This window comes from Tamandua tetradactyla, chromosome 2, assembly GCF_023851605.1.
Source record: "Tamandua tetradactyla isolate mTamTet1 chromosome 2, mTamTet1.pri, whole genome shotgun sequence".
In the NCBI taxonomy this organism is placed as follows: Eukaryota; Metazoa; Chordata; class Mammalia; order Pilosa; family Myrmecophagidae; genus Tamandua; species Tamandua tetradactyla.
Genome location: NC_135328.1, coordinates 194,197,668 through 194,269,756, shown reverse-complemented (window position 1 = coordinate 194,269,756; position 72,089 = coordinate 194,197,668). Strand labels below are relative to the sequence as shown.

Genomic DNA, 72,089 nt, shown 5'->3' with positions numbered 1-72,089 from the left:
GTGTTCAATTAAGCTGACCATACAAGTTAAATTAGATAATGTGCTACCAAAAATATAAATTTTCCACCAAATAAACCCCTCTTCCTTTGATGTTTCACAGAGGTTGAAGTTTGAAAATATAGGCCATATCTCCCTATACCCAGTATTCTGATTTACCTTAGTTCTATCCAGAACAACTTCATTCGTATCTCTAGACGAAGTCTGATCACTCTTTCAGCTTTTTAAACAGTTACTGAAAGGGGTACTGCTGACTTTCATAGCTTCAGTGCTTTACCTCTGAGTTACGTAAGTAACCCAAAGTTTCTGGGAATGACCAGGTTGAACACAAATAGCTCAGTATCTCAGAATTTAGAAATATCAGCTACAACTCTTAAATATATGTGACTACAGTAAGAGCTTAGAATGTCAGACCCTTTACTCTAGGCCCCAACCGGATAACCCATGTTCTGGATTTCAGTTCTCTGAGTTTGTATATCATAGTTAGTCCACATGAATGAGGCATGATAATATTTGTCTTTTGGTTTCTGACATTTTATTCAACATATTGTCTTTAAGGTTCATTCACCTAGTTGCATGCCTAACAGCTTCATTCCTTCTTACAGACACTCAGTAGTCCATTATGTGTAAATACCACAGTTTATTGTACCCTTAGGCCACCTCCAACCATTGTGAATCAGGAACACTGTCACCATAAACACCAGTGTGCAAATGTCCCTTCAGTTCCCACTCTCAGTTTCTCCAGGCATATACCTAACAATGGGTTTCAGGATCAAATGGCAACCCCACCCCAACCTCCTGTGGGACCACCACACTGCCCTCCAGGCGGCCTGCACCTCTCAGTTTTCCTCACAACAGTGAAGAGGTACATCTCCCTCTCCACATTTTCTCTATCACTTGTTTCTCTCTGTTCATTTTTAAACAATTTTACTCACACGCCATAAATCCAACTTAATTAAATAGACATGCCTTCACCACCATAACCTATATGAAGATATCTTATATCTTTTCTCCCACACAGAATCCATACTCCTCCCCATGCCCCCCACTTGCAAATATTTAGTTTAGTTTTGGTTTGGTTTTTTGTTTGTTTGTTTTTTGCGTGGACAGGCACCAGGAATTGAACCCGGGTCTCCAGCATGGCAGTCGAGAATTCTGCCACTGAGCCACTGACACACCAGCTGACATTTAATTTTGGCATAATGCCTTTGTTATATTCAGTGAAAGCATATTACAATGTTACTGTTGACTATAATTAACATCAATTGTACACTTTCTTGTATACCATTCATTTTCAATCCCTTGCAATGTTGACATTCATTTGTTCTCCCTCATGCAAAAATGCTTTTATACTTGTACATTTAATCACCATCATTGTCCACTCGAGGCATTCCTAAATTATACTGTCTCAGCCCTTATCCTCTATCTTTCCTTCTGGTTTCATATATGCCCCCAGCCTTTCTTCCTTTATCATACTCACATTCAGCTTCATTCAGTACTTACATTATTGTGTTAACATCAGGTATTCTGCTATCCATTTCTGAATTTTTACAATCAGTCCTGTTACACAATCTGTAATCCTTCAGCACCAAATGCCCAATCTCTACCCCCTTTCTATCTCCTGATAACTTGCATTCTTAACTTCAATGCTCAAAGTTCATTCATTAAAATTAGTTCATATCAGTGAGACCATACAGTATTTGTTCTTTTGTTTCCAGCTAATCTCACTCAGCATAATGTTCTCAAGTTTCATCCATGTTGTTACATGCTTCATAACTTTATTCTGTCTTACAGCTGCATAATATTCCATCATATGTATATACCAGTTTGTTTAGCTACTCATCCATCGATGGACATTTCAGCTGTTTCCATCTCCTGGCAATCATAAAAATGCTGCTATCAATATTGGTGTGCAAATGTCTGTGTCCTTACCTTCAGTTCCTCTGCTGCTATAAATATTGGTGTGCAAATGTCTGTGTCCTTACCTTCAGTTCCTCTGACTACTACTTAGTAATGAGATTGCTGGATCATATAGAAACCTTTTTTTTGGGGGGGGGGTTTAATTTTTTTTATTGTGAAATATAACACACATACAAAAAAGCAATAAATTTCCAAGTACATCCCAACAAGCAGCTACAAAACGGATCTCAAAGTTTGGTATGGGTTACAGTTCCACGATTTTTCATTTTCATATGGCAATTCTATGCTTAACTTCCTGAAGAACTGCCAAACTGCTTTCCAGAGCAGTTGTACATTTTATGTACCCACCAACAGTGGATAAGTGTTCTTCTTTCTCCACATGCTCTCCAGCATTTGCTATTTTCTGTTTTTTTTTCTTTTATAATGGCCGTTCTAGTGGGTGTCAGATGATGTCTCATTGTGGTTTTAATGTGCTTTCCCCTAACAGCTGGTGAAGTTGTGCATCCTTTCTTGTGCCTTTTAGCCATTTGTATTTCCTCCTCTAAAATGTGTCTGTTCATATCTTTTGCCCATTTTTAAATTGAGTCCCTTTTTGTTGTTGTTGTTGAGTTGTAGAATCTTTTTCTATATTCTGGATATTAAACCCTTATCTGATATGTGGTTTCCAAATATTGTCTCTCGTTGCATAAGCTGCCTTTTTACATTCATGACAAAGTTCTTTGATGCACAAAAGTGTTTAATTTTGAGGAAATCCCATTTATCTATTTATTTTTCAATGCTCATGCTTTGGGTATAAGATCTAGGAAACCACCTCCTATTACAAGACTTATAAGATATTTCACTATATTTTCTTCTAACAATTTTACAGTCTTAACTCTAATGTTTAGGTCTTTGATCCATTTTGAGTTAATTTTTGTATAAGGTGTTGTTGCACGAAAAAAGGGACAAGGCTTTAAGCCTCCTGGAATGTTATATAGAAATAGATTAAACCGGCATGAGGCTCCGAAGTTTCAGGAAGTACGTTTTATTTTCTATGGCCATAGGGCTCAGCCGAGTAGCCTCTGAAAGTCTGAGCCCCGAACAAAAGGCAACCTTAGCTTTTATAGACTGTATTACCTGCTAGAGATAAGGTAAGCTTAATATGGCCACCGGCAACATTAAAGGAAAAACAATTGGTTAGTTTAAGACGCAAAGCGGGTTACAGAAGCAGATGAGCTGTTAGGGGAGGGTCCCCATCCGAGGTGTCTTATCTCACCTGCCTGCAGTTTCGCCAGGTCCTGAAGGCTAGGAGAGGGGCTTTCTATCCCAGGAATGTGTCTTATCTCACTTGCCTGCAGTTTTGCCCTTTCCTGAAGGTCAGGAGAGGAGGTTTGGGGATTTTCCACAGAGAAGGCAGCTGAATCAGAAGAAAAAGAGGGGAGAGGCCTGCCTGCTTTAAAGCCTGCTTGCTACAGTGTGAGATATGGGTCCTCTTTCATTCTTTTGCATATGGATATCCTGTTCTCCAAACACCATTTACTGAAGAGGTTGTTCTGTCCCAGGTGAGTTGGTTTGACTGCCTTATCAAAAATCAGTTGTCCAGGGCAGACCATGGTGGCTCAGCAGGCAGGAATGCTTGCCTGCCATGCCAGAGGACCCGGGTTTGATTCCTGGTACCTGCCCATGTAAAAAAAAAAAAAAAAAAAAAAATCAGTTTCCGTAGATGAGAGCTTCAATTTCTGAACACTCAATTCTATTCCATTGCTCATATATCTATCAATTTGCCAGTATCATGCTGTTTTGACCACTGTAGGTTCATTATATGCTTTTAAGTCACATAGTGTGAGACCTCCCCCTTCATTTTTCTTTCTCAAGATACTTTTAGCTATTCAGGGCACCTTGCCCTTCCAAATAAATTATGTTTCTAGTTGTTCTATTACTGCAAAGTAAGTTGTTGGGATTTTACTTGGTTAGTAGAATTGACATCTTAACTATATTTAGTCTTCCAATCCATGAACATGTTATGCCTTTCCATTTATTTAGATCGTCAATGATTTCTTTTAGCAATTTCTTATAGTTTTCTGTGTATAGGTCTTTTGTATTCTTAGTTAAATTTATTCCTAAATATTTGATTCTTTTGGTTGCTATTGTAAATGGAATTTTTTTCTTGATTCAAATTGCTCATCACTAGCATATAGAAACACTACTGATTTTTGGGTGTTGATTTTGGACCCTGACACTTTGCTGTACTCATTTATTTATTTTTTTTTTTTTAGTGTAAAATAACCTCTTATTTAAAGTTTGCTAATTCTTTTTTTTTTTTATTAATTAAAAAAAGAATTAACAAAACAATTAGAAATCATTCCAATCTACATGTACACTCAGTAATTCTTAATAACATCACATAGTTGCATATTCATCATTTCTTAGTACATTTGCATCAATTTAGAAAAAGAAATAAAAAGACAACAGAATAAGAATTAAAACAATAATAGAAAGAAAAAAAAACAAAAAAAACAAAAACAAAAAACCTATACTTCACATGCAGCTTCATTCAGTGTTTTAACATAATTGCATTACAATTGGGTAGTATTGTGCTGTCCATTTCTGAGTTTTTATATCCAGTCCCGTTGTACAGTCTGTATCCCTTCATCTCCAATTATCCCTTCTCTTTTTTTTTTTTTTTTTAATTAACGGAACAAAAGAAATTAACCCAACATTTAGAGATCATACCATTCTACACATGCAATCATTAATTCTTAACATCATCACATAGATGCATGATCATCATTTCTTAGTACATTTGCATTGGTTTAGAAGAACTAGCAACATAACCGAAAAAGATATAGAATGTTAATATAGAGAAAAAAATAAAAGTAATAATAGTAAAATCAAAACAAAACAAAACAAAACAAAACAAAAACCTATAGCTCAGATGCAGCTTCATTCAGTGTTTTAACATGATTACTTTACAATTAGGTATTATTGTGCTGTCCATTTTTGAGTTTTTGTATCTAGTCCTGTTGCACAGTCTGTATCCCTTCAGCTTCAATTACCCATTGTCTTACCCTGTTTCTAACTCCTGCTGAACTCTGTTACCAATGACATATTTCAAGTTTATTCTCGAATGTCCGTTCACATCAGTGGGACCATACAGTATTTGCCCTTTAGTTTTTGGCTGGATTCACTCAGCATAATATTCTCTAGGTCCATCCATGTTATTACATGGTTCATAAGTTTATCTTGTCTTAAAGCTGCATAATATTCCATCGTATGTATATACCACAGTTTGTTTAGCCACTCTTCTGTTGATGGAGATTTTGGCTGTTTCCATCTCTTTGCAATTGTAAATAATGCTGCTATAAACATTGGTGTGCAAATGTCCGTTTGTGTCTTTGCCCTTAAGTCCTTTGAGTAGATACCTAGCAATGGTATTGCTGGGTCGTATGGCAATTCTATATTCAGCTTTTTGAGGAACCGCCAAACTGCCTTCCACAGTGGTTGCACCCTTTGACATTCCCACCAACAGTGGATAAGTGTGCCTCTTTCTCCGCATCCTCTCCAGCACTTGTCATTTTCTGTTTTGTTGATAATGGCCATTCTGGTGGGTGTGAGATGATATCTCATTGTGGTTTTGATTTGCATTTCTCTAATGGCCAGGGACATTGAGCATCTCTTCATGTGCCTCTTGGCCATCTGTATTTCCTCTTCTGAGAGGTGTCTGTTCAAGTCTTTTTCCCATTTTGTAATTGGGTTGGCTGTCTTTTTGTTGTTGAGATGAACAATCTCTTTATAAATTCTGGATACTAGACCTTTATCTGATATATCATTTCCAAATATTGTCTCCCATTGTGAAGGCTGTCTTTCTACTTTCTTGATGAAGTTCTTTGATGCACAAAAGTGTTTAATTTTGAGGAGTTCCCATTTATTTATTTCCTTCTTCAGTGCTCTTGCTTTAGGTTTAAGGTCCATAAAACCGCCTCCAGTTGTAAGATCCATAAGATATCTCCCAACATTTTCCTCTAACTGTTTTATGGTCTTAGACCTAATGTTTAGATCTTTGATCCATTTTGAGTTAACTTTTGTATAGGGTGTGAGAGATGGGTCTTCTTTCATTCTTTTGCATATGGATATCCAGTTCTCTAGGCACCATTTATTGAAGAGACTGCTCTGTCCCAGGTGAGTTGGCTTGACTGCCTTATCAAAGATCAAATGTCCATAGATGAGAGGGTCTATATCTGAGCACTCTATTCGATTCCATTGGTCGATATATCTATCTTTATGCCAATACCATGCTGTTTTGACCACTGTGGCTTCATAATATGCCTTAAAGTCAGGCAGCGCGAGACCACCAGCTTCGTTTTTTTTCCTCAAGATGTTTTTAGCAATTCGGGGCACCCTGCCCTTCCAGATAAATTTGCTTATTGGTTTTTCTATTTCTGAAAAATAAGCTGTTGGGATTTTGATTGGTATTGCATTGAATCTGTAAATCAATTTAGGTAGGATTGACATCTTAACTATATTTAGTCTTCCAATCCATGAACACGGTATGCCCTTCCATCTATTTAGGTCTTCTGTGATTTCTTTTAGCAGTTTTTTGTAGTTTTCTTTATATAGGTTTTTTGTCTCTTTAGTTAAATTTATTCCTAGGTATTTTATTCTTTTAGTTGCAATTGTAAATGGGATTCGTTTCTTGATTTCCCCCTCAGCTTGTTCATTACTAGTGTATAGAAATGCTACAGATTTTTGAATGTTGATCTTGTAACCTGCTACTTTGCTGTACTCATTTATTAGCTCTAGTAGTTTTACTATAGATTTTTCCAGATTTTCTACACATAGAATCATATCATCTGCAAACAGTGAGAATTTTATGTCTTCCTTTCAAATTTGGATGTCTTTTATTTCTTTTTCTTGTCTAATTGCTCTGGCTAAAACTTCCAGCACAAGGTTGAGTAGCAATGGTGACAGTGGGCATCCTTGCCTTGTTCCTGATCTTAGGGGGAAAGCTTTCAGTCTTTCCCCATTAATGTTGATGCTAGCTCTGGGTTTTTCATATTTTCCTTTTATCATGTTGAGGAAGTTCCCTTCTATTCATCTCCTTTGAAGTGTTTTCATCAAGAAAAGACATTGAATTTTGTCAAATGCCTTTTCTGCATCAATCGAGATAATCGTGTGGTTTTCCCATTTTGATTTGTTGATATGGTGTATTACATAAAATTGATTTTCTTATGTTGAACCAGACTTGCATACCTAGAATAAATTCCACTTGGTCGTGGTATATAATTCTTTTAGTGTGCTGCTGGATTTGATTTGCAAGTATTTTGTTGAGGATTTTTGCATCTATATTCATTAAAGAGATTGATCTGTAATTTTATTTTCTGGTAGTATCTTTGGCTTTTGTATTAGGGTGACGTCAGCTTCATAGAATGGGTTGGGCAGCTTTCCCTCCTCTTGAGTTTTTTTGAAGAGTTTGAGCAAGATTGGTACTAATTCTTTCTTGAATGCTTGATAGAATTCATATGTGAAGCCATCTGGTCCTGGACTTTTCTATTTTGGGAGCTTCTTGAGGACTGATTCAATCTTTTTATTTGTAATTGGTTTGTTGAGGTCATCTATTTCTTCTCCATTCAAGGTGGTTGCTCATGCTTTTCTAGGAAGTCGTCCATTGCATTCACGTTGTCTAGTTCATTGGCATGTAGTTGCTCATACATAATGCACACTTTAATGTTTTAAAATGTTAACTCTGAGATTTAGACCCTGAGCTCTCTGGTCCTTAAGTTTGTATTCAGCTAATGATATGACTGATATTTCATTGAGTGCCAGGAGATAACAGTAGCAAACATAACTCAGCAAAAAAGCACCTTCCACAGTCTTTGCAAATTGACTCTGATTTAGCTGGCGATTTCTTTCAGAGCTTAGCTTTCCTATCAGGAAGATAAGCCCAAAGCAAATGCAAAGTGCAAGGTCCACCTTTATTTTACCTGAGCCACTGTGAATTCTTGGAGCTTAATTCTTTTCCTGAGCTTGTGCTTGCCAGTGGCCTTAGGAATTCCACCCTCCTCTCTTTACAGTTTACAGGAACTCCATTGCCCCTCGATTTCCTTTGAAATAGACTTTCAAAGGAAGTCCCCTTCCTGGCTGCTGTACTGTATGATTTAATGCAGACAGTCCTTTGCCTTAAGCCACCTAGATCTAATTGTTTTTTATACTTATTTAGCTGTCTGCAAGCTGCTTCTCTGCCTTCAGGACAAATTGTGGAAGGGCAATCCTGAGACAAGTTTCCTAGTTCAATCTTTAGGCTTCTGCCTGACAGATTGGTACTGACATGCAGGCACCCCACTATGCACATAAGGATTACTCTGTTCCCTCTGAAACAGGCCAGATTCTCACAATGGGAGCTCCACATAGCACCAGGAAAGGAGTTGGGGAGGAGGGCACCTCCTGCTTAGCCTACCAATTTTCAGGCTGCTTTTTTTTTTTTTTTTTTCTGTCACTTGTCCAGTTATGGCAACCCTTTAACTGTTTTCCAGAGTTTTGAGGAGAATGGCTTTGCTGGTTTTTGCTAGTTGTTCAAAGATTTGGGGGGAGGGGAGACTACCCTGGAGCATTTTATGCCACATCTTCATCAACCAGAAGTTCACTGAGGTTTTAATTTGAAGTTAATTGAAGTTTCCTAATAACTAATGTCATCAAGCCCTTTTCTATGTGCTTATTGGCCATTTGCATATCTTCTTTAGTGAATGTCCAAGACTTGTTTCAATTGTCTATTAATGTGTAGCAACTCACCAGAAAAATTCCTGTTTAAGATACAACCACTTATTTCTTTGGCTATTTGAACTGGGCTCATCTTTGCAGTTCTTTTGCACCACATGGTATTGACCGCAGTCATCTGGAGGCTCAACTAGGGCAGAAAATCAAATATAGCTTAACACACATCCCTTGGATGGCTGGAGCAGCTGTTGGCTGGCCTGCTATCTCCACAAGGTCTTCCGCATACGTAGCCAGACCATTTTACATAGTGGCTCTGGGTTCGAAGAGGGAGCATTCCAAGAGGATAAAACCCCACGTGGAAAGGTTTATCTGCTTGTATCATGTTAGCTAATGTCCTGCAGGCCAAGATAAATCACATGTCCAAGCCCAGAGTCAACACGGAAGGGCACGAAGATGGAGCTATGGTTCGTTGAAGGCTACCAGTGTAAGAATGTACCACAAATCTTCTGTCCACTTCTAACTGGATTGTTTGTCTATTCATATTGCAGTAGTTCTTTAAATGCTCTGAATACAAGTCCTTTGTTAAATACAAGTATTATGAATACTTTCCCCAAGTCTGTGGTTTGCCTATATACTTTCTTAAAAAGTGTCTCTTAAGAGTACAGATTTTTTTTTTCCATTCTACATATATAATCAGTAATTCTTAATATCATCACATAGTTGCATATTCATCATTTCTTAGAACATTTGCATCGATTTAGAAAAAGAAATAAAAAGACAGGGTCACGGTGGCTCAGCAGGTAAGAATGTTTGCCTGCCATGCCTGAGGACCTGGGTTCGTTTCCCGGTGCCTGCCCATGTGAAAAAAATAAACAGAAAGAAAGAAATAAAAAGACAACGGAAAAAGAAATAAAATGATAATAGAGAAAAAAAAAACTGTATGTACCATACCCCTTACCCCTCGCTTTCATTTACCACTATTTCAAACTGAATTTATTTTAACATTTGTTCCCCTTATTACTTATTTTTATTCCGTATGTTCTACTCGTCTGTTGATAAGGTAGATAAAAGGAGCATCAGACACAAGGTTTTCACATTCACAGAGTCTCATTGTGAAAGCTATATCATTGTTCAATCACCATCAAGAAACAAGGCTACTGGAACACAGCACTACATTTTCAGGCAATTCCCTCCAGCCTCTCCACTACATCTTGAACAACAAGGTGATATCTACTTAATGCGTAAGAATAACCTCCAGGATAACCTCTCGACTCTGTTTGGAATCTCTCAGCCATTGACACTTTGCCTCATTTTACTCTTCCCCCTTTTGGTCGAGAAGGTTCTCTCAGTCTCTTGGTGTTAATTCTCAGCTCATTCTAGGGTTTTTCTCGGTCCTTTGATGCTGAGTCTCAGCTCATTCCAGGATCTCTGTCCCACATTGCCAGGAAGGTCCACGCCCCTGGGAGTCATGTCCCACGCAGAGAGGGGGAGGGTGGTGAGACTGCTCATCATATTGGCTGGAGAGAGAGGCCACATCTGAGCAACAAAAGAGGCTCTCTTGGGGGTGAAGGAGTACAGATTTTTAATCTTGATGGAGCCCAATTTAAACTTTTTTGTGTATATGGTAAGTGCTTCTTGGGTCCTAAGAAGCTTTCACTAATCCTAAAGCTATAAAGATATTCTCTAACATCATCTTCTAGAATTTTTATGGTTCTAGATTTCCATTTGAGCTTATCATCCACCTCAAATTTAATTTTTTTTTTTTGCATATGAATATCCAGTGGCTCCAAGACCATGTTTTAAAAAGACTTTTCTTTCTTTACTGAACAAACTTGACACTGTGGTAGAAAATATGCTAACTATACATTTGCTATTGTAAATAGGATAGTTATTTTATTTTCCAATTGATTATAGATAGTATACAGAAATACAATTCATTTTTTATATACTAAATCTGTATCCTTGCTAAATACACTTTTAATTTTAGTAGGGTTTTTTTTTTTTTGCCTTTTATGTTTTTGTTTTTGTAGATCCCATTGGCTTTACTGTGTATACAATCATGTGGGATGGAATACTGATGCATTCACTTTTTCTTCTCCAATCTTTGTGTCTTTTATTTATTTTTCCTGTCTTATTGAACTGACTGGGATTTCCAGTACAATGTTGAATAGAAGTGGTAGAGACAAAATATTTCCCTTGTTCTTAATCTTAAGGGAAATGTTTTCAATTTTTCACCATTGAGTATGATGTTAGCTGGAAATTGTTTATTGATGCCTTTTATTAGAAGTTTCCCTCTATTCCTAGTTTCCTGAGAGGTGTTTGGTTGGTTGTTGTTTTAATTTTAATCATGGAAGAATATGGCAGAATAGGATAGGTTGAGTTCACCCCTGCTCCAAAGAACAGCTAGAGAAGGGACAGAAAAAAGACCAGGAGGGTGATTCCAGGGTGTAAGTGACTGGGGAGGCCCTGGTTGAAAAAGTAGAAGAATTGAGATGCAGAGAACCCGGGACCAGCCAGCTAGTGCAGACAGCTTAGCACATCCATTTCCAGACAGAGGCCCAGCGCCATCAGGAGTACACAGACAGGGAGATGGGAACAAGGAAGCACTAGCTTAAGTCCCTGATCCATGCATATACCTGCACCGCAACCCACCGTCAGACCATACCCATCCTGCAAATACAAAGCTTTGGACTGCTGAAGGAAATCAACATCCAAAGTAACCCTATCAAGATATTTACATGCCACAAAGACAACAGAAGATCACTAACTTTAAGAAGATGCAGATATAGTCCTAGCTAATGACCAAATTAAAACACTGGTGGAGACAGAGACTTTGGAACAACTAATCAAAGATGTTCATATAACTTTACTAAATCAAATCAGTGGGATGGTTAATGACATAAAGGAGATCAAGAAGACACTAGGAGAGCATAAAGAGGAATTTGAAAGAATAAATAGAAAAATAACAGATATCACAGAGATTTAAGGTGCTGTAGCCCAAATAAAAAATATGCTAGGGTGGGCAATGGTGGCTCAGTGGCAGAGTTCTTATCTGCCAGGCCGGAGACTCAGATTCGATTCCCAGAGCCTGCCCACGCCAAAAAAAAAAAAAATAATAATAATAATAATAATATATATATATATATATATATACACTAGAGACAAACAACAGCAGATTTGAAGAGGCAGAAAAAAGAATAAGTAAGCTAGAGGACAGGACAACTGATTTTGAACACACAAAAGAGCAAATGACAAAAAGATGGAAAAATTTGAAATGGATCTCAGAGATTTAATGGGCAAAACAAAGCATACAAATATAAGAATCATTGGTGTCTCAGAAAGAGAAGAGAAAAAAAAGCAAAGGGTTAGGAAGATTAGTTGAGGATATAATGGGAGAAAACTTCCCAACCTTTATAAAAGGCATAAATATGCAAATCAAAGAAGCCAAAACAAACTCCAAAAAGAATAAATCCAAACAGGCCTATCCAAAGACACATACTAATCAGTCTTCCAAATGTTGAAGAGAAGTAGAAAATCCTGAAAGCAGCTAGAGAAAAACAATCTACTACATATACGGGAAAACACATATGGCTGAGTTCAGACTACTCAACTGGCACTATGAAGGTGAGAAGGCAGTGGTATGATATATTTAATATCCTGAAAGACAAAGGCTTCCAGCCAAGAATTTTGTACTCAGCCAAATTGTCCTTCAAAACTGAGGGCAAGATTAAAATTTTTGTAGACAAACAAAGGCTGAAAGAATATGTCAACAAGAGAGCAGCCCTAAAAGAAATACTAAAAAAGTTCTGCCAGCTGAAGAAAAGAGAAGAGGGAGGTCTGGAGGAGGGCACAGAATTGAAGCATACCCATGAGGGCAACCTAAAAGATAAAAGGAGAAAGAGGGAAAAGAATATATAGACCTGACAAAAAAAATCCAAAGGATAAGATGGTGGATTCAAGAAATGCCTTTACAGTAGTTTTAATAATGAAAGATGTTAACATTTGTAAAATGTTTTTTCCATATTGACTGATATTATCTTGTGATTTTAATATTTTTGTTTGTTAATATAATAAATTATAATAATTGATTTTTAAATGTTAAACTTATATTCCTAAGAGAAATCCAGTTGGTATTAATGTTTTGTCCTTTTTGTATATTGCTGGATTCAATTTGCTAATATTTTAAGGATTTCTGAAACTATGTTCATGGAAGATTCTGGGCTGTGGTTTTTCTTATAGTGTCTTCACATGACTTGGTATTAATCTTTTAATTTACTTTCTTTGACATATTAATTGTAGTTATTTTCAAGTTATTGTCTGCCAACTCTAATAAGAGGATCACTGTGGATCTAATTCTATTGTCTGTTTTTTCTCTTGATTATAAGTCACATTTTCTTCCATTTATATTTAGTAATATATACCAATCTCCAATGTAGGATATGGTTAAAATTTGTAAATTATCCCAATATGATGAGTTTATAGAAGCATCTTATTGTAATTTTAATGTATATTTCTCTGGTCACTTATAATCTTAAGCATCTTTATATACGTTTATTGGCCATTCGATTTTCCTCTTTTGTAAAGTGCCTGTTTAAGTATTTTGCCCATTATTTGATTATGTCATCTTTTATTAATCGATTTGCACCTGAATAAAGTAACATATCTTCCTGATGAATCGATCCATTTATTATTATTCAATGACTCTTTATAACCTTAATAATACGTCTTGCCTTAATGTCTATTTTGTCTGGTATTAATATTATTATTTTTATTTCATTAGTAAGCATCATCCAGAGGAGGCTTCCACTTTCCTTGACTAACTGGAAAGTTATACTCTCTTTTTTTTTTTATTGTTTTACAAGTTATCTTAGAGGTTATAATCTGCACACTTAACTTGTTCAAGTCTAGATTCAGTCAGCACCATTACTCTACTTGAAGTAAATACAAGGACCTTACAACTGTTTAATTCCACTTACCCAGCTCCTGACTTATTCATCATTTTTGTCATATATTTTAATTCCATATTATTTTCTATTTTAAACACCACAAGACATTCTTATAGTTTTATACAGTCAAGATTCATTTAAATTTACCCTCATATTTGTCATTTTCATTGTTCTTCATTCTTCCTGGAATCTCTGATCTTCCATTGGGAACTTTGGCCTTCAACCTGAAGCATGCTGGTGGTGTAACTCTTCCAGGTTTTGGTAGTCTGGAATGTCTTTATTTCATCTTCCTTCTTGCATGATTTTTCAGTGGGTATAGAATGCCAGGCTGGAAGTTATTCCTATTATACTTCTGCTGTCTACCTTGTTCCCTTAAAGAAAGTCTGTTCTTGCAAATGTTCCGAGAAATGATCATGATGATGAATATGCAACTCTGTGAAGATATTGTGAATTACTGATTAAATATGTAGAACGGAATGATCAAAAGTTAAGAATGTTTGCGTTGGGCGGACCACGGTGACTCAGCAGGTGAGAATGCTTGCCTGCCATGCCCAAGGACCCGGGTTCGATTCCCGGTGCCTGCCCATGTTAAAAAAAAAAAAAAAAGAAAAAGAATGTTTGCGTTTATTTGTTGTTATATTTTTAAAAAATTTAAAAATTAATAAAAAAAGAGAGAGTCTTTTATTTTTCTGGCAGCTTTTAAGATTCTCTCTTTATCTTTAGTATTCTGCTCCTTCACCATGATATATCTAAGTGTGAACTTTTAAAAATGTATTCTACTTGGCATTTGAATATGTAGATTAACATATTTCATCAGTTCTAGAGGATTACCAGCCATTGACTCTTCAGATATCACCTCTGCCCCATTCTCTTTCTCTTCTCTCCTTCGGGTGTCCCAATTAAATCTATATTAGATGTTTCTCACTCATTCTCCATGTCTTTTACTCTCTGTTGGGGATAGAATCACATACCCTGCAATGTGTTCCTATGGATGTGAACCTATTTGTGAATAGGACCTTCTGAAGTGATTATTAGTTAAAATGTGGCCAAATTGAATCAGAGTGGGTCTTAATCCATATGACTAGACTTAATCCATATGTCCTGCAAAAGGAAATTCAGTCAGAAGAAGCAAGAAGTGAGAAGAAGCCAGAGAGGAGAGTGAGACATCACCATGTGATGGAGAACTGCCATTGTCAAAACATTGCTGACCTTAGAGGAAAGCATGGCCTTGGTGCCATCTTAATTTTGGACTCCTAGCCTTCAATATTGTGAAATAATAAATGCTTATTGTTTAATCCAAGCCATTGTGTGGTATTTGTCAAAGCAGCTCTGACAAATTAAGACACCCTCTCTTCTGTATAATTTTAAATCCTTATGTTTTCCCATGTTCATTCTGGATTGTTTCTTTTGAACTTTCTTCTATTGCACCAATTCTGCCTTCAGCTGTGTCTAATATGCTTTAAACCTGCCACTGACTTCTTAATTTTTGTTAGTATGTTATTCATTTCTAGAGGTTCCATTTAGCTCTTTTCAAATATACTATCACTTTTTATAATTTGCCTGTTCCATGAAAATATTTTCAAGCTAGTCTTTAGTTTCTTTAAGCATAGTTGTTTTATAGCCACAATGTTTGAAATCTTTAGGGTATGCTTTTCTTGCCGTGTGTTCTCATTTCCTATGTGCTTGATTATTTTTTACTTTGTGCATGCTACTGTGCTTGAAAATTGATTTGTGGGACTAATTTGGAGGCTATCTGAAGGCAGCTCCCTCCAAAGAAGATTTGCATTTGTTTCTTTGAGGACACTAAGGCACAAATAGACAGGGGTCACGTTAATCTAAGTTCAAGGATCCACCTCCCAGAAGATGCAAATTAGAGCTGCAAGTCCATCCTAGGGAGGGTTTACTTCTGAAAGTCTGGACTTTTCAGATCCTAGCTTGTTGCGGAAAGGTCCTTCTATATGACTCCCCACCAGGTGCTCTGGTCTTTTATTTGTGTCCTTACCCAGAAGTATCGTCAAAACAGCAGTTCAAATTTGACAGAATCAGGAATTGCACTCAGAGCACAAGGACTTTCCTGCTTTGTCTATCTGTCTAAGTTTCTATTTTCACATCAGTTTTACTCTGGAAACTCCTTACCATCTGGTTATCCCAAGATACCAGTGTTTTTAGTTGTTTTCAATGAGTAGATTGATCTGAGTAACCGAGCCTGGCATTACCAAAACAGTAGTCTGCCAGACCGTCCATTTTACAGAGATAGAAACTGTGACTCAGAGGTGAATCCACTTGTTCAGGGTCTTGTAACCAGTAAGAAATAGAGCCAGGCTACAAACTCAGGACTATCTTACACCAAATCTGGTGCTCTCTTCTCCATTCCCTAGCAGCACCCTCTTTGAGTCTTGGTTTCTCCATATGTAATGAAAACGACAGACAAAATGGTTTCTGTGGAACTGACAGACTCAGACACTCTCAGACTAGGATTTCATGGGATTTTTGTTTGGTTGGTTTTGGTTTTGGTTTTTGGTTTTCCGAGACCCTTTCAGCCTTCCCCACCTCCACTACCCCTCCCCCTTCTTTTGGTTCAGCTTAGACCTGAAGCCTGAGGTTACTCACGGAGAATTCTCACATGAGCCACAAGGGGGCAGTGGTATGCAAAGAACGCACAAATTGAGCGGACTGCACAGCCCAGGGCTTTTCTCTGCTACCCGCTGTCAGAGTAAAGGGTAAATGATTTCGCCTGGGATTCAAGGCCCCATGTCCTTTCTGCTTCATTTCATTCCATTCATCAAACTGATGCTTCCTCTGGCACAGAGGAGGGGCCGCAGAGATAAGTCATATCCTGACCTAACTTAGGCCTCAGGGACCCCTAAATCCTTCTCTCCAGGCCAGACTCCGGGCTGATTTTCCTGTCTCTCTACCTTTGCTCCTGCTGAAGCACTGAAGTGGTTCCCCTTTCCCCATCGCTACCATTTCATTTCTCCTTATTAGGATTCAGCTCAGATGCCAACTCCTCCCTGGCGCTCGCCGCGTACCCCATCAGAGACCCCTCCTCCCTTCGCTGGGCCCCCAGCCCTGTTCTGCCTCTTGAATTCCAGTCTGACCACGCGCTTGTCTCATCCTGCAGACTGCAAGCTGCTCAGGTAGGCTGGGCCCTCCTCGGCTCGGAGCCCCCTGTGCCAGCCCGGGGGACAGTGAGTGCGGGGTGCGGGGGGTGGGGGGGAGTGCCGGGGGGGGGGGGCGGAGTGCGGGGGGACGGCAGGCGCGGGAAGCGGCAAGACCTGCCGGCTGGGATTTCCGTCAGGACTCAGGAGATCAGAGCCCAGCCAGCGCCCAGAGCCATCCACTGTGACCATCCCCTTCTCCACCCCAAGAACCAGTCCTCTTGGGTCCCAGCTTTGTGCTCGCTGCTGAAGAGATGACAAGAGAAGTTTCCAGTTCCCAGAAACCGCGGATAAAAAAATGAAACAATAAAAGTTCCAGAAGAAAACATAAGAACATTTCTGACTAACTTTGGGGTTAGAAAGGCTTTTCTATGATTTAAACCAGAAACTACAAAGAAAAAGAAATGCCAATGGCACTTAAGCTTTTGAAGAAATATTCAGCCTCATTATAAGAAGACAATTACAATTATAAAATGCATTGATATATTCTATTTATCATCTATCAGATTGGCAAAAATCCAAACGGCTGAATGGTTTTTTGTTTTGTTTTGTTTTGCTTTGTGACGCTGTGGGGAAGCCAGCATTCTCAGCACTGCTGGGGGAAAGGGCATCCTTTGGCGCAAGCCTTGTGGAGAACAAATATTTATCACAATTACAGATATATCCAGGCAGGCAAACTCCTAAGATGGCCCTCAATGATTCCTTGTGTGAGCTCCTGCTCTTGGGCGCGAGTGGAACCCGTGAATATGATGACATATCACTTTGTGATTATGTTCCTTTAGGTAGCAAGAGGGATTTAGCAGATGTGAGGTCCCAAACTGGTTGACCTTAAAATAGGGAGATGCAGAGGGCCCAGCCTTTCCAAGGACATCAGCCAGTTCCAGCCCCCCATCCCATGTTATAGACAGCCCTTTCCAATGTTAAAAAGTTAGAACAGGCAGAGCCCAAATACCCCTAAAGATTGGGAGAAGGCTCAAAGGAGAAGGAGTAGTTGTAACAGAGAAGATAGGATTTAACAAATGAATATGACTGCTGAATCGATATATTGATATTTCTTTAAGTCTCCAGTGTCTTGGAGCAGCTAGAGGGAAAAACCTACAATTGTGGGACTGTAACCCCTGCCAGACTCTGAAATCTATTCTATAACTACTTGTTACAGTGTACTTTGAAATTTATTGCTTTTGTTTTGCATATATGTTATATTTCACAATAAAAGGTGTTGGAAATAATAAACATTAGAAATAGGAAGATTATCTTGCTTAGTTTGGACCTACCCGGGTGAGTCCTTTGCACGCAGAGGATTTTCTTCTGGCTGGTTTAGAAGAGGACGTCAGCATGAGAAGGGCTTGCTGTGCCATTTCTGGTTTGAAAATAGGGGGTACCCCACACAAGGAATGTGGACAGCTTCAAGGAACTGAGAGCAAACTCAAGCCCAGCAAGAAAACAGGGACCTCATTCCTACAACCATGAGGAACCAAATTCTGACAATAAGAACGAGCTCCAAAGCAGAATCTCCCCCAGAGCCTCCAGATAAGAACGAAGTCTTGCCAGCATCTTGATTTCTGCCTCGTGAGATCCTGAGCAGAGAACCCACGACGCCGTGCCAGACTTCTGACCTGTGAGCTAATAAGTACGTGGTGTTTGAAGCTACTCATTTTGTGGTCTTCTGTTATGCAGCAGTAGAAAACTATTATAGTATTTTTCAATGCAGCAATCCACTTTTGAGGATTTATCCTACAAATACACTTGCACATACATCAAACGATATACGTACAAGATTATTTTCTGCAGCATTGCTTGTGATACAAAAAAACAACAACAACCAAAAACAAAACAGTTGGACAAAATATGGACATGTCTGTCGATGGAAACAGGATAGATAGATTATTTCAACCTATATTATGCTATTTAGTGTTATAAAAGAATGAGAAAGTTCTCTATTTGCTGACAGGGAAAGATTTCAAAGAAGCATTATTTGTGAAGAAGGAGCCAGCACCATGTATATAGTTTGCTACCTTTTATGCAAAAACAGGAGTTAAGGTTATATAGTCATTTTTGTATTTACATAAAGAAACTCTGAAAGAATATATAAGATACTAATACAATGTGGTGATGTGTCAGGGGTGAGGACAAGAAGGCAGCATAGGGGCCATGATGGTTCAGCAGGCAAGAATGCCTGCCTGCGTGCCAGAGGACCCGGGTTCAATTCCCGGTGCCTGCCCATGGGGAAAAAAAAAGGCAGAATAGGGCAAATGGGGATACAAAGGTAAGAGCAAGACTTTTTTTTTTGCATGGGCAGGCACCATGAATCGAACCCAGGTCTCCGGCATGGCAGGCGAGAACTCTGCCTGCTGAGCCACCATGGCCCACCCAGGACAAGACTTTTTACTGTAGACTTTATATATATTTTTAGAACCATGAGAAAGTATTAACTAATGAAAAATCACATTAAAAAGGATAGTTTTTCAAAACAATCAGTGGGTCACTGCCCTCCCAGCTTCTCCTTGGGCCTGCTCCTTGCCTTGGCCCCCCCAGGTTGCTTGGGGTGCATATGGGAACCCTTGACCTCTGATATGCCCCCACCCCACTCCCCCTTCTGCCTTAGGAGAATTAGAGGCAAGGATTCAGATCTTGGCTCTGCCCTCATTAGCTGCCTATGGGTGAGCCATCTGTCTGAGACTCAGTTTCCCGATCTGTGAAATGGGGATAATAATGCATCATAGGGTTGTTGGGGGACTAAATGAGAGAATCTGTGCCAAGACCAGCCCACAGAAGGTGTCGAGGCCACAGCCAACGCTCACAGCATTTGTGAAAGACCATTCCATCCAAAGAGAGTTCATATGGCACAGAGAAGATGGCCAACAAGTGGTAGTTCCCTTTCCTTGTCACCCATTCACTGTGGCCCAACCCCTCCCACTCTGTGCCTGGCCTCCTTCAGTCCTAAGGTGAGAGTGCTGGAGTGGGGAGCGCTCTCTGATTACGAGCGCTGCGTCCTCAGTGACCCTGGAGGGCACTCCCTCATTTCAGATCCCCGGTAGTGAGACTCAGAAGCCGGTGGTGACTTGCCACACAGCATGCCAGAGGCAGAGCCAGGCCTGAGGAACCTGATCTTAGCCAGACCCTTGCCCTGCCCGCCTCTCCCTGCCCAAGTACCATTTTTATCCAATCAGCCGTGTCGTGACACCGGGGAGGCTGTCTCCCCTGGGACTTTCCTTATCCCTGGGTCACTAGAGCAGGGACAGAAAATGTTTTTCCCAGGCTCTGATACAGAAGGGCCCCCACCCAGCCTTGAGCTGAGAAGGTTCAGCTGCATCTTCTGCAAGCCCCCAGCCCCACCCTGCTGCCTCTCAGTCCCTCCCCAGCCTCTGCCCATGCCAGCAAGAGGCAGAGTGAAAAATGCATCGTTGATATTCCTTAGAGGGCAGCCCCCTCCCCCACCCCCTCCAGGGACTTCCTGGGAGCTGGGGAACTTGTGACCACAGAGTGAGCGGCCCCAGAACAATCTCTGGCTTCTGGTCTGTCACCCGCAACTCCCCAGCTCCCAAGGCTCATGGCCCCCTCCCCTTGCCCTGCTGCTCAGTTACTGGCACTGAGGGAGTCACTTCCCCCTGGGTTCTGACAACCTCCTGGATTCCCAGAGGCTCCCTCTGCATGTGCCCCTGGGTCTCATGAGGTTCGTCAGGATACTGGACCAATGCATCCCATCCTTGTTGAATTAGGGCGGGCTCGTGTCTAATATTTGAGTCCTGATCTGACATATGTCACTTGAGTGTTTCTTTCAGCAGATGTTGATTGCTGCATATCATGTTTCTGGCAGGAGAATGTCTTTGCCTCTCTGAGGTGTGGATGGGGTGGCTTTGCCCCCTGCCTCACCCTCCTACACTCTTGCCCACTTGGGGAGCCGCCTGGGGCTATGTGCTACTGTTCAGGTGAACTACCAAGAGAATTGGGAGAGACCCCTCAAGAGTCCAAACCAGCTACCCTAAGCATGTTTTGACTGATTTAATCTGGTGTTAGTACAGGTTGACCCAAGGGGTTTGAGCCAGTTTGCTAGTTTCAGCTAGTTTTAACTGGTTTGACCCATTTTATGTTGGTTTCAGCAAATTTGAGTCTACTTGTGACCATGGAGCAAGCTGCCCAGGACAGCCTCTAGCTTCTGATCTGCCACCTGGAAAATTGAGCTCAACTTAAGTTCTTCTGCATCTGTTTTGATTTGGGTCACGTTAATAATAGCAGATCCTTATTTCGCACTCCCAGTAGGTCAAAATGGTCTATTCAAAGTGCTTGACCTGTATTGACTCATCTCATCCTCACATCGGTCCTGCAGGAGGGACCATTAGTGTCCTCATTTTACATACAGAGAAACTGAGGCACAGAGAGCTTAGGAAACTTGCTCCAGATCACACTGTTACTGAGTGGTGGAGCCGGGATTCGAACTACTCCATCTGGCTACTGAGTTGGTGCCCATAACCTCAAAGCTATGGCCTGCCACTGTACAGTGCATCTGTTTGAACCACTTTGAGATGCCTTGATATTGCCTGAGTCAGTGTGTCCAGCGTTGGCTGGTAGGGCTGCGCTGGGTGGCAGGATCTGCCTACAGCTGTCCACAATCAGCAGGGACATCTCTGGTCCTTGCCTAGGAGAATGCTAAAGTCAAACCACTGTATTGCCTCCAAATACGCAGCTCTTCAGAACGGTTCTCCCTGATGGACTGGGCTTCATCCAACTCCGGGGTTTTCGAACTTTCTGCTAAGGGACCATAAGGTAAAGGTGGGAAACGTGCTTGCAAGCATGAAGAGCCTGCACTGAAGGGGAGAAACTGATGATTTGGAGGGAGGGGAGGGAGCGGATTACTCAATGAGGTAAGAAGGCAGGGAATTCAGAGTGCAGGAAGATGGAGTTGGCCTGTGGTAAGAACCGGGACTGTCATTTGAGAGACAAATTGGAGAGAGAAAAGGAAATGGGTTTGTAGAACTAGTCATGCGAAGATGAAGGAGCCTCTCTCCGATGGTTTCTAGTTTTTTTCCAGTGGAATCTGAGCAAGTTACAGCCAAAATGAGGCGGGAGAAGAGGAAGTGTTTCAGTTTACTAAAGTTGCCGAAATGCAATATACCCGAAATGAGCTGGCTTTTACAATGGGGATTTATTAACTTACAAGCTTACAGTCCTGAAGCTGTGAAAATGTCCTACTCAAGGCATCATCAAGACGATACATGGGCTCTGCAGACCGGCTGCTGGCAATCCTCGGCATCAGTCTACTTATCTCTCCCTTCCCTCCCGGGTTTCCTTGCTTTCAGCTTCTGGCTTCTCCATCTGTGGCTTTCTTTCTCAGCTTCTGTATGTGTCTTTCTCTCTCCCTGTATTTTTCTCTCTTTCATCCTCTTTTAAAGGACCACAGTGTGAGGATTAAGACCCACCTGGGGCAGGCCTCAACTGAAATAACCTAATCAAAGGTCCCACCCACTATACATCTACACCCACAATAATGGGTTAGCTTTAAAAACATGATTTTCTGGGGTACGTACTGCTTCAAACCATCCCAGGAGGGGATGGAGGGTGGAGGATCAGATGTGACATAGCCATCGGCCCTCTTTTCAGTTCTTTGCCCTCTTTTCAGATGTAAGCAGGAAACTGGTGTGGGCCACTCCTGCGGTACTCGGTACTCGGTACTCCTCGACTGGTCACAGGACTCCCAGGGTCAGTCCAGGTCCGAGGGGAGGGAGACAGTCTCAACCTCTCAGTGGGAGGAGGCGCAAAGGATTAGTGGCTAGAAACCCAGAAGCCTTCCTTGATTTCTCCAATTTCTCACTGCTTCAGCAAGTTCCATCAATTCCACCTCCAGGAAATATCTCAAATAGATCCATTCTTTTTTTATTTTCCAGTTTTTTTTTTTAATTGTGAAGAGTTACATGTATACAAAAAAAGAAATAAATTTCAAAGCACACCACAACAATTAGTTATAGAACAGATTTCAGACTGTGGTGTGGGTTACAATTTCACAGTTTTAGGTTTTCCTTCTAGCTGCTACAAGACACTGGAGACTAAAAGAAATATTAATTTAATGATTCAGCACTCATACATGTTTGTTAAGTCCTATCTTCTCTGTTGTAACTCCACCTTTTCTCCTTTGATCTTTCTCCCAATCTTTAAAGGTATTTGGGCTATGCCCATTTAACTTTTTTATGTTGGAAAGGGCTGTCGATAACATGGGATAGGGGGATGGAAGTAGTTGATGTTCTGGAGAGGCTGGCCCCCCTGGGTTTCCAGATTTATCTGGCTTAGGAACCCATCTGGAGGTTGTAGGTTCCTGGAAAGTAATCTTAGTACATGTAAACTTTGCAGAGTCTCAGAAAAAGCCCTAGCTGTTCTTTAGGGTAGGCAGGAATGGTTTTGGTTGGGATTTGGCAAGCCATAATAAATAGCAATATCTAGCTGAAGCTTGCATAAGAGTAGCTTCCAGAGTAGCTTCTCGACTCTATTTGAACTCACAACCACTGATACCTTATTTGTTGAAATTATTTTCCCCCTTTTGGTCAGGAAGGCATTGTCGATCCCACAGTGCCAGGGCCAGACTCATCCCTGGGAGTCAAATCCCACGTTCCCAGGGAGACTTTCACCCTAGATGTCATGTCCCACATAGGTCCATTTTTCTTGATCTCCATTGCCACCACCCTATTTCCAGCCCCAACATACAGAGCCTGAATTAACAGTGTCATCACCTATCTGGCCTCTCACATCCACTACTATTCTGTAATCATTCTCTACAGAGCAGGTAGAGTGGGTCTTTGAACATGAGAATCAGATTACAGCACTCCCAAGTTTCGATCTCTTCCTTGGTCTAGAAGACAATTCAAGCTTCTTACTAGGGCCCTGCCTGCCTCCCACCTGACCTGGCCCCAGCCCACCTCCCAACTTCATCTTACTCCTCTGCCCCCTCGCTCACTCACTGAGGTCCAGTCACTCTATTTCTCAAGCAGACCGAGCCATGCTAGCCTCAAGGCCTTTGCTCACGCTTGTTCGGCTTCCCGGAACACAGGATCATCTTTCCCGGACTCCTGGAACAGCAGCTCCTTCTCATCCTTTAGATCTCAGCATAAACGTCATCTTCTGAGACCTCTCTGACCACCCATCATTCCAGCTTCTTATGCCCTGTGCTTTTTCATAATCCTTCACATTTTGTAACAACCTGCTCATGTGCTTGCTCGCTTAGTTACCTATCATCCCATTAGATTGCAGACGTCATGACAGCAGGGCCTGCATCTGTTTTGTTCAACACTGAACTCTCAGCACCTGCCACCGAGCTTGGCACGTAGTAAATACTCAACAAATATTTGTCAAATGAATGAGGAAGTCACAAGTACAGCATGCCACGGGTGGTGCAGTGTACTGCCCCAAGCCCAGAATATTAGCTAGCACAAATGCCAGCATGCGACGGCCAGCGCTATGGCCTGTGCAGTGTCCAATCTATCACACAGCCCTGCAGGCGGCACTTCTTGCAACACAATTCAACAGGCCCCAGGAAGAGTGACATATCCTAACAGCCCAGTATGCAGCAGCATTGGGCCTGGCATGGATCCCAGACTCAGTCCTGGGTGCCACTGTCCCAAGCTCTGGACATGTCTAGCTGACCACAATGGGAGGCATTAGTGACCCCAGATCTGAATAAGGACTTAGCTGGAGTGCTTTCTGAGACCCAAACATCTGAGGTCCTGGGTGCCAAGCAGTGGCCTTCCCCAGGGTCCTGGGTTGAGCAGTCAGTGAGCCCATGCCTCAGCCCCAGGAAGACACTGCGGGTCTTTGTCTTCCCAGAAAGCCCTACTTGGCCTCCAGGGGAGAATGCTTCATTCTGGGAACCTCGAGCAGCTGTGAGGCTTGGGAGAGCTATGGGTCCTGGAGAGAGGGGAGGAGGCCTGTGCCCCTGCTCTGGCGTGTGGCCTGAGGCATGCCACTGGCCCTCTCTGGCTTTGCTTCCCCTGCAGAAAGAAGAGAGCACAGAAGACTGCTGGAAAGCATCTGGGCACAGATGGTAACCAAGGCCCAGAGGGGTGGGGCAGCTGCTCAAGGTCTCGAGGAGGGAGGGCAGCCTCTCCACACACCCAGCCGCCTGCCTCCAGGGAGGCTGGGGCTCCAGGGGAAGTCCAGCTCAGTGTCTCTTCCTCACCTGTCTTGCTGTGCCAGGCCCTTGGACAACGCCCCACTCTGGGCAAGAATAAGATACAAAATGAATCACCAGGAAGGAAGGGGTCATGGAAAAGGAAAGTGGGGTATCCAGGCCCCTGGCCCTGCCCTTTTCCTTTCCTCCTTGGTCAAGGAACCCAGTGAGTCACGAGATTCCACTGGGGCAGGCTCGGTGCCAAGCTCAGTAATGAGGGACCCATGAGCCATACACTTGGCCCTGCTCTCTTCCTGGCTCCCGGGTGCCCATCCCAATGCACAGACAGACATGAGCAGACACCCACCCAGATACACAAACACTAGAGAGACAGATAGGCAGACAGACACCCAGTAGGCAGGCAGAGACAGAAAAACACACAGATGCACACACAGATACACAAGCCAATGAGCACAGAGTACAGGCAAAACAATGTACTGACAAACAGACACATGACCAACGCAGGGACAAATATCCCTAAGAGATACACAGAAATCTGAACAGCGACACAACAGGCACGCAGGTCAATGGAAAAACAGATCACACATAAGCAGAAACATTCTACAACACAGGTACCCACACGTGTACACATAAACATACACACACAACACAATCTTACCCAGGGAGATACAGGGGGATTTTGGGGAAAAGGACACGCCAGATGGTCGTGTGCTAGCCGTCAGCCCAGAATCACACTGCAAGGTGGGCTCCCTGGGGATGAGCTCTTCTGAAGGCAGCTTCCATCTCTTACCCCAAGGATATGACATTTACCAAATACTGAAGGACCCACCTTGCAGCAAGATGAATGGAGGTGAGATATGAAAAGGGACTTCCAATCGGGAAGGTGTTGAGACCTTTAGTGGGTGACCAAGTGGGAAGGAGTGGCGTCGTCGTGGATAGGGAGCCTGTAGTCTGCTCCCGAGCCTCAGCTTCCCTCTAGGCAGCTCCTTAGCACCCTGGCTGGAGGCCCAGGACACTCCCCCCGCCCTGCCTCCTCTCTACTCCTGCCCAATGCCCCTTGGCAGGGGGTAACCCAGCCATAGATGACCATTGTCCTGATCCTCCCCCTGTCCCCAGGGGCTGGCCAGCTGAGATGCTCCTAGGTTGGGGGAGGGCTGCAGAGAGAGCGGGACAGGGTAAAGGGAATCCCCGCTGCTGCATTCCCTCCTGGGGCAGCACGTAAGGCTCAGGCCTAGTGGCAGGGGACTTGTCCAGGTGTAGCCTCTCTCTCAACCTTCCTGCTGTTAAGAGTCACTTGGCCTGAACCCAACAGGGAGAGGGTATTGCGCAACACGAGGTAAAAGGTGACAGAAGCCCTAGTGGGACAGAAGCCCCATTGTTTGGGGCTGAGGCCAGCCTGGGCAAAGGAAGGGTTTATGCCCAGGGCAGGAAGGGGGGTGCTCTGCAGGGGGCGCCAGCTGGCAGGGCTTTTGCTGTTGCACCCTCAGAGGGCACAGGTGCCAAGCAGGATGCCCTTAGGGTTGAAGGGAAGGCACTTGGCAAGGTGCCCAGATGGACTGTTCCCCAGAGATGGGCCGCAAAACTGCAGGCGGCCCACACACCACACCCACCCAGCCCTTCGAGGGAAGGAGCTGCCAGGGCATCTGCAGGGTCCTAAACCATCCTCTTACAGATTCCAGTCATTCCTGGGAAATGAGGTAGCCTGAGGGCCCAGGAGGGGCGTTTGAGATTTTTGCGGCTTGTGCCCTCTCCATTATTTTCCAACCTGAACCTCCAAAACTTAAATCTAAAACTTGGAGCCTGATTGACCCTAACTTCCCTTCTCTGTGTGAGCCCCATTCCTATGGTGCAGCTACTGGGAAGTCCTTCCTGGTATCAGGCCACAACCCTTCCTACTTCAGAGGGAATCTGCTCTCTAAGGGAGAGGTTCCCACCAGAGACCCGGCGAGAGCAACCACGTGTTCATCGCGGCCCCTGGCCCCGGCAGGTCCCAGCCTCTGAGTTACCGGCTACTAGTAACTCCAGGTGGAAATAAGCTGGGGCCCCTCCTTCCCTCAGCGGGACCGGGGCGGTGCAACTGGCGGGGCGGTACAAAAAGCGATCCCGCCCCAAACTCCTCACTTGACTTTGGGTGTCCAGCGGCAGCAGGCACTTGGGGCGGCCTGGCCCCAGTCCACAGCCCTTACCAGGTAGGGGACACTCCCCGGCTAGGAGGGAAGGGGCTGTGGATGGAGGGGGACGAAGAGAGGAGGAGGGGACAGACAGAGAGGGACAGAGACAGAGGGCAGAGAGAGACAGTGGAGGAGGAGGGAGGGACACAAGAGAGGACAGAAAAGACAGAAGGGGAACAGGAGGACACAAAGCCAAGGACCCAAGTCAGGAACAGAGGCTGACAGAGGGACAGAAGGATCCAGAACAAGAGAGAAGACCTGGGGGCTGAAGGAGGGTTGGTGCCGGGTAGGAAAGGACACCAAAAATGCCACAACCCCCCTCTCCTTGTCCTTGAAGATCCCTAGGCATGCCAGGGAGGGACTCCATTTCTGTCCCAGTCCCTGACCCCCTAACCTCGCCCGCCCCTCCCAACCAGGACACATCGACTGGGGTGACTCTGCCCGTGTCCTGCTCAGGGACTCAGGAATCGGGGTCTCTGACCTGACTGAACCCCCTGGAACTCGCAGCCCCAAGAAACAGGGAGATCGCGTCCCGGGAGTGTCTGCTGCCCACCCTCGACCCCTGACCTCTGCCCTCCCTGGGCCCAGGAAGCACCATGTGGCGATGGCCACTGGGGCTGCCGCTGTTGTTGCTGCTGGCCAGTGAGGCGACCCTGGGCGCACGGCGGAGCCGCGGACGCCGGGAGCTAGCACCGGGACTGCACCTGCGGGGCATCCGGGATGCAGGCGGCCGGTACTGCCAGGAGGGGCCCATGTGCTGCCGCGGCCGCTCCGACGACTGCGCCCTGCCCTACCTGGGCGTCACCTGTTACTGTGACCTCTTCTGCAACCGCACCATCTCCGACTGCTGCCCTGACTTCTGGGACTTCTGCCTCGGCGTGCCACCCCCTTTTCCCCCCCTCCAAGGTGGGCACTAAGATGGGCGGGCTGCCCTGTCAACCCCGGACTTAACCAGCCTCAGAAGCAAGGCTGATGCATTGCTATTCCCAGGGGAGGCACTGTAGAGTCCAGGACTGAGACCCTGCCCCACTGGGAAGTCCCCACTTTGGTCTAACTTGAATCTCTCCAGCTAAGCAGCAAGAGGAAAGATCCTTGGCCAGTGGAATTTTAAATCTGCCGGGGGTGGGGGGAAGCGGGGACAATCTCCCGTCTGGTCTCAATTCCAAACTGACAAGGTGCTTGGCCCCACCTGACTCCTGAAGGCACACATGTCTGGTCAGGGTCATCTCAGTCATTCCTTTGCTCAAGATTCTCAACCCCTGGGGCTACTGGTTACTACCTGGGAGATGAGTCAAATCTGTTGGTCCCTTCAGCCCTCACCACCATTTACAAGCACTTGCCCCTGTCCAGTAGGAGAATCTCTTGAATTCTTTCCCACACTTCCCCTTGGAACTTTAGGCTGGGTCACTGCATAGGTGGGTTGTCATTTAAAGGTGCTGAGTTCTCTTAGGAGAGTCACTTACCTCCTCTGGGTCTCCCCACACCCCTCACACCGCCCATCTCCAAGCCCCAACTCATTTAAATGGCAAAGGTTCCCCAGGGCATCGTGGCTGGCACCCAGGTGAAAAAGAGGAATCCAGGTTGGAGTCAGTGAAGAACTTCCCAAATAGCAATTGATGCGTGACCTGCAGGAAATGGCTTGAGCTGCATAATTTGGCTTTAGTTTCAGAGAGGGCTGGTAGGATCGGTGGAGGTGGGGGTGAAGGGGTGTGTGACTGGGCTGACCTTGGAGGATTCGCGGCACCTGACCCTCTGAGGACCTGACCATCTCAGCCCATCATCTCTGGCTCTGATTCTGATTCTTTACGCCTCTTCCTTCTCCCCAGGATGCAAGTATGGGGGTCGTGTCTATCCAGTCTTTGGAACCTACTGGAACAACTGTAACCGTTGGTGAGTGTTCGGGGCCTGAGTGGGCTCGCCTTGTGGGTCTTGTGGCAACATATTAGTTCAAGTCCTATCTCTGCCACTTGCTTGCTGGGAGCAAGTCCTTTCATTTCTTGAGCCTGTTTCCTCACTCATCTGTAATTCAAGAATTTTAACACTGACCATGTCAACTTCTCTAACAACATTCCCCAGGACTGGTCAGCCATGGATGCTTGACCCCAGGTACCACCCCTGAGCTGGGAGTCCTTCCCTACCCCTCCTGGCTTGGGCCGGGCCCCTGCCCCTCCCAAGCATTCTGCTGTCATGGGAGAGTCTGACAAGGGGGACGCCAGGAAGGAAATCTCTGGCTGCAGCATCCGCTGCCCTGAGCCGGATAAGGGTCAGGGATGGCCAAGTTGGAGGCCAGCCAGCCGCAACAAGCAGGACCTTCCCTGGAAGGAACCCCCCCTTCCCCCCCATTCCCGGCAGGAGGAGGAAGGGGCCATGGATGCCCCTCCTCTAACCTGGGCCTGAGATGGGAAGTGGGAAGGGTTGAATAGGAAGCCTCGAATGTCTAATGGGAAAAACGGGGACCCTATGACTCAGAGGGGGAGGCCTGCACCCACCCCACCTCATTCCCTCTTTGCCTGAGACTGAGGCCCCAGGGAAAAGGAAAGTTATTGGAATGGAATGTGCATGAGCTGTTTCCATTGCCTCACTGGAGTGAAGGGTGCCCGGGTCACAGTGAGAGAAGGGACTCGCACGTTCCACGTGTCTGGGTGAGAGTGAGTGTGTGCATATGCACGCAGTGTGTGCATGAACTGTGCTTGCGTGTTCAGAAAGGTGTGGGGTGCCTGTAAGATGCTGCTGGTCCTGGTAAGAGTTCTCTGGACATGGAGGAGTTAACACCAGCTTCCATGGGGGTTCTAGGGGCCTGGCCTCCCAGGCCCCTTCTGGAATGCTCCGACCTGCTGCCACTAGCCCCCTCGAAGCCTGCTTGCACAGCCCTGTGTGGGGATGAAGAGGTGGCAGGAAGGCCAGCTATGTGGCTGTGCTCCCTGAGGGTTGACACCTGAGCCAGGGAGTGGGGAGGCTGGTGGCCTGCGAGGGTGTGGGCCCTCAAGGGTGTCTCCGGAGAAGCGGCTGCCCTGTTTGCAGAGGGGGAAGGGAAGGAGCGGGAGAGACCTCCCACCCCCGCAGCCAGCTCCCTCCCTGGATGGGCACCCCTCCACCCCCACCCGGGCCGGGGCTGGAGAGTGCAGCCTTACTGGGTCTGGTTCCCCTTGAGGCTCCTTAAAAGGCAACATTGGAGGTGGGAGCCTCAGGCGGACTTGGAAGGAGACAATTTAGCCTCATGCGACGGTGGAGATATGAACTTGTAAAAGTATCCTAGAATTCTTAGAATGCATCTTGTTGAGTTGGCACCTATTGAGTGAAGACCTACCATATGCTGGGAACTATGCTAGGCCTGTGGCTGCAGCCAGAACAGGACACAGTCCTTGTCCTACTAGAGCTTCTAGTCTAATGGGGAAGGACATGGAAAAACAGCTACACACACGAATATATTTACAATTACAAAAGAGAGTATAAGGGGATGGGTGGTGGGGATCCTAGCTGAGTGTGGCCAGGGAGGGTTCTAACACCTGGGAGATGAAGGAAAGAGGCAGAGCTGATCCGCAGAGGGAGCAGAGGGAAGAACGAGCTGGAGGGAGCCGAGTGCAGGAGGGAGGCGCAGGGGCAGGCCTGGGCCATGTCCCAGGGGCCTCAGAAACTGCGCCAAGGGATATGGATTTTATTCTAAGTGCTGTGGGAAGCCACTGAGAGAGCACACATTCTTTACATTGTTCCACCATCTCTCTGGGTATGGTGTTGGCAATGGATTTCTGGGTCTCTAGGGGGAATCAGGGGGAGGCAGAGACTCTAGATAGGAGGCCATTGCTGTGGTCCAGGCAAGAGGGGACAGCGACTCAGGGTAGGGTGGAGGCAGCAGACGGTGAGAGGGAGATGGATGCAAGAGCCCTTCCTGATGCATCATTCACAGGGAAGTGTGGGGAAGGGAACATCACAGGCCTCTCAGACTTTGGGTCTGGGCCACTGGTGGGTTAAGATGCCTTTGTGTGAGTTGAAGAATTTGGGGAGAGGAAAGCAGTACCAGCCATTTTAAGTTGGCAATGCCTGTAACATATCTAGAGATGATGTCAGGAGACCAGCTGGACAGAATCCAAACCTCCAGAGAGGGGGTTCTGGGGTTCCTGTAACGAGAGCAACGGTAGTACATGCCAATTACGCCTTGCCTCATTCAATCGCTGGGAAGTGGGATGACCACTATCCTCATTTTACAGAAGAGGACACTGAGGCAGAGTTCAAATAACTTGCCTGTTAGGATTGAAACCCAGGACTTGAATTCCAGGGCCTACGTCTCAGTCACTCCACTATATGCCTCAATCATTCATTCATTCATTCAACAAATATTTAGCAGGTGTCAACTATGTACAGGCTTTTCCCCCCAGACTCTTAAGATCCAAAAAAATACCTGCCCTTAAGGAACTTAGAGTCTATGGGGAAACAGGTAAAATAATATATATAACTAAATATATTATAAGTCAGATAGTAATATATCTAAATATAGCTAAGGAGAAAACTAAAACAGGGAAGGGAGAAAGGAAGCTTGGGGGGGTGCTGAAATTTAAGACAGGGTGACTAGGGCAGGCCTCCCTGAGAAAGTGGCAATAGAATTGAGACTTGAAGTGAGTGAGCCAAGGATATGAGAAGAGCAGCTCAAAGGCCCGGGGGCAGGAGCTTGGGGGCAGGAGCTTGTCTGGCGTGTTAATGAAGGCTGGAACTGCAAGAGGGGTGGGAGGGGCCTCAAAGGGGACAGATCATGCCAGGCCTGTCCGTTGTGATAAAGACTTTGGCTTTTATTTTGTGATGCAAAGTCAGTGGAGGGTTTTGAGAAGAGGAACGACATGATATGACTTAGGTTTAACAGGATCACTCTGGCAGCTGTGTTAAAAATATACTGAAGGCCAAGTGGGGTGGGGTGTTGGGAGAGGGGGACAGAAGCAGAGAGAACAGTGAAGAGGCTTGCAGCAGTAATCCAGGGGAAAGGTAACTGGACCGTCAGACCGTGTAGCTCCAGGGAGGGAATGAGACTGGTTTGGATTCTGGATGTGTTTTTAAGGTAGCGCCAACAGGATGATCGGCATGTGAGAGAGAGGGAGTCAAGGGTGACCCCCCCAGTTTTTGTCCTGAGCTCCAGGCAGGAGCCATCTTCTGAATGGGGAGGACTATCGGAGGGGCAGGGATTCCTTTTGGGATGTGTTACGTTGGACCTGTTGTTGGACATGCCAGTGGCAATGTTGAGTAGAAATGAGACCCTTGAACCTGGAGTTCAGGGAGAGGTCTGGAGAACTGTCTACACGCAATTAACGTTTAAAGCCATGAGGCTGGATGGAATCATCCAGGAATTCTCCGGTAGAAATCCCAGGCCTAGGGTGGCCATTGAGGTCTCATCCCTTCAGAGGGCCCCCAACCCCACCCCCTTCCTCCTCTCTCTGCAGCACCTGCCAGGAGACAGGGCAGTGGGAGTGTGACCAGGAGCCATGCCTGGTGGACACCGACATGATCAATGCCATCAACCAGGGCAACTACGGGTGAGGAGGCCCTGGGAATGCCCTCAATGTGCACATGTGGAAATGCACCCAGGCAACATGTTCGTGCAAGCACACACACACACACAGCCCAAGATGCACGTCCTGGCACACTAGCACACCCACACTCAGATTTTACTTAGCCCGTATATCTCCCCACCGAAGTGCATGCACCCCCAAGAACCCCCAGCCCTGCCAGGTCTGTGACCCCCTCCCATCCTCTCTCCTTCAGGTGGCGGGCTGGGAACCACAGCGCCTTCTGGGGTATGACCCTGGATGAGGGCATTCGATATAGGCTGGGCACCATCCGCCCATCTTCCTCCGTCATGAACATGAATGAGATTCACGTAAGTCCAACCTTGCCCACAAGCCTGCTGTCTCCCCACGGCCCAGGATCCCAGGGAACCTGTGCCCTGCTCCTCCACAGGCCTGAGTATCCCTGGGCGTTCCCCTTCTCTGGGTCTTCACTGGGAGAACTGATGCTCAGGTTCTGAGTCTGGTGGCCTCAGCATCAGCCCCTCCCTGGCCTGCACAGCCTGGGAAAAATGCTGTTGGTTCCAGTCCAGTTGAGTCAGGGCTCAAGGGGCCAGGAGGTCACCTTGATGTTTTGGGAAGGGAGGAACAGACACTCCTCCAGCTCTAGCCAGAGAACAGGAGTTCTCCGAAACAAATACCAACTCAGCGGAACCCTCAGGGGAACTCCTTAGGGGAAGAAATAGGATCCAGAGCTGAAAAAACCTAAGGGTGGGGAGGATGAGCCTGAGGCATATGCTGCAGGAGCTTCTGTCCACCCGTGATGGTCTGGGAGGAGGCAGGGGCTGGTGGGGGTAGCCTTCCTTCAGAGGAACCTCAGCCCAAGGCTGGAGTGACCAGACCCTGCCCCTGCCCCTGCCCCTGCCCTTACTCCCTTGGGCCTCTAGCTATTTTCTGCCTGCTGTTGTTTGCTTTGGCTGCCTTCCCAGTCACGGGACCCTACTGCTTCTTCCCTCCCCTGCCCTTTGGGGCCTCAGCCTGAAGCCCAAGGTCCTGGTGGGACGCAGGATGCACAGATCAGAAGGGGCAGAAGAGGAAAGAAGCAGGAGCTAAGAATGGAAAACTAGGGGACCCTGGCCAGGTTACTTCCCTCTTCCCAACCTGTCGTCCTATCTGTAAAACAGGATTAGTCACAATCCCACCTGGCAAATGGGAGGCACTAACTGCCGCTTGGTTGTTCCACTTGAGTCAAAGTTGGAAATAGCTGGAATCCTTCAGCAGCTCAAGCTAAAACCGCAGAGAGCTCTGGCCTCCCCATGGCCCTCCAAGGCCAGAGAGCCCCTGAGGGGGAGGCTGGGGCCAAGGCACAAGGCAGATGGACTGACCTTTGCCTTGCAGACAGTGCTGAGTCCTGGAGAGGTGCTACCCACGGACTTCGAGGCCTCCAAAAAGTGGCCCAACTTGATCCATGAGCCTCTCGACCAGGGCGACTGTGCAGGTTCCTGGGCCTTCTCCACAGCAGGTACACCCAGAGCCAGGGACGGGCATGGTGGGGAAGGAAGGCCTTGGCCTTAGCCCCCTAACGGCCCCTCTGCCCCCCATCCCCACCAGCCGTGGCATCTGATCGCGTCTCAATCCAATCTCTGGGGCACATGACACCCATCTTGTCACCCCAGAACCTGCTGTCCTGTGACACCCACAACCAGCAGGGTTGCCGTGGGGGGCGGCTGGATGGCGCCTGGTGGTTCCTGCGACGCCGAGGGTAAGCAGCAGGGGCTGTGGGCAGGGAAGAGGGCACGAGGCTGGAACTTCAGGCAGAACCTTGCAGAAAGGGCCTGCCATATTGCTCCATGCTCACTCTGCCCTTGCCCTCTCCCACTGCCCCTCCAGGGTCGTGTCTGACCACTGCTATCCGTTCTCGGGCCATGAGAGGGACGAGGTTGGCCCTGCCCCCCGCTGCATGATGCACAGCCGGGCCATGGGTAGGGGCAAACGCCAGGCCACTGCCCACTGCCCCAACAGCCATGTCCACGCCAATGACATCTACCAGGTCACTCCTGCCTACCGCCTTGGCTCCAACGTAAGTCTGCCCTTGGACGAGGAAGCAGAGGTCAGAGAGTGATGGGGGTCAGCCCAAAGCGGACGTCTCGGTCCCCAATGCGTTTTCTCCCCTCACCCCACCCCCATCCCCTGCCCTCCAGGAGAAGGAGATCATGAAGGAGCTGATGGAGAATGGCCCTGTCCAAGGTAAATGCTTATGAAGAAGCTTGTGCTTGCTTGAAACCAGGGGAAGCGGGCACAGGTGGTCTGTACAGCGTTAAGCAGCAAGTCTAGTGCACTAGGAGTGGTGGGAGGGGGGAGCACGGCCCCTCCCCACGGGCAGCACCTAGAGCGGGGAGCGAAGTCTTGATATCAAGAAGCCCCGGGGTATGGATCTTCAGACTCGGACTCGGGCATCAGTGCCACGCTGATGGGCTGGGTGGGCTCCCACTTTGGCCTGTGCCCACAGCCCTCATGGAGGTGCACGAGGATTTCTTCCTGTATCAGGGCGGCGTCTACAGCCACACGCCAGTAAACCTTCAGAGGCCGGAGCGATTCCGCCGGCATGGGACTCACTCGGTCAAAATCACAGGGTAAGGGGCTTGGAGGGAGCAGCATGGGTTGCACTGGGGTCTCTGGAGCCTGCCTTGAACCTTATGGTCTCTCTACAAAGCCAGGGCTACTCTTATTTCAAAGGGAGGAAACCATGACTCAGAAAGAAGAGAGGGCTTGCCCGGGTCACACTGAGAGTTGTAGGTCTTCAAAGGTTTTCTAGGATCTGTTCCTTCCTTACACACTGGGATAAAAATAGCCCCATGAAATATGGACAAGGACTCAACAGGAGCTCAACTTCTCCCCATGTTAGCACCCATGCCAACTCTGCCTGACTTACTGAGTGACCTGGGCAGGTCATGCCCCCAGCCTCAGTTTCCCCCCTCTGGTATAATAGGAGATGTTAGACTAATTGATTTCAATCAATTAGTGAAATGTAGTTGGCAGTGGGAGTCTGGGGCCTCTAACATACACACATTCTCTGTATCTTTTCCTTCTGGTCCCTGCACCCACCATTCCCTGGCTCCCCGAGTGACGCAGGAGGACAGGCAGTTGTCCTGATTTTCTGGAGGACCCCAGCCCAAGTTTTCTCTTTTTCTGCCACCCCTCCCCCATTTTCCCTTTGGTGTCATCCCCCTTGCTAGGCTCAGATACACCCACTGTACAGATGTGGAGACTGGGAGGCCCAGAGAGATAGAGACTTGCCCATGTCTAAAGGGGGTACCTGAGAGCAATGGCATCAGTGCGCTTTCCCCCATCCCGTCGCTTGTGCCCCACAGGTGGGGAGAGGAGACGCTGCCTGATGGAAGGACGCTGAAATACTGGGTGAGTCCCTCTACAGCGGGCCCGAGACCACTATCTTCTTCCCCCTGCCCACCTCTTTCCCTTGCCCCACTTCTGTTCCCCTCCTTACGACCCCTCCTCATCCCTAGACCGCGGCCAACTCGTGGGGCCCAGCCTGGGGTGAGAGAGGACACTTCCGCATTTTGCGCGGCGTCAACGAGTGTGACATCGAGAGCTTCGTACTAGGTGTCTGGGGCCGCGTAGGCATGGAAGACATGGGTCATCACTGAAGCTACGGGCACCACGCCAGGCCCAGCCCAGGGTCCCAACCGAGGAGCAGGGGGTGGAAGAGGCCCCTATGGGGTCAAGCCCTAACCACGGTGACAGAGCTTCCAGCACAGGCAGGTGCTACAGGTTCTGCTGACACTGTGCCTGGCCTGGGAGCCGGGGGCAGGAGAGGCTGGTGGAGCCCCCAGACCTCCCAGGGGGGACCGGGCAGGGCCTGGCCTGGGAAGGAGCGGGGCCTGCGGATCCCAGACCCCAGGAACCCCCACCCAAGACCACTTTAGCCAGGACACTCCCAGGTCTCCAGACCCACTACCCCCACCCCACCCATATTCTTATTCCCCAAAGATATTTATTTTTCTTTTCACTGTTTTAAAATAAAACCAAAGTATTGATAACTACAGGACCTTGGAGCCTCTGGGAGTAGAAAGCAGGACCAGAGTTGGAGCAGCAGGTGGTTAGCCAACAGAAAGGACTGCCTGAGGCCGTTGCTGGTTTATGGGAGTGGGTGACCAGAAATCTTAGCACTCTGTTCAGCCCTAATTGTCAGTTGTCCTGGGCACTCACCCCGGGCATGGATGGCACGACCTTTGGCCCTGGGAGAAGACTGGGCCTGTGGGAGCCACCCTTCAGACGCTGAGTCAGCACCAACTGGGGGGTGGGGGGGAAATCCCATCAAAGAGCAAAACTGGCGCCAGTGCCCAGCAGGCACAGGGGGCACGACCTCATGAAAGCTGGAGTCTCTGTCTCTGCAGATCAGCCTTTCCAAGCTACCCAGGCGAAAGAGGCCCCCTCTCTGTCCATGGCCCTGGGATCAAGCTGGGTCTGCCTCCCCCAGCCCTCTCCCCCAGGCTCCCAGTGTCAGCAAAATAAGCCCAGGCCTCAGCCTGTGTTTCAAGGCCAGCAGGATGTGCCCAGCCAGCTTCGTCTCCAGGCAACTCCGGATCCTCACTGCTGCACAGATGTGCAGTATACATGCCGGCCACTAGGCATGAGCTATTCCTTCTGCCCAGAATGCCCTTCCACTCCACTCACCCCTATCCCACTCCTATTTCAAAGCCAACTCCAGGGTTCCTCCAGACAGGTGGTCCCTTTTGAGGGCTTCTGATGCACCAGGCACTGTGCATGGGACGAGTGCTTCACTGGACAACCCCTCCGGGAACTCATCTGCACCTGCCCTGTTCCACTTATCTGGGTGCCCGTCTAACCCCTCCCATTACACTGCAAGTTCTTTGAGGATAGAGACTGGGTGTGGTTCATAGGTGGGTCCTGGGACCTGGGCACACGGTGGCAGTGGTTTGCCCAATGACCGCATGGATATGACCCATTCTCTTCCCTCCTTAGACTCCCACCCTGCCCCACCCCTCCAGGCCCACATGCCCCTCAGCCCCCGCCTTTCCTGGAGCCCAGGGGGCGGTGCCTGAAGGGGGAATCCCTGAGTGCAAGACTCCTCCACCCCTACCCAACTCCAGCTGAGCGGGGCGGCCAGGGTGCCCCGCGGCGCCGAGGGGAGGCGGCCGGGAAGTCCTCCTCCTGGGACGCCCCCGGGGCCCAGGCAGCTCCTCCGGGCTGGCCGCGTCCCCAGGCCGCGCGGGCCTCACCTGAAAGGAATGCGCGAGGCCCGATAAGCCTTTGTCTCGTTTCCTGTTTGCCAGAACGTCCCGAGCTCGGCTCCTCCGGCCGGCCCGCCCGTCCCCGAGGAGCCCAGGCCGGCGAGGCCCCGGGGAGGACGGTGGCGGGGCGCCCCGGGGCGGGACGCGGGCGCGGCCCACTCACCCGTCTCGGCGACCTCGGCCGCCAGGACGCGCCCGCCGCTCCCGCCCGCTGGAAAAACCCGCGTCTCGGGGCCGCTCGGCCGGGCGAGGCTGGAATTTTCTACAAGGACCTTCGGCGGAAGCTACGGGAAGGGAGGCGAACGGGGGCGCGGCCGGGTCTCGAGGCTCCGCCCGCCCCGCGGGGAGGCCAGGCCCGCGGACACAGCTACTCCGCGCCGACACCTGTGGGGTCAGCCGCGTTCCCGCGCCCCGCCCCGCCCTGGGGTCGCTGAAGGCGCGGGGGGCGGGGAGGGAGGGGTCGGGAAGGGCTCAGCGGGTGATCGACCCCCACCCCTCCTCCGTTGCTGCCAATAGGCGTGTTATAAAAAAACCCGACCTCAGGCCCCTCCCCTCCCCCAACCAGATCACTAGCCTTGAGTGGGTCGGTGAAGACCTCCAGGCGCGCCGCCCCCGGCTGTGTGTCCCAGGGCAAACCCTTTCGGTCTCTGGGCCAAGAGCACGGGGCTTTAGACAAACTCGGGTTTGACTCCTGCTCTGTTTGTTCCACTCTGCTGTGTGGAATCTTGGGCAGGTTACTTGCTGGCTCAGAGCCTGCGTTTTTCCATCTTTAATGGGGATGATATGCTCATCCACCTCGGGGGATTATTGGGAGGATTAAATGAGACAAAGCGTGTCTCATTTGGAGGAAGCATTTAGCCCAATGCTTGGAATGTATTAAGGGCTCATAAAATGGCTGCAGCTATGATCATTTTAAGGGGATTGGACTTTGTAATGTAAAGGCTTTTCCTAGTGAAGGAAACATTTACTGAGTGCTTAGCTACAGGGGGTTTCTGCCAACACATTGGTCTAAGTGATTTACATACATTATCTCACTTTATTCTCAAAACAAAACAAAAGGAAGCTCAAACAACTATTTCTTTATTTTGCAGTTAAGGGAAAAGAAAAACATAAGGAGGTTAGTTTGCTGAAGGTAATACAGTTCAAAAGTGGTGGGGGAAGGATTTAAACCCAGGCTGGCTGACTAGAATCCTCACACTCTTCAATTCTGTACTAATGGTAGTGATTAAGACTGGTAGTAGTAGTCCACTGTCGCCCCTCAAGCCCTTTCCCTGTCTGGCAAACTCTTATTCGTCTTTCAAAACCCAGTTCCAATGGCCCTTCTGTGGAAAGCCTTCCCTGGCACCTATCCTCTGGACACCCAGGGAACGCAGCATAAATCCCTGATACAAATTCGGTGCCTGTTGACAACTTTTTCCCTGCAAAGAAATGGGGCAGGAATTGTTTTTTCTTAGCCCCACTGTCTCCTATCCATGAATGTTCCTCTTGGGCCCCATGGTCTCCCATGGGGCTTTGCAGAGTCCCGAAACACCTGATACAGTCTCCCAGGAGCAGCTGAATTAAATTTGCTGCACAAGTGCTGATGCCCCACACCTTCCTGGCATTTTGCCAACCCCCACCTCTGCCAGATGCCCATTAAGGGAAAAGAATTCAGGCCCATTGAGCCTGCAGTGGGCCAGGCCTGGGACTGAGCGCTTCAAACATTTTACTCATTTGATACTGCCACGTCCCTCTTAGGAAATGTATTGTTGGAACCCCAATGCCAACCAATGAGGTGACTCCCAAAATCGAAGGGAGGGATGAACCTCCAAACTTGTAGGGAGAGCTAGTGGGTCCAGGAACAGCTAGAACCAGAGACCCGGGCTTTCTTTCTCTGCAGCTCTCTTTTCTGCCTTTCTCTCTGCAGACCAACTCTGCCATGAGAAAGAATATGTGGCCAGTGACAACACTTAAACCTCCCTTCCACAGCCATTTTCTCAGCTCTGATTCAAAACAAAAACAAAAACACAGGGAAGCTTCTGATTGGCCGGACTCCAGTCAGGTGTCCACCTATGGGCCTGTCAGCTATGGTTAAAGGAGGAGGAGACCCCCCCCAAAGAAGGAGAAGGTCGCAGTTTCAGGAGCAAGGAGAAATGCTGGACAGAGCACATATCCATGGCAGCTAGGAACTACTCTTACCTCCATTTACAGATAAGGAGGTGAGCCTCAGCTGGGGGGTGGAGCTGTCCAGGTGGCACCGCTCGTAAATGGTAGAGCTGCTTACAGGCCACGCTGTCTTCCACTGACTTTGTACAGCAGGCCTGAGGAATACTCTTTGCAGGTCAAGGAGTGAGAGATTCTCCCACCTCCTGTTTCTCTCAGATGACTCATTTCTGGACCGTGAGGGCTACCTTTTCTAGAATTCCCCCACCTACCTCGTTAAAATTCGGTGGCTTAGACTAACACCCAGGAGCAATCTCCTGCCAAAGTAAGATGAGGCTGAGTCTGAGGCGGTCTGCCAGGAAAGTGTTCTGCTCATGGAAGGAGGGGGGCGGAGAGGAGTTTGGGAGGGGATGCAGCATGGTCCCCACTGGGGGATGGAGTGAGACGGTTCACAGAATCAGAATATGACAGTATATAGATCAGAGAGAGGGGTGCAGGTGAGCCACACTGAGGATAAGCACTGGAGGTAAGAAATGTTATTACCCCAGGGAAGAAGCTGAGGCTGGGAAGGTGATGGGGAAGCACGTGGCTAGGGAATGGGGGAGAACCTTATTTGTCAGGTTCCAAAGCCTGAGCTTTTTCCTGTGTTTCGGGGTGCACGCACAACTCCTTTTCATTCTGAACCCGAGCAGGCTCCTTGGCCCCGACTCTGTGTGTAGGTAGCGAGGATGTGGAGTTTGAGACTCACAGAAGATGATGATCAGAGTGTACCTGTGGGGAGGAGTTAGTGACTGGGTTAGGTAATGCTCAGGTGGGCTTGGCCTGGGGCTGTGGGGAGGTTGTCAGAATCTGTAAAGTAGAAACTGAATTCCTGCTTATTCTGTAAAGTCACGTTCCAAAGCTTCCTCCTCTGAGAATCTTCCTGACTTCCTTGGTCAATCATGGTTCATTCTCTGAGCCCCTGCTCTCACCCCACTTCCTTCATCACAATAAAGCATTGCAATTGCTCATACCCCTTCCTGACTTCGGGCGTCTAGAGAACAGGGCTGTGCCTTCCCATCTCTGTGCTCTCGGTATTGCCAAAAATAGTATTGAGTATGGAGGAGACACAGAAGCTGCCTGCCGGGAGAATGGAAGGATGGATGCCTGGATGACGGGTGGACAGATGTATGGATGCACATGTAGAGCGCAGAGCCAGCACTGACCTTGACAACAGTGCCCCCTGGTGGCTGCATCCACACTCACCCTTCTGCCACAGAGAAAAGTATAGCAAAGGGAAGGGACCTTGTGCAGATGTCCCAAAACCGAGCCCTACTAGATACTGGATGTTTTACAAATATTCTCTGATTGAGTCTTCATAACTGCTCTTCAAGGCCCAGAGACTGACACAAGGGCACAAAGCAGGAAGGGCCAGAGCTGGGAATGGATCTCAGCCTGTTGACCTGCTGTGGCTCCACTCTGCAGCCCTCACGCAGATATTGTGCCCCAGCTTGGTCAGAAGGCCAGAGTTTGGCTTTGGGGTTTCCCCTTGCCTCATGGCACTGCCTTCCACTTGTACCTCCACTCAGGCTCCCCTGTGTCCCCTCCATCCTTCCCCCCCAGCACACAAACACCTCCCTCAGAAAGCCCCTAATGTAGCGAATCCAGGTTCCAGGTTCCAATCCCAGCTCCACTGGACTCCTTGAAACTCACTTTCCACTCGGAGTCTCAGGTTTCCAGCCTGGAAAATGAGAATCATGATCCCTGTTATCTCTGCATGGAAACATCCCCAGATCGAGGAGTTCCCTAAGAATGAGGAAATGAAGGAAAGCAGCCTGTCCACTGAGAGTCAGACTGAAGATATCAGTATATAATGGACCAGAGCAGGAATATACAAAGTCACCTTAAAGGGCCACGCTGACTTTCGGTCCTGCAGAAGCTGCCAGGCACCATGGTGAAAGTTTTGACAAATCTGAAGTAAAGTCCCTGTGACCAGAGATGCTGCATATTGCTCAGGGTGAGGCAGCCTCAGCCATTGAAACAGTGGCCAGACTGTGTCTTATGTTGAGATGGACACAGAGGGTGTGACTGATGGAGTGAGCCATTCTCTTCCCCATGTCAGATGGCACTCCAGAGACCTGGATGTGGCAGGGTCTCTTCACCTAGGGCCTTAAGCCCAGTCTCCATGCCTTTGAGACCAGGCAGCTACATGAGTGAGCCAGGGTTGTCAGAGCAGGGAGCTGGGGGGGCCTGTGCTCAGCATGTATTGGAGAGGACACGTGCAAAAGGCATTCGGAATGAAAGACTTTTAAAAACATGGTACCAGCCTGCATCAGTCAGGGTCCCAACAGGAAACAGATGGTACACTCTAATTAGGAGAATTTGGGTAGAGTTTATTTTCCAAAGGACTAATTACAAAGCAGGGTGTTGGGGAATCACAAGAGAGTGCAAGAATCTGAGGCTAGCAACAGCAGTGCTTTCACCTCCCCTAAACCTGCAGGGACAGGGACGGGCCCAGCAGCCAGGACTCTAAGGGGAGGGTCAGGCAGCACAGACATGACCTCATAGGGAAGGGTCTTGGGAACAGACACCTTGAGCTCCCTCTCCTCTCTCCCACCCCTCCCTCCTGGAACCCCATTTACTGTGGCAGTGGGCTTTTCACAGGAACGAGGAATACACTTCTATTTTATTTAAACCAACCACTGCCTTTTAGGGTGTTTTAAACAGCTTTTTAACCCATAAATCAGCCATTGCACACTCAAGATGAAGCATCAGCCAAGGAGGTATAATAATCCTGGACTTATATGTATTTGGTAACATATTTATTTTGGCAAAACATATAAAACAAATCTGGCAGGATCATAAGGAGAGATCCACAAATCTATAACAACACGGGAAATTTTAATTCCATATTCTAAAAACTAATGGCTCAGGAGGCAAAAAAAAAAGGAGAAATTTTCAGAAATTTAATATAATCAAGGAGCTTGATCTACTCAATAAACATAAATCTTACATCCCACAAACACACAATACTCAACGATTTTCAAGCTCATGTGGAACATTTTTTTAAAATATCACATACTTGGTCATAAAGAAAGTCTAAACATTTTTAAAAGAATCAGTATCATTCGGCCACATTCTCTAATCACAATATAATAAAATTAGAAATCAACAGTAAAGAATTGGCCAAGGAAACACATTATGTTTGGTAGCTTAAAAACTCATTAAATAACTAAATAAATCATGGAGTAAGGAGAATATCATAATGAAAATTGTGAGATATTTAGAATTGAGTAATGATAAGCTAAAATGGAACTTAAAGGAAAAATAATAACATGTTTATTTAAACAGGTTTATTAAAAACAAGAACGATTGGCAACAAATGAATTAAGCATCCAAATTGCTACTCCACAAAGAGAGAAACAGAAAACCCAAAGAGAGTAGAAGGAAGGAATAATATAAAGCAGAAAGTAATGATACAGAAAACAACAAAAAGTTGAACTGGATCTTTTAAAGGACTTAAGAAAATAGTCATTGGCGCAAATACCCAATAGTGGGAACAAAAAAAAGATGGAACTAGAGATACAATCGAATTTTTAAAAAATCACTATAAAACAGCATGAGGACCTCCGGTAAGACACTGCACTAAGATAATATGAAAAACCCAAGAAATGAAAGAGTATCCCACAAGAAGAAATGGTGAGCAATATATATATATATATTGGATGGTATATTGGATATATATTGGATGCCTGAAGCCCCAGCTTACAGCTCGACTACAACCTCATGAGACAGCCTAAACCAGAATCACTTAGCTACATTGCTGTCAGAGTACTGACCCTAAGAAACTATGTGAAATGACCAATATTTGTTGTTTTAATTTGCTTAACTGTGGGGTAATTTCTCACACCACTGTGGATAACTAATGCATATGGTAAATGGAAAAAAAAAAGATGGTAGAGACAAATTTTTAAATGTCAATAATAACAAACAATGTAAATGGACCAATTTCACAAGAGAGCAAATAATCAGGTTGAATGAAAATACACACTCTGGTGATAGGCTGTTCACAAGACACATGTCTAAAACATAAAAATATGGAAATAATGAAAGAAATATTTGAAAAAAGATACCCCAGGTATGGCAGTCACTATCCATTTCCTAACCAACAGCTAGATCCAAACACTTTGCTATGGAATTCGGATATTTTCAGGGAGCAAGCAGAGATCTGTGGTCCCAGGAGGGAGTATCTCTGCCTCAGTCCCAGTTTATTTCTCATTCATGCAAAAGTATCAGCCTCAAGGAATAAATCATGAGTATTCTGAGCCAATCATGGAATTTATTTCTCTTAGTCAGTGATTAGAAAAAAGGTGCTTGTGTGACCCAGTCCTAGAAACTGAGACTTGCGGGAAATCTTCTGGGAAGTGTTTCTCTACTCCTTCCTTCCTCTGGCTTGGGACATGAGCTCAATGCTTGAAAATGCAGCCAACTTTTTACAATACTGACATGATGAACACGGGCACAAAGACAAGCTAATACGGATGATCCAAATAGAAAAGCATGGACACTTGATGACATCACAAAGCGGTGATGGCAATGGCCTATATCATGGATTATCATTTAAAGAAAAAATGCTCTGATTTGTTTCAGCCACTGTAATTGGGTTTTGTTACTTACAGCTAAATGCATTCTTAAGTCAGGCAAATGCTAAGCAAAAGAAAGTTGGTGTAGCTTTATAAATATGGACAAAATGGACTCTAAGCCAAAAGACATCATTGGAAATAAGAGGGTCATTATATAATGATTAAGAAGGAAAATCTTACCAGAAATATATAATTCTGAATTTTTTTGAACTTAACACTTTAGTCCTCAGATTATATAATGCAGAGTCAGCAAACTTCTTCTGTAAAGGGCCATATAGTAAATATTGTAGGCTTTGGGGCTATATGATCTCTGTCTCAACTACTCAGCTTTGCTAGCATAGTGTAAAACCAGCCATAGTTTTGCATATTGTTTGTTTGACAATATGCAAACAAATGAGTGTGGTTGTGTTACAATAAAACTTTACTTACAAAAACATTGTGTGGGTGGGCAATGGTGGCTCAGTGACAGTTCTCACCTTGCCTGCCATGCTGGAGATCCAGGTTCAGTTCCCAGTGTCTGCCCATGTAAAAAAAAAAACAATGTGTGGGGCCATTTGGCCCACGGACCATAGTTTGATGACCTCTGATATAAAGAAAAACAAAAGAATTTCAAAGGAAGATAGTTGGATCCATAATCCTGCTGAAAATTTTATCTTTCTCCTCATAGTAGTTACAAGATCAAGCATCCATAAGATTAGTAAATATGTGGAATATTTTAATAACACAGTTAAGAAACTTAAACAATCAGAACATGGACATTCTTTTTTTTTTTTTTTTAAAGAGAGAGGGAGGAAGGGAAGGAAAGACAGAGAGAAGGAAGGAAGGATGGAAGGAAGAAAGGGAAACATCTTTAAACATTTTCTTGTTTTATTGTATTTTGTTTGTTTGTTTGTTTTTTACATGGGCTGGGGCCGGGAATCGAACCGAGGTCCTCCGGCATGGCAGGCAAGCACTTTGCCCGCTGAGCCACCGCGGCCCGCCCCTGGACATTCTTTTTAAGCAAAAGAGAACACTTACAAAAATTATCACATACTAGGTCATGAAATAAATCTGTATACAAAGTAAAGAACTGATATTATATAGGCTACCTTCTTTGATCACAATATAATAAAATTAGAAAACCATAACAAAAAGATAACCCCTTTATGTTTCAAATCTAATGATTGGGCTTCCAAATATGTAATGGGACAAAGAAAAAGTATAAAACATTGGGAACTGGATGACAATTTTGAAATTTGAATGCCACTAAAACAATCCTTGAGGGGAAATCTATAACCTTAGGTATAAGTGTTAGATAAGAGATTGCATTTTAATGTGTTCAGCATGCAAATAAATTTGACAGTGTAAATGTAGTGGATGAGTGTCTATAAAATTTAACTTATCAAAACTGACTTAAGAAATGGAAATGAGAAAAAAATAACATTAAATAAGTAATTGTTCAGTGTTCTGTTTTTGTCTTTTAAATCTCTCCTGGTTCTGTAATTGTTGTAACCTTTTCATTCTTAATATTTATTATTGTACCTTTTCCTTTTAAAATAAATTGGCCTTAGATGTTTGACAATTTTTTTCAAAGAACTAAATTTTGACTTCATTAATCTCAGTTTATGAATATACTGCAATTTATTTGTACATGTAACTGTTGATGTATATTTGGGTTGTTTCCAGAAGTATGTTTTAAAATTTCTAAAGAGATAGGCTTGAGAAGAATACATGTTGAGTGTGGGGTTCTCTTTGTGTTGCTAAATCAACCTTGTTAATTATGTTGTTCAAATCTTCCATACCCTTACTAATTTCTTTTTCTGATTACTTAATCAATAACTAAGAGAAAAGTGTTTTAAAATTTCCCACTTTGAATTGTGGATCCATCAATTTTTTATCATTACTAATGTATTTGTCTTATCTCTCCCATTTCATGTTTTTCTTTAGATCTGTCCCACTTCCGCTCTGCTTTTTGCTTTCCTTCCTTGCCTTTTTAAAAAGTAGAGTGGGTGGGAGGGAGTCATGGCCAAGATGGCGGCTTAGTAAGGTGCGCGCATCTTAGTTCCTCCTCCAGAACAACTACTAAATAACCAGAAACAGTACAGAACAGCTCCCGGAGCCATGACAGAGATCGGACACACAGCGTACCCCAGTCTGGACTGGCTCGACCAACTGCGAGACTCCGCTGTGGTGAGACTCCTGAGTGGCATGCGCTTCCCCGGGCCGCGGCGGCTGGCGGCCGGCGCCCCTCCCTCCCTCCTTCCCAGGCTGGCTGAGAGTCTTGGAGAGGCAAGTTCCCCAAGCCACGGCGGCCGGCACCCCTCCCTTGCGAGCGGCTTCCCAGACCGGCTACGAGTCTCGGATCAGTGAGATCCCCAAGCCGTGGCGGCCGGCGGCCGGCACCCCTCCCCCACAGGTGGCTACCCGGAGGGAAAGGAAAGAGTCTCCAACAGTAGCAGGGACTGAGTCCAACCAAACACCAATAGTGGCATTAATAAACAAATTCTGACTACTAAAAATAGGCCCCCAGCTCAGGCGAAACTGATCAAGGTGGAAGTTGCCTATTGGGCTAACTGAAAAAGAGGAAAGGGGTCGAAACAGAGCCTTCTGCGGCTGTTTCTACGGAGGCTTGGTGCCTCTGGGCTCAGCGCTGGGATGACACAGGTTGCAACTGCCCCAAACGCAGAAACAGGCTGCTTTCAGGGCTCTCTACCACCTGAACCTTCCCCACGGGAGGGGTGAAACGCAACTCAGGTGGAATCCCTCTCTCAAGGAATTCAGATCCCAAGACTTCGCAATTTGAAGCCATTAAAACCAGCCTACAACCTTTCCTCTGTCTCCACCACGCACACAGCAGGGAGAGCCTTCCAAAGTTAAAGGAGCCACAACATCTTTTGCTGGTGGGACCCGCAGACAGACAAGCGACACATACTGGGCAGGATAAGGAAAACAGAGCCCAGACACTTCACAGGAAAGTCTTTCAACCTGCTGGGTCTCACACTCAGGGAAACCTGATTAAATGTCCAGACACCAGCAAAAAATAACAAATCACACCAGGAAAATTGGAGATATGGCCCAGTCAAAGGAACAAACCAATAGTTCAAATGAGATACAGGAGCTGAGACAACTAATTCTGAATATACGAATAGAAATGGAAAACCTCTTCAAAAACCGAATCAATAAATTGAGGGAGGACATGAAGAAGGCAAGGGATGAACAAAAAGAAGAAATGGAAAGTCTGAAAAAACAAATCACAGAACTTATGGGAATGAAAGATACAGTAGAAGAGATGAAAAAAACAATGGAAACCTGCAATGGTAGATTTCAAGAGACAGAGGTTAGAATTAGTGAATTAGAGGATGGAACATCTGAAATCCAAAAAGAAAGAGAAACTATAGGGAAAAGAATGGAAAAATTTGAGCAGGGGCTCAGGGAATTGAATGATAATATGAAGCGCACAAATATACGTGTTGTGGGTGTCCCAGAAGGAGAAGAGAAGGGAAAGGAGGGGAAAAACTAATGGAAGAAATTATCACTGAAAATTTCCCAACTCTTATGAAAGACCTAAAATTACAGATCCAAGAAGTGCAGCGCACCCCAAAGAGAATAGATCCAAAAAGGCGTTCTCCAAGACACTTACTAGTCAGAATGTCAGAGGTCAAAGAGAAAGAGAGGATCTTGAAAGCAGCAAGAGAAAAACAATCCATCACATACAAGGGAAACCCAACAAGACTATGTGTAGATTTCTCAGCAGAAACCATGGAGGCAAGAAGACAGTGGGATGATATATTTAAGTTACTAAAAGAGAAAAACTGCCAGCCAAGACTCCTATATCCAGCAAAATTGTCCTTCAAAAATGAGGGAGAAATTAAAACATTTTCAGACAAAAAGTAATTGAGAGAATTTGTGACCAAGAGACCAGCTCTGCAAGAAATGCTAAAGGGAGCACTAGAGTCAGATATGAAAAGACAGAAGAGAGAGGTGTGGAGAAGAGTGTAGAAAGAAGGAAAATTAGATATGATATATATAATACAAAAGGTAAAATGGTAGAGGAAAGTATTGCCCAAACAGTAATAACACTAAATGTTAATGGACTGAATTCCCCAATCAAAAGACATAGACTGGCAGAATGGATTAAAAAACAGGATCCTTCTGTATGCTGTCTACAGGAAACACATCTTAGACCCAAAGATAAACATAGGTTGAAAGTGAAAGGTTGGGAAAAGATATTTCATGCAAATAACAACCAGAAAAGAGCAGGAGTGGCTATACTAATATCCAACAAATTAGACTTCAAATGTAAAACAGTTAAAAGAGACAAAGAAGGATACTATCTACTAATAAAAGGAACAATTAAACAAGAAGACATAACAATCATAAATATTTATGCACCGAATCAGAATGCCCCAAAATATGTGAGGAATACACTACAAATCCTGAAAAGGGAAATAGACACATCTACCATAATAGTTGGAGACTTCAATTCATCAATGGACAGAACATCTAGACAGAGGATCAATAAAGAAACAGAGAATTTGAATATTACAATAAATGAGCTAGACTTAACAGACATTTATAGGATATTACACCCCACAACAGCAGGATACACCTTTTTCTCAAGTGCTCATGGATCATTCTCAAAGATAGACCATATGCTGGGTCACAAAGCAAGTCTCAACAAATTTAAAAAGATTGAAATCATACAGAACACCTTCTCAGATCATAAAGGAATGAAGTTGGAAATCAATAATAGGCAGAGTGCCAGAAAATTCACAAATATGTGGAGGCTCAACAACACACTCTTAAACAACCAGTGGGTCAAGGAAGAAATTACAAGAGAAATTAGTAAATATCTTGAGGCGAATGAAAATGAAAACGCAACATATCAAAACTTATGGGACGCAGCAAAGGCAGTGCTAAGAGGGAAATTTATTGCCCTAAATGCCTATATCAAAAAAGAAGAAAGGGCAAAAATTCGGGAATTAACTGTCCACTTGGAAGAACTGGAGAAAGAACAGCAAACTAACCCCAAAGCAAGCAAAAGGAAAGAAATAACAAAGATTAGAGCAGAAATAAATGAAATTGAGAACATGAAAACAATTGAGAAAATCAATAAAACCAGAAGTTGGTTCTATGAGAAAATCAACAAGATTGATGGGCCCTTAGCAAGATTGACAAAAAGAAGAAGAGAGAGGACGCAAATAAATAGGATCAGAAATGGAAGAGGAGACATAACCACTGACCTCATAGAAATAAAGAAGGTAATAACAGGATACTATGAACAACTTTATGCTAATAAATACAACAATGTAGATGAAATGGACCAGTTCCTAGAAAGGCATGAACAACCAACTTTGACTCAAGAAGAAATAGATGACCTCAACAAACCAATCACAAGTAAAGAAATTGAATCAGTCATTCAAAAGCTTTCCAAAAAGAAAAGTCCAGGACCAGATGGCTTCACATGTGAATTCTACCAAACATTTCAGAAAGAATTAGTACCAACCCTGCTCAAACTCTTCAAAAAAATTGAAGTGGAGGGAAAGCTACCTAATTCATTCTATGAAGCCAACATCACCCTCATACCAAAACCAGGCAAAGATATTACAAAAAAAGAAAACTACAGACCAATCTCTCTAATAAATACAGATGCAAAAATCCTCAACAAAATTCTAGCAAATCGAATGCAGCAACACATTAAAAGAATTATACATCATGACCAAGTAGGATTCATCCCAGGTATGCAAGTGTGGTTCAACATAAGAAAATCAATTAATGTAATGCACCATATCAACAAATCAAAGCAGAAAAATCACATGATCATCTCAATTGATGCAGAGAAGGCATTTGACAAAATTCAACATTCTTTCCTGTTGAAAACACTTTAAAGGATAGGAATACAAGGGAACTTCCTTAAAATGAAAGGAATATATGAAAAACCCACAGCTAATATCATCCTCAATGGGGAAAAACTGAAAACTTTCCCCCTAAGATCAGGAACAAGACAAGGATGTCCATTATCACCACTATTATTCAACGTCGTGTTGGAGGTTCTAGCCAGAGCAATTAGACAAGAAAAAGAAATACAAGGCATCAAAATTGGAAAGGAAGAAGTAAAACTATCACTGTTTGCAGATGATATGACACTGTATGTCGAAAACCTGGAAAAATCCACAGCAAAACTACTAGAGCTAATAAATGAGTACAGCAAAGTAGCAGGTTACAAGATCAACATTCAAAAATCTGTAGTATTTCTATACACTAGCAATGAACAAGCTGAGGGGGAAATCAAGAAACGAGTTCCATTTACAATTGCAACTAAAAGAATAAAATACTTAGGAATAAATTTAACTAAAGAGACAAAAGACCTATACAAAGAAAACTACAAAAAAATTGTTAAAAGAAATCACAGAAGACCTAAATAGATGGAAGGGCATACCGTGTTCATGGATTGGAAGACTAAATATAGTTAAGATGTCAATCCTACCTAAATTGATTTACAGATTCAATGCAATACCAATCAAAATCCCAACAACTTATTTTTCAGAAATAGAAAAACCAATAAGCAAATTTATCTGGAAGGGCAGGGTGCCCCGAATTGCTAAAAACATCTTGAGGAAAAAAAACGAAGCTGGAGGTCTCGCGCTGCCTGACTTTAAGGCATATTATGAAGCCACAGTGGTCAAAACAGCATGGTATTGGCATAAAGATAGATATATCGACCAATGGAATCGAATAGAGTGCTCAGATATAGACCCTCTCATCTATGGACATTTGATCTTTGATAAGGCAGTCAAACCAGCTCACCTGGGACAGAACAGTCTCTTCAATAAATGGTGCCTAGAGAACTGGATATCCATATGCAAAAGAATGAAAGAGGACCCGTATCTCACACCCTATACAAAAGTTAACTTAAAATGTATCAAAGATCTAAACATTAGGTCTAAGACCATAAAACAGTTAGAGGAAAATGTAGGGAGATATCTTATGAATCTTACAATTGGAGGCGGTTTTATGGACCTTAAACCTAAAGCAAGAGCACTGAAGAAAGAAAGAAAGAAATGGGAGCTCCTCAAAATTAAACACTTTTGTGCATCAAAGAACTTCATCAAGAAAGTAGAAAGACAGCCTACACAATGGGAGACAATATTTGGAAACGACATATCAGATAAAGGTCTAGTATCCAGAATTTATAAAGAGATTGTTCAACTCAACCACAAAAGGACAACCAATCCAATTACAAAATGGGAAAAAGACTTGAACAGACACTTCTCAGAAGAGAAAATACAAATGGCCAAAAGGCACATGAAGAGATGCTCAATGTCCCTGGCCATTAGAGAAATGCAAATCAAAACCACAATGAGATATCATCTCACCCCCACCAGAATGGCCATTATCAACAAAACAGAAAATGACAAGAGCTAGAGAGGATGTGGAGAAAGAGGCACACTTATCCACTGTTGGTGGGAATGTCAAATGGTGCAACCACTGTGGAAGGCAGTTTGGCGGTTCCTCAAAAAGCTGAATATAGAATTCCCATACAACCCAGCAATACCATTGCTAGGTATCTACTCAGAGGACTTACGGGCAAAGACACAAACGGACATTTGCACACCAATGTTTATAGCAGCATTATTTACAATTGCAAAGAGATGGAAACAGCCAAAATGTCCATCAACAGATGAGTGGCTAAACAAACTGTGGTATATACATACGATGGAATATTATGCAGCTTTAAGACAGAATAAACTTATGAAGCATGTAATAACATGGATGGACCTAGAGAACATTATGTTGAGTGAGTCTAGCCAAAACCTAAAGGACAAATACTGTATGGTCCCACTGATGTGAACCGACATTAGAGAATAAACTTGGAATATGTCATTGGTAACAGAGACCATCGAGAGATAGAAATAGGGTAAGATAATAATTGGAGCTGAAGGGATACAGACTGTGCAGCAGGACTGGATACAAAAACTCAGAAATGGACAGCACAATAATACCTAATTGTAATGTAATTATGTTAAAACACTGAATGAAGCTGCATCTGAGGTATAGTTTTTATTTATTTTTATTTTTTAATTTTTAATTTTTAATTTTAATTTTTTAATTTTTTATTTTTTCTCTCTATTATCATTTTATTTCTTTTTCTGTTGTCTTTCTATTTCTTTTTCTGAATCGATGCAAATGTACTAAGAAATGATGAATATGCATCTATGTGATGATATTAAGAATTACTGATTGTATATGTAGAATGGAATGATTTCTAAAAAAAAGCTGTGGAAGTTTGCAACCCCAGATTGGCATGATAAGAGATGCTATATAGACAATATGCCACATGAAGAATTGTTTACATCAGGAAAGTTTTTGTTGTGCATATGTTCCTAGAATAAAAAAATTAAAAAAGAGCAACTAAAGAGATGATGACAATGAAATGCAATGTGATGTTGGATATTATCTAACAAAGGAGGAAAAAAGGCTAAACGGGAAATTACTAAACAATATAAAATAGAGCTATAGATCAATTTTTATCATCAATTTTAAATTTCTTAAACTTGATAACTGTACAAAAATGTCACTTATATTAGTAGCCTAATTCATAGGAAATGTACATTTCTTCAGGAAGCATGATGTATGCAATCTACACTCAACTGATCACAAAATGAATTGATAAATTGACAGATATATAGAAAAAATGGATAGGTAAGTTGATAGAGAGATGGATAGATAGGGAATATGGCAAAGTTGGCAAACTGTTAAATTAGTAGATCTGGAGAACTACGGTGAAAAGGGTGTTGTTTATTATTATTTTTAGAAGCTGTGCTGTAAGTGTGAAACCATTTCGAAATAAATATACATGGTTTGGTAAAAAAAAAAAAGTAGAGTGAATTTTTATTTGTTTTCTTATTGTGTGCTTTTTCTGTCTACTGGTTTGGAAGTCATTGATTCTATTTCTACACTTACAGTGGTTACTCTTGAAATTTTATATTCCACACTTAACAACACCTAAATGCAGTATCTCAATCCTTGGGTTACTCAATGTCACCCCCTTCCACCTTGTGTTCACATTTTCTTTTAGTCTTGTCCTTTTTAATTTTTAGTCTACAAATTTGCCATCCATGATCATTATATTATATAATATTTCTTTAGATTTGTCTACAAAAGTTTCTCATTTTCTTTGCTCAACAATCCTTACATCTCAGACTTGCCTTCTTAGATCATTTTCCTTCTTTCTAACATTCATAATTAGACATTCTTTTCTTTATGTTTTCTTTGTTTTAATTTTTTAAATTAATTTTTTAATTAAAAAAATATGACAAGAAAGAAACATGAACATTCTTAACATATGATCATTCCGTTCTACATATATGATCAGTAATTCACAATATCATCACATAGTTGCATATTCATCATCATGATCATTTCTTGGAACATTTGCATCTATTCAGAAAAAGAAACAAAAAGAAAACAGAAAAAAAATTTATGCATACCATACCCCTTACCCCTCCCTTTCGTTTATCACTAGCATTTCAACCTAAGTTTATTTTAACATTTGTTCTCCCTGTTATTTATTTTTATTCCAAATATTTTAATCATCTGTTGATAAGGTAAATAAAAGGAGCATCTGACACAAGGTTTTCACAATCACACAGTCACATTGTGAAAGCTATATCATTACACAATCATCTTCAAGAAACATGGCTACTGGAACACAGCTTTACATTTTCAGGCAGTTCCTTCCAGCCTCTCCATTGCATCTTGACTAACAAGTCAAAATGTATGTGTGTGTGTTTTGCTCTATACGGTTATAGCATGTGCAAAGTTGTGTAACCACCACCACAGTCAAGATGCAAACAACTCCATCACAAGGATCCCTCATGCTCCCCTTTAATATCCACAGCCATCTACCTTCTCCTTGCTAACTCCTGGCAACCACTAAACTGTTCTACATCTCTGTAATTCAAGATTTTTAAATGAATGGAATCATACATTATGAAACCTTTCAAGATTGACTTTTGGCTTTTTCCACTTAGCATAATTCCCTTGAGATCCATTCAAGTTGTTTCAATGGCTCCTTTCTTTTCATGGCTGAGTAGTGTCCCATGGTATTGATGTATCACGGTGGATTTAACCACTCACCCACTGAGAACATTTGAGTTGTTTCCAGTTTGGGGATTGTGCCAGTATGAAAGGATTATGTACCCAAGAAAAGCCATCTTTTAATCCTGATGCATCTCATGGAGGCACCCATTTCTTTTAATCCCTATTCAGCACCGTAGGTTGGAAACTTTGATTAGATTATCCCCACAGAGATGTGACTCCCCCAGTTGTGGGTATTAACCTTCGATTAGATGGAGATGTGACTCCACCCATTCCAGGTGCTTTTTGATTACTTTGCTGGAATCCTTTAAAAGAGGAAACATTTTGAAGAGAGCTGCAGAGCCACAAGAGCTGCAGAGCCCACACAGCCAGAGATGCTTGGAGATGAAGGAGAAAAATGCCCCCAGAGAAGATTCATGAAACAAGAAACCTGGAGAGAAAGCCAGCAGATGTTGCCATGTTCACCATATGCCTTTCCAGTTGCGAGAGAAACCCTGAACTTCATCAGCCTTTCTTAAGTGAAGGTAACCTCTTGTTGGTGTCTTAATTTGAACATTTGTATAGACTTGCTTAAATTGGGGCATTTTCATGGCCTTAGAGCTGCAAACTTGCAACATAATGAAAATTCTCCCTTTTAAAAGCCATTTGTTTCTGGTATATCGCCTTCTGGCAGCTAGCAAAGAACAGGGTTATTACAAATAAAGGTGTTATGAACATTCATGTATAGGTTTTTATGTGAACATAAGGTTTTATTCCTCTGGAATAAAGTCCCAGGTGTTCATTTGCTGGGTCATAGCCATGCCTTTTTTCAAATTTCCAAATGACTTCAGCCCTTGTTTTGAAAGATAGCTATTACTGGGTACACATCACTAAGTCAGAAGTTTCTCTAAGTCAGAAGTTTCTCTAAGAATTTTGAAGAAATTATTCCCCTGACTTCTAGCTTCAATTGTTGTTATTGCAAAGTCAGCTGTTTGTGTGATTGTAGTCCCTTTGTAGATAATTTGTATTTTTTCTCTGTCTGTCAGTAGTTTTCTTTGGCTTTGGTGTTTACAATTTCCATTCAGTGTGCCCAGGCAAAAATTTCTGTGATTTCACTCTCTCATTGGTCCTCCATCCTATGTATTCTTTCTTTCTGGAACTCTGTTTAGTAACACGTTAGATCCTCTAATTTTATCCTCCATATCACTTTTCTATTTTTCATCTCCTTATCTCTCTCTTTTGTATTCTGAGTAATTTCTTCAGATCTTTCTTCCAGCTCATTCTCTCTTCAGCTATGTCTAATCTTTTATTGTGAAATATGGCACACACATGGAAAATTACATAAGATGTAATTGTACAGTTTGAAGAAAGATCATAAAGCATACATCTGTGTAACCACTCCAAGGCCGTAAAGCAGATAGTTAGCACCCCAGAAGCCCCCTGAATATCTCCTATCACAATCCCCTCTCATAGAGGATATCACTATCCTGACTTGTCTTGCCATTCTATTTAGCTTTGCTCCCTTAGTTTCCTGGGCTGCTCAAGCAAATACAATGAAATGGATCAGTTAAACAATGGAGATTTATTTGGTCATGGTTTTGAGGCTAAAAGAAAGTGCAAATCAAGGTGTCATCAAGGCAATGCTTTCTTTCCGAAGGACTGGCGTTCTGGGGATGACTGCCAGCAATCCTTAGCTCCTCTGTCACATGGTGACGTGTTCTGGTCTCCACCTTCTCTTCCAGGTTCCATTGATGTCCCGCCTCTTGCTTCCTGTAGCTTTCTCTCTGTGTTTGAATTTCATTCCACTTACACAGAGTGCCAGTAATAAATTAGATCCATCCAGATAGGGCAATACCATGTCATAACTGTTGTAACCTCATCTAAAGGTCTTACATCCAATGGCTGCACACCCACAGGAATAGATTAGATTTAAGAACATGTTTTTCTGAGGAACATACAGCTTTAGTGTGCATGCCTAAATATTCATTTTTACCTGATTTTGGATTTTATATAAATAGAATCATACTGTATGCATAATTTTTATTATACTTTTTAAAAATATACTAAACACTGTTATTTTAGATTCATTCTTATGTTATGGGTCATCATCCATTTGCTTTCATTGCTATATACTAACTAGTCCATTGTATGAATAGATCACTGTTTATATTCTCTCCTATTGATTGTCCACAACCTGTGGTTTTGCTATGTTGTTTCTAATCTGCTGTTTGACCCATTCACAGAGGATTTTTTTTTCAGCATATTTTCCTTTCTTCTAGCTCTCTTTAGTCCTTTATTCATGTCTACTTGGTCATTTTTTGACAGTTTCTTGTGGCTTGCTCATTTTTGAAGCCCTTCATTATGTTCACCAAAACATGTAATTATATTATATTCTGTATCTGATCATTTCAATATCTGAAGCCCTTGTGGTCTAAATTTATTGTTTATTGTTTCTAACCGGCTCAAGTCTTGATAGCCTGATTCCTTGGACATTTTGTTATTTTTGATTGTGAACATGTATTTTATTGATCTTAGCCTGTAGAAAATATGGGGGTCCAAAGTGAGGATATTTTCCTCCATGGAGTATTTCCTCTTCTTGGAGCTAGGGAGAGCCACTGACCTGGGGTCCCTTTAACACACTTCCGGGGAACCCGTTCACTTCAGGGTCTCAGGCTCTGGTCCCCCTACTTGCTACTGACACCATCAAGGCTCCCAACTGTGGCACTGAGTTTGCATTTACTTTTAGTCAACACTTCCTCTCTCATTGCTTACTTTTCATTGCACTGGGTTCAGCTCACAGTTTGTTTGTTTTGTTCCTTAGAGAGTCACTTCTTGGAAACCAATAAGAAACCATGTGTTCTTTGCAGTATCTGTTTCTTTTGGAGTGGAACAGCCTTTCAGAGTACCTGGTCCACCATACTGTCAGAAGTAGATGACCATTCCATGCAAGTTTTTACAACTTTGCTCCTCTTGCATCCTTGAACAGCTGACATTATTGTCTTGACTGTTTATAAACTTCATACAATGGTACTATGGTGCATATTTCACTACCTTTTTAGCTCAATATTACATGTAATATTTTCTCCATATTAATACACAGCACTTCCCATAGATCCAAGCAACTGGATCCCCTGTCTAGAACCCCACTCTGGCCTTCTCCAGTTATGCTCCTCCCCACAGGGTGAGGTGTCAAGGCCAAATGGACATGCCCACCCAGAACTGTCTCTTCCCTCTCCCAAATCATACCCTGGGCACCCAAGATCTCGGAATCCCTTCCCCAAGGGCCCAGAGTCTGTTTCCAAGGCCAGAGAAGCCCTTTCCCTAAGGGCTTCTTCCCAGAGGCGACCACACAGCCATTCACACTCATGGTGACCACACAGCCACTCACACTCATGGTGACCACACAGCCACTCACACTCATGTCCCAAGGAGTGGGAGGTGGCTGTTATCAGGGTTGGTGGACAGAGTTTGGACAAACAGGCTGAATGACCACAAGTATGGGTGTGGGGTCCCTCAAAGTGGGGAATGGAGCCAGAGTGGGAAGAAAAGAAGGATATGCCCTGAGTCTCCAGATTACTCTTGCCCTGCACCTCGTAGGTGTTAGCAGAGGGGCCTGTTGACATACAGAGCTCCAGGACATTCGTTTTAATTCTTTCATAGCTTTGCCATGATTTATTTATCCACTATCTTACTGCCGCCACCTTTTCACTACAGAGTGTTATAATAAACATTCTTGTATGTACTTGTCTTCTTGTGCCCATGTTCAAGAGTTAGAGTTTATATATAGAAATGAATTACTAGGTCAGCATGCATGCACATGTAAGACCTACTAGAGTTTGCCAAATGGCTCTTGAAAACGATTATAGTTTAAATCCTCTTTAGCTTTAAAAGGAATTCCTATTGTTCCACATTTTCACCAACACTTATTATAGCCAGACTGTAAATATTGTTGATCTCTGAACTGTCAATTTAAAACTATATCTTATTGCTGTTTTAATTTGCATTCCAATAATTGCAGGTAAGGTTAAACATCATTTCATATTTATCTGGGTTGTGTGAGAATTTATATCTTTTACTTGTTTTTCTGTTAGGTCGTTTGAGTTTTTGTATTAATCTATAGAAATTCTTTTTTTTTTTTTTTTTAGGAATAAGTAGTGACGTTTATTAGAAAGAGAAGTTTATCATAAAAAGAGACTACATGTTAAGGAGGTTAACTCAGACATGCCCAATGGAGGGACACACAATGAGTGGAGTGGGCCAGCTTGGTTTATACGGAAGTTTTGTTGGTAGCAGGTTTCCATAGTAACCTTTGAATACCAGGTGTCTTCTTTGTTCTAGAAGGAGATAGCTAGCAGAATTCATGGCTTGTTGTCACATACCTAAAATTTGTCCTTGGGCAAATGGTTAACAATCTTCATGACCCTGGGCTTTCTATCATTAAGTAAGAGTTTCACTGAGCGCAGAATTCTACAGGCTTTTATGATTTGGGGACGTTTCAGTGGTTTTGGGACTTGAGGGAGATTTTGTTCCAGGAAGTTTGCAGCTGAAGTCTGCAGCTCTGTATAAGTTCCTTTGGCGTTAGATACCAAACAAGGGACTTGTGTGATGAGATTGTGACCCATTGATTGTAACCTTATCAAGAATGCTCGTATGTCAAGAATGATTGTATGTCAAGAATGTTGGTATGTCGGTTCATTGTTTATAATAAAAATATTTTTAAAAAAGATCATGGTGATGAATACACAACTATGTGATGAGATTGTGAGTCATTGATTGTACACCATGTATAGAATGTTCGTATGTCAAGAATGTATGTTTACTGTGTACTATAAAAATATTTTTTTTTAAAGATGAAAAAGAAAAAGAAACAAGGGACTTGCAGATGTCTGTTAACTCTTTCAGAGCTGAAGAGGAAACCAGGGACTTACAGTTGCCCCTTTTTATCCTGCTTCAATCCCCCCCCTGAAAGAGTTAAAGCCCTTTAATCTTAAAGGGAGGTTGAGGGATACATTTTTTATATTTTCACAGAGTTGAGAGAGTACATGTAGGAATATGCATAATTGCTGACAATGTTGGAAGGGTTGGGGGATATTGGAAAATGCAAAGACATTATTATGTTATAATCCTTCCCATCCCACCAATCTTACAATCTTTCTGCCACCTCTTCCACATAAGTCCCTGAGTGTGGGAAGAGGAGGTTATTACAGCTTGCAGTGTTGAGTAATGAGGAAACGATAGCATTTGGGGGAAGGCAACTGTGCTCTGGCTCCTTTAGAGCTGCTTTGTCCCCCTTCTTCATTTATTTTGTCATATAATGATGTCCCAGCCCCACTTGTATGTGGACAGCCATCCTGTGAGCTGGCATGCAGTTGAATTAGAGGAGTTCTAGTGCCCGGGATGCCACCTTTAGTAATTAGCCAGATTAAGCTGTTCCAAAGACATGGCAGAGCTGGCCAGATCCTGTTTAGCTGTACTGTGACAACAGAGATGACATACAGAACAGAGAGGGAATAGTTATAGAGAGTATTAGAATTAGAATTAGGTAGTTACCTCTTTGGGGGACATTGGTGATTGGCAGTTATTATTTAATTGTTCCAGTTAATTGAAGACAGTGGAAGAATATTACATGAGTTACTTGAAGCTGGAACTCATTTGCAAAATACTTCAGTTAAAAAGAGGTTTAGTTTCTTTTCCTTACATAACTGGGGTTGGTTAGTTAACAGAACATAATTTATATACTTGGCTTGCTTCTTTTAAAAGTCTCTTTTTGTGGAAGATGAATTTCTGATTTGTAGTTTACCGCAAACACCACCACATCTAGAGACACTCGGGGCTCCGATTTCTGTATTCTTCACTGCGATCCATGGAGCCCGTGGCCCCGGGCCCCTGCAGTCCTGGCCAGGGATAGCCAGCAGGGCTCTGGAGGCTGGACGCACTCTCAACCCCATGTCCTGCCTTCCTACATTGTGGACAGAGCCCTGGAGGCTCTCTCCGTGCTCAGGGCTCCTTTGGTCTTTGGGGGCACGCCTGCCTTCAGTGTCCCAACTCTCCACATCATGACAGGTTCCCTGTCACTCTGCTCTGAGTGGCTTCTTACTATTCATAGCTAAAGCCATGAGCCTTGCCTTATCCACCCCCTCCTTGTTCTCTCTTCCCCTGCAGCCCTGTCTCGGTTATTAAAGACGGAAAAGGTAGTACTGATAAGGTTATTCATAGGCATCTGGAGTCCTGAGGACATCATTTCCAGTTTTCTCCTAATGTCAGAAGCTGACTGGCTTATAAAGCAGGTTTTTAGCATGATTTGTCCTTCCTCAGAGTCTGGATTTACATTAGTATATTTTTTATAGCCTCCACTAGTCTCCCCTGAAACAAAGCAGAATGTTCCTTGTCTTCTTGAGTTATGCTCTGTAGCATGTTATAATTTACATTTTTTTCATATCTTCTATTAAACAAATAATTGTATGGTCCCTTGCATCAAGATCTCACTGTCCCAAATGAAATCAGGAAGAAAGATAGGCAATAAAGACTGAGATGGTATAATCTAGGAATGCCTAGAGTGTATAATGATTGTGACTAAATGTACAAATTTTAAAAATGTTTTTGCATGAGGAAGAACAAAGGAATGTCATTACTGCAGGGTGTTGAGAATAGGTGGTAATTCATATTTTAAAACTTTAACATATGTATAAGACTAAAGCAAAAAATGTTTATTTGGTACAAAATTTATATTTTGACTAGTGCATTTCCTAATATAACTTCTGTGGAGAGTTAAATTGAACACCACAAGTACATGGAACCTTGAATAGGGCATGAGATTTTGTTGGTTTGTCCAGAGTGATGCCCCAGTAAATCCCAGAGTGATTTGAACAGTGAATAAAAAAGTATTTGCAAAGTCCCCTTTGGGGAATAGTGAGAAAGGGGGAAAATTCAACTTCCCCAAGTTGAATTCTTTTTTTTTTTACGTGGGCAGGCACCGGGAAACAAACCCGGGTCCTCTGGCATGGCAGGCAAGCATTCTTGCCTGCTGAGCCACCGTGGCCCCCAAGTTGAATTCTTGATATTCTCAGAAGGAGCAGGGACATCCAAAGCAATAAGCTGAGCCCCCAATCTTGGGGTTTGTTCATATGAAACTTAACCCCACAAAGGATAGGTCAAGCCTAGTTAAAATTAGGCCTAAGAGTAACCCCCAAGAGACCCTCTTTTGTTGCCCAGATGTGGCCTCTCTCTCCAGCCAACATGATGAGCAGTCTCACCACCCTCCCCCTCTCTGCATGGGACATGACTCCCAGGGGTGTGGACCTTCCTGGCAATGTGGGACAGAGATCCTAGAATGAGCTGAGGCTCAGCATCAAGGAATTGAGAAAAACCCTAGAATGAGCTGAGAATTAACATCAAGGGATTGAGAGAACCTTCTCGACCAAAAGGGGGAAGAGTGAAATGAGACTAAGTGTCAACGACTGAGAGATTCCGAACAGAGTCGAGAAGTTATCCTGGAGGTTATTCTTACGCATTAAATAGATATCACCTTGTCAGTCAAGATGTAATGGAGAGGCTGGAGGGAACTGCCTGAAAATGTAGAGCTGTGTTCCAGTAGCCATGTTTCTTGATGATGATTGAATAATGATACAGCTTTCACAATGTGACTGTGTGATTGTGAAAACCTTGTCTGATGCTCCTTTTATCTACCTTGTCAACAGATGAGTAAAACATATGGAATAAAAATAAATAATAGGGGAAACATGTTAAAATAAATTTAGATTGAAATGCTAGTGATCAATGAAAGGGAGGGGTAAGGGGTATGGTATGTATGAATTTTTTTCTGTTTTCTTTTTATTTCTTTTTCTGAATAGATGCAAATGTTCTAAGAAATGATCACGATGATGAATATGCAACTATGTGATGATATTGTGAATTACTGATTATAAATGTAGAATGAAATGATCATAAGTTAAGAATCTTTGTGTTTGTTTGCTGTTATATATTTTTAAAAGATAAAATAATTAAAAAAAAGATCTCACTGTCCTCTTTGATAGCTCCTGTCTGGGTCTGCCTTTGGGACAGCTGTGGTCCCTGCTGCTCCCCGTGCAGCTTGCCTGCCTGCCCATGGGCTTCTACCCAAATCCTTTCTTTCTCCTCCAGAGTGCAACAGGAGGAGATAATGACTTGGATATCTCCCCAGGTGAACTCATAGGTGAGGACCAGGTTTTTAAATTCCTCCAGAAATTTGGAGGGGTCCTTAGAAAGTTTCCTCAATCGCTTCTTACACTCTGCTAAGTTGGTCATAGAAAAAGGAACTTGGATCCTTATAGATCCCATATCCTCATTGACCGCTTCCAGAGTGAGTACATTCCATTTCCCTCGGAGCTCCTTTTTCCCTTCTCCGGGGGTTGGAAAGGGGCTTTGCTGCGAGTATGTCCAGAGGACTTGAATAAGGAGGGGGCGCAGTGGGCTTGGAATCCCCTTCCTTTAAAGAATGAGGGTCTGTGGGAGCCTGTAGTCCGGTGGGCTTAACGTCTGGGTTTGGGGGAAGATCATTCCTGGGTCATTTAAAATAGCTGCCTTCTTCTCTTCCTCTCTTCCTGAGACAGAAAGGATTCATCTCTTAATTCCCCCTTAAGATGGCACATTTTACAAGCTCTCCTCATGGCCTCTCCCTGATATAGAGCCATAAAAAGCTGGACATAAGAAATTTCAGATCATTTCCCTTCTCTCTTACAAAAAACATCTAATTGGAGAATAGCGTTAAAGCCAAGAGTGCTATTTTCAGGCCATCCTTCTCCACCTCCCAATTTATATTGCAGCCAAGAAATGTTACAACAAGAAATCAACTTTTTATTTTTCAATTCAGTGGTCAGCAGATTATCCCAATTTTTCAGGACGCAGCCCAGGGGGTTATGAATTGGGGTGCTGGACACATTGCCCTTTACTGAAATGCAGGTCTCAAGGGCCAATGTCTTAGGTGGAAGATGCTGGTCTCCTGGGACCTTTAGGAAGCACTCTTGCCTGGCTTGCTGAAATATGTAACCAGTGTCCTGCTGGCAATGGTGCCAGCTAAGCCCTGATCCAGTTTCAATTGTCTTGAAACTAAAAGAATGTAGAGACAAGAGGGCCAGCAGGAATAACTAGTAGTTTATTAAAAAGAGAAGCTCATCAAAAAGAGAGAATACACGTTGAAGACGCTAATGTGGACATGCCCAAGGGAGGGACACGCCTAGAAATTCTTTATGTAGTCTGGATACTAACGCTTCATGAGTTGTGTGCCTTACATATATTTTCTCCCTGTCTTGTGGTTTGGATTCTCATGTGCTTTTCAAATTTTTGCTGTATAATACCTTGGAATTTTAATTAGTTAGGTCTATCAGTGTTTTCTTACTGCTTGGGCCTATCGTGGCTAGTTGAAGAAATCTTTACAGCTTGAGATCAGGAAACTATTTTCATGTTTAGGTTTTTAATCTCATTGCACTGAGTAAGGCAGAGGTGTGTTATGTGTTGAATCATGTACCCACAAAGACTTGTTCAAAATCTAACCCTGGTCCGGTGGGTGTGAGCTCATTTATAAATAGAATCTTCCATGATCCTATTAAGATGAGGCCAACAAAGAGGCCTTGTAATTCCCTATAGAGGAATATAGGGGAAAACTAAAAATGCATGCTGTGGCCAACAGTCAAGGAAAACATCAACAGTGCCAGGGGCAACTAACCAGGGATGGGAGGGACAAGCGACGAGAGGTAGTTTTGATTTTATAGTTGGTGACATGTTTTCCCGTTCTTTGTCATTATGGACGAATGAAAATTGCCTAAAATTGAGAGTGCTGCTGATTGTACAACCAAATGAAGATTCTGTAAGACATGGTTTGTTTATTTTGGGCATTACCCGTGACACCCAATAGATGTAGGGAGCCGAAGGACACAATGACTGAGACGTACAATGGCGAATGGTGATGCATTTATATGATGGAATTTGGTGCGGCTACAAAAAGGAAGGATGTTGAGAGGCACGCAACGCTTTGAATAAACACGGGGGACAATGGGCTGTGCAGAGTGGGCCAGAAACAAAAGAACAAACATGTTAAGGTCTCTCTCCCAAAATATTTGTAAAACAATGGGAGCCTAGAGTGTGGGCCCATGTAGCAACCACAGTTAATCTGAAGTTGTGGGTGTGTTTCTGGGTTCTGAGACACTGAGCTGTAAGTGTATCAGCAGGGATTTCCCTGGAACTTTGAGTAGCTCTGTGACACCTGAAGACCCAGAAATGGAGGGCTGCAGACTTGAAAGTTAGCACAGCTAAATATAACAGTTTAAGTAACTGAAAAGAGATCAGGCCTCAGTTAGAGTTTAAAGCAAAGCCAATCTGGCTGGGTCTAAAGTAAGTTAGAACGCAGGGTAGAAGATGGTAGTGTATGTTCTCTAGACCTTCAGCTTCCATATGAGATCAAAGGCAGAGAGGTTTATTATGTCTAAAACCTAAATTTTCTGCAACACACAATCTAAATCAACCTCTCTGGATAATTCATTTAAACAACCCAAACTCCTGGAGTCCTGAACAGGAACAAGACCTTATAATTTGCTATAGTGTAATATAATACCAGGATACATCTCAGACTATGGTGGGCCGATAATTAAAAAGGATCAGTAGAGTTCCTTGAGGACCTGAAGGTGAAATATATATATATATATGGAACTATTAGTAAACTCTCCCATCTGGGAACTAGGAAACCCCAGTTTGGGGACTCCCAAGAATATAGGCCAAGCCCTGGAATTTGAGACTTGCGCCTATGAAACTTATTTCTGTAGTGGAGAAGATAAGACCATCCATAATGAGACCGAAGAGTTGCTTCCAAGAAGCCTCTTTGTTGCTCAGACGTGGCCTCTCTCTCTCTAAGCACAACTCTGCAAGGAAAATTGTTGCCCTCCCCCCTACATGCAACATGACATTCAGGGGTGAAAATCTCACTGACAATGTGGGGCTTGAGTCCCAGGGATGGGCCTGGCCCTGGCAACGTGGGATCAACAATGCCTTCCTGACCAAAAGAGGGTAAAGAAGTGTAATAAAGTAGGGCATCAGTGGCCAACAGAGATCAAATGGAGTGAAGAGGCTGTTCTGAAGGCTGCTCTTATGCAAGTTTCAGGTAGACAGTGCTGATTGCCGTGGTCAGCTAAACCTCAACCAACGTTATTCCTGTAGACTCTTGAAAATACCTGGGGCTCGACCTAAGCCTCTATAAAGGTTTCATGCACTAGGTTTGCCTTCCTGGAACAGACAATTCCCAGAGGGTTCCTAGGTCAGATAAATCCTGAAACTCAGGGGACCAGCCTCTCCAGGATCCCTATCCTTTAGTGTGGACACCCCTTCTCAACATGAAAAAGTCAGAACAGACATTCCCCAAAGATCCTTATAGATTGGGAGAAGGATTAAAGGAGAAGGAGGAGATATAACAGAGAAAATGGTATTTAATAAACGAGTATGGTTGCTGAATCACACTGGGCGATGGGGCACCCAACTGGGGGTATTAACCTTTGATTAGAGGGAGATGTGACCCCCACCCATTCCAGGTGGGTCTTGATTAGTTTACTGGAATCCTGAAAGGAGGAAGCATTTTGCAGAGTCACGAGAACCACAGAGCCCACGCAGCCAGAGACCTTGGGAGACAAGAATAAAAACGCCCCTGGGGGAGCTTCATGAAACAAGAAGCCTGGAGAGAAAACTAGTAGACATCGCCACATTTACCATGTGCTTTTCCAGTTGAGAGAGAAACCCTGGACTTCATCAGTCTTTCTTGAGTGAAGGTGCCCTCCTGTCGGTGCCTTAATTTGGACATTTTGATAGACTTGCTTTAATTGGGACATTTTCACAGCTTTAGAACTGTAAGATTGCAACTTAATAAACTTCCTTGTTTAAAGCCGTTCCGTTTCTGGTATAGCACATTCTGGTAGCTAGCAAACCAGGACAGCTACTCTTGGCTATTTGTTCTTTCATATAACTTTAAAATAAGCTTGAAATGTCTCCCAGAACCTTAAAAGAAAATCCTTCATTTAACCTTTCATTGAAAGGAACATAAATTTATAGATTAATTTGAGGAGAATTCATATCTTTACAAGTGAGTCTTTTCATTTACAAGCAAGATACAGTTCTCCATTGATTTGGGTCCTCCTAACTGAGCAATAAAATTTTATAATTTTCTCCATAAAAATTCTGCACATCTTTGTTACATTTCCTCCTAGGCACCTCATTGTTTTTCATGCTTTTGTAAATGGTAATGTTGATAACACAGGATTTTCTTTTTGTTGTTTGTAATTGCAAATGAGATAGCTGAACTGTCAGGGATGTGAAGGGTCTGAGAATTTACCCTACTCAGGCTTTTCCGTGCCCTGGTGACAGAAGACATGAGACTCCTGAGTCAGAGAGTCAGTGATTCCTCTTGTCCTCCAGGTTTCACAGGGTCATGACGTGGAGGCTCCCAGGTGGATGCTGCATATGCAATGGGTTCGCATAATAGCTGGGGAACCCTGAGCTTAGGGAATCAAATGCCTGACCCTTGCTGCAGAGAGAGACATTATTTTTATTATGCTGCATAGTAAGCAAACCTGTCTTCTGCTCTGGAGGGAGACACTAATTCTACCTTCCAAGGATGGTTGCTATACAAACATCCTTGAAAAGATAGTCCAAAACAAAAGGCCAGTTAGTGCATCTGTTTGCACGGTATCCAGCAATGTCGGGATTGTCTCTTAACATGAATTCTCTCAATAAGTTTAATAGTTTGCCTGTAGGATTGCTTAGGTTTTCTGGGTAGACAATCACATGATCTACAAATATATAATGACCACTTTATTTATTCCTTTCCGATGGTTTATATTATTTATTTTCTTCCCTTATTTCACAGACTAGGACATCCAGTATAGCCTTGGATATAAACAGTGATAATGAACATCTTTCTTGGGTCCCTGACTTTATTTATTTGTTTAAAATGCAGTTTTATTGAGATATATTCACAGACCCTATAGTCTCCCAAAGGTACAGTCAATGGTTCCCAGCATCATCACATAGTTGTGCATTCTTCACCACAATCAACTTCTGAACATTTTCATTACTCCAAAAAAACACATAGAAAATAAAAATAAAAAAGAACACCTGAAATATACCATATCTTTTATCCCCCCTATTATTTATTTATTTTTATCCTCAGTTTTTTTTACTCATATGTCCATACACTGGATAAAGGGAGTGTCAGCCACAAGGTTTTCACAATCATAGTCACACTGTAAAAGCCATATAGTTATACAATCATCTTCAAATATCAAGGCTACTGGAAAAAAAAGGAAAAAAATCAAGGCTACAGGAAAAAAAAAAAAAGAAAAATCAAGGCTACCAGACTACAGCTCAATAGTTTCATGTATTTCCCTCTAGTCACTACAATCCACTAAAACACAAAAAAGGTATCTAGATAATGCATAAGAATAACCTCCAGAATGACCTTTTGGTTCTATTTGAAATCTCTCAAGCACTGAAACATTATCTTTTTTTTCTCATTTCTCTTCCCCATTTTGGTCAAGAAAGCTTCCTCAATGCCATGATGCCAGGGCCAGGCTCATCCCCAGGAGTTATGTCCCACGTTACCAGGGAGACTTACACTCTTGGGAGTCATGTTCCAAGTGGGGGAGGTGGTGGTGGCAGAACGCAGTGGGTTCACCTGCTGAGTTGGCTTCGAGAGAGAGGTCACTTTTGAGCAACAAAAGTTAAGTCTCATAAAGGCAAGCCCCAAGATAGAGGGCTCGGCCCTTAAATTGATCATCCCCAATGCTTGCGAGAATATCTGGAATTCCCCAGGTGGGAAATTTTAATATTTCCACATTTTCCCCCAGTCCCTCAAGGGGACCCGTAAATACTTTTTTATTCTCTGCCCACATTACTCTGGGATATATTAGGACATCACACCAATCTGTGCAAATCAACAGGATCTCACTCCCTATTCAAGGTTCCATGCAACTACAGTATTCGAACAAACTGACCATACAAGTCAAACTGGATAGTGTGCTACAGAAAACAGAAATCCTGCACCAAATAATTATCTCTTCCTTTGATCATACACGGAAGTTGAAGTTTTAAAACAAGGTCAATATCATCCTTCATCCTTTAGTCTGATTTACCTTAGTCCTAACCAGATCTGCTCATTCATATCTCTAATGGAAGTCTCATATCTTTTTCAGCTTTTTAAACAGCTGCTGTATGGAGTAAGGCTGACTTTCATTGATGCAGAACTTGAGCTATGAGTTTCAGGTGTCACACAGATACCCAAAGTTCCAGGGGTCCTTAACTTTAAATATTTTAAAATATTTGCCATTTTTAAGCAGTATGTTCATTGGAAGTTTTAGAAGATATCCTTTATCCGCTTAAGAGAGTCCCCTTCTATTCCCAGCTTGCTAAGATTTTTCATAAACTGCTTAATTTTAACAAATGCTTTTTCTCCAACTGTTTTATAGGATCGTAGGATTTTTATCTTTTAATCTGTTAATGAGTTGACTTAAAATGACAGATTTTTCTCCTGTTGAAATATTCTTGCATTCCTGGAATAAACCCAAGTTGGTCAATATAAATGTTTAAAAATATAACACTATACTTAGTATGATAATATTGCATTACGGATATATGCATCTATGTCCATAATTGAGATTGATCTAAAAAATCTTTTCTCATTTGGTCATTATCTGGGTTGGGTATCAAAGTTATACTAGCCACAAAAAATGCAGTAGGTGGTTTTTCCTCTTTTTCTATTTTGCAGAGCAGTTTATGTAAGATATGGACTGTCTGCTTCCAGAACAGATGCCTGAACAGACACCTGAGCCCAAGGCACTTGATTGTCAAAGCCACAAGCAGTTCCCCAGAAGTTACTCACGTGTAATGACCAAGACTTTGTGATAGGGTCAAGTTCACTATGTCCTGCTTCTTGGTCCTTAGGAGGAATGCTCTCTCCTCTGCACACACTGGCCATTCCACCAGCATGGCCAGCTACTCTAGGACACAAAGAATGGTCAGGAGAGACTTGATGAGGCTGACAGCTCAGTACATGTGAAATGGGTCAAACCATCTACTTCACCAGGCTTTAATGGCCAAGGACTGAGGCTCGCCCTAGCTTTCACCCTCAGCTAAGGCTGCCCACTTATCTCTATTACCATAAAAGAGCTATTTTATATCTCTATTTTATAATTTCTCCATTTTATATCCCAACATGTTCAGAATCTGGATGAAGAGAGAGGGACTCTCTAAAGAAGACCCCAGAGAGCCCCGTTCAGGCAATTAATTAGAGGGTACTCAATCAGGGTAATTAACTAGAGACAAGCATGATATCCCAAGGTATAGTACAGGCACCATTTCTGTAGATGATAAATAGTGGTAGATGAGTAAATCGGTTATTTTAGTAGTTTTGTGTTTATTTTAATGTGGGGTAGAAAATATAACTATATAGTAATAAATTATAAAAGATAGAACTATAACATCAAACCTACAATTTTACTGCTACAGAGTAAGATTTCAATAGTCAATTAAAAAATAATGCTATAAATACATAATAGTAAAGTTGTAGGCAGATATGGCAAAAATTGAGACAGTGGTATGAGAATAACCAAAGTTGGGGAAATAAGTAAAGGCTCGTCAGCCCTTCTCACCAACTCCCCCCACCCCACATGAACATACAAGAAGGGGGACAGATTAAAAAATAAGAGAGAACTGCATTCTAGAAAAATTGAGCACTCTTTCTCAAGAGCACTTGTAACTGAGAAGTTCGAATATAAGAAATGATTATGATTACTGAATAATTTTATAGATATTCCTTCTTGCTTTTTACTATATTAGAATAGACAGAGAGAAATACCTGAAATGACCGAACTGTAATCCAGCTGCCTGGATCTTTGATAATGATTATATAACCATATAGCCTTTATCTTGTTATTGTAACAAACCTTGTGACTGAACCTCACGTGTATCCCTATGCCAGTTCGAAACTATTACGTACCCCAGAAAACCACGTTTTAATCCTGACCCAATCTTTTTTTATTTTTTATTTTTTATTTTTTATTATTTTTTTTTATTAACGGAAAGAAAAAAAAAGAAATTAACACAACATTAAGAAATCATACCATTCTACATATGCACTCAGTAATTCTTAACATCATCACATAGATGCATGATCATTGTTTCTTAGTACATTTGCATCGGTTTAGAGGAACTAGCAACACAACAGAAAAAGATATAAAATGCTAATATAAAGAAAAGAAATAAAAGTAGTAGTAAAAGTAAAAAACAACAACAACAAGCAAACAAAAACAAAAAAAACCCTATAGCTCAGATGCAGCTTCATTCAGTGTTTTAACATGATTACTTTACAATTAGGTATTATTGTGCTGTCCATTTTTGAGTTTTTGTATCTAGTCCTGTTGCACAGTCTGTATCCCTTCAGCTTCAATTACCCATTGTCTTACCCTGTTTCTAACTCCTGCTGAACTCTGTTACCAATGACATATTTCAAGTTTATTCTCGAATGTCCGTTCACATCAGTGGGACCATACAGTATTTGTCCTTTAGTTTTTGGCTGGATTCACTCAGCATAATATTCTCTAGGTCCATCCATGTTATTACATGGTTCATAAGTTTATCTTGTCTTAAAGCTGCATAATATTCCATCGTATGTATATACCACAGTTTGTTTAGCCACTCTTCTGTTGATGGAGATTTTGGCTGTTTCCATCTCTTTGCAATTGTAAATAACGCTGCTATAAACATTGGTGTGCAAATGTCCGTTTGTGTCTTTGCCCTTAAGTCCTTTGAGTAGATACCTAGCAATGGTATTGCTGGGTCGTATGGCAATTCTATATTCAGCTTTTTGAGGAACCGCCAAACTGCCTTCCACAGTGGTTGCACCATTTGACATTCCCACCAACAGTGGATAAGTGTGCCTCTTTCTCCGCATCCTCTCCAGCACTTGTCCTGACCCAATCTTGTGGGGCCAGTCCTATTGTTTAGGGTGGAAACCTTTGATTAGATTGCATCCATGGAGGTTGGCCCACTCAATTGTAGGCACGACCTTTTTTCAAGTTGTTTTTTTTAATTGATATATATTATATATTCACACACCATGTAGTCATCCAAAGTGTACAAAGGTTCACAATATCATCACATAGTTGTGCATTTATCATCACAATCAACATTTTTTTCTTTTTTGTGAAAAATAAACTTGTACAAAAAAACCAATAGATTTCAAAGCACATCGCAACAATGAGTTGTAGAACAGATTTCAGGGTTTGGTATAGGTTACAATTCCACAATTTTAAGTTTTTGCTTCTAGCTGCCCTAAGATGCTAAAGATTAAAAGAAATATCAAGGGTGGGCCACGGTGGCTCAGCAGGTAAGAGTGCTTGCCTGCCAAGCCCGAGGACCTGGGTTCGATTCCCGGTGCCTGCCCATGTAGAAAAAAAAAAGAAAGAAAGAAATATCAATATAATGATTCAGCAGTCATACTCAT

General features: G+C 43.7%; 1 protein-coding gene across 3 annotated transcripts; it reads left to right on the top strand.

The window, feature by feature from the left end:
- Positions 1–26,909: 26,909 nt before the first annotated feature.
- Positions 26,910–36,547, top strand: TINAGL1 (tubulointerstitial nephritis antigen like 1). 3 transcript variants are annotated; one of them, XM_077150512.1, is made up of 12 exons: positions 26,910–27,013; positions 27,412–27,901; positions 28,822–28,885; positions 32,419–32,511; positions 32,741–32,855; positions 33,880–34,003; positions 34,093–34,243; positions 34,372–34,561; positions 34,683–34,728; positions 34,991–35,114; positions 35,853–35,898; positions 36,006–36,547. In XM_077150512.1, exons 2-12 carry the CDS (start codon positions 27,592–27,594, stop codon positions 36,144–36,146), a joined length of 1,404 nt encoding a protein of 467 aa, XP_077006627.1. In that variant the 5' UTR covers positions 26,910–27,013; positions 27,412–27,591; the 3' UTR covers positions 36,147–36,547. The 3 variants fall into 3 exon arrangements, with proteins under 3 accessions (XP_077006627.1, XP_077006628.1, XP_077006629.1); XM_077150513.1 differs by having other exon boundaries at positions 26,916–27,013; positions 27,503–27,901; XM_077150514.1 differs by having other exon boundaries at positions 26,951–27,013; positions 27,584–27,901.
- Positions 36,548–72,089: the final 35,542 nt, after the last annotated feature.

What these genes read in the sequence shown, in the direction of transcription:
- TINAGL1 (XM_077150512.1), top strand. Translation starts at nt 27,592, where the DNA reads ATGTGGCGATGGCCACTGGGGCTGCCGCTGTTGTTGCTGCTGGCCAGT. An exon ending in CCCTTTTCCCCCCCTCCAAG is followed by an intron (nt 27,902 to 28,821) that starts GTGGGCACTAAG and finishes CCTTCTCCCCAG; the next exon opens with GATGCAAGTATGGGGGTCGT. An exon ending in GAAGGACGCTGAAATACTGG is followed by an intron (nt 35,899 to 36,005) that starts GTGAGTCCCTCT and finishes CCTCATCCCTAG; the next exon opens with ACCGCGGCCAACTCGTGGGG.